At 44.7% G+C, this 72,089-nt stretch overlaps 4 protein-coding genes across 4 annotated transcripts; 2 read left to right on the forward strand and 2 right to left on the reverse strand.

Annotated features, from left to right (window-relative positions):
* Positions 1–31,249: 31,249 nt before the first annotated feature.
* LOC127307089 (GDSL esterase/lipase At5g33370) lies at positions 31,250–34,084 on the forward strand. The gene is made up of 5 exons (XM_051337788.2): positions 31,250–31,512; positions 31,632–31,759; positions 31,840–32,082; positions 33,394–33,646; positions 33,731–34,084. The coding sequence occupies exons 1-5, from the start codon at positions 31,272–31,274 to the stop codon at positions 33,964–33,966; spliced, it is 1,101 nt and encodes a 366-aa protein (XP_051193748.1). The 5' UTR covers positions 31,250–31,271; the 3' UTR covers positions 33,967–34,084.
* A 166-nt stretch (positions 34,085–34,250) lies between these two features.
* Positions 34,251–43,198, reverse strand: LOC127307088 (polyribonucleotide nucleotidyltransferase 2, mitochondrial). Its single transcript, XM_051337787.1, has 16 exons — positions 42,820–43,198; positions 42,278–42,433; positions 42,014–42,184; positions 41,688–41,813; positions 41,455–41,616; positions 41,092–41,211; positions 40,467–40,604; positions 40,086–40,248; positions 39,634–39,759; positions 37,927–38,057; positions 37,575–37,794; positions 37,413–37,484; positions 36,300–36,379; positions 36,040–36,183; positions 34,733–35,419; positions 34,251–34,591 (listed from the first exon to the last, which is right to left on the reverse strand). The coding sequence occupies exons 1-16, from the start codon at positions 43,150–43,152 to the stop codon at positions 34,493–34,495; spliced, it is 2,928 nt and encodes a 975-aa protein (XP_051193747.1). The 5' UTR covers positions 43,153–43,198; the 3' UTR covers positions 34,251–34,492.
* Positions 43,199–43,741: 543 nt separating this feature from the next.
* On the reverse strand, positions 43,742–44,995 carry LOC127310274 (uncharacterized). The gene is made up of 2 exons (XM_051340957.1): positions 44,990–44,995; positions 43,742–44,302 (listed from the first exon to the last, which is right to left on the reverse strand). Exons 1-2 carry the CDS (start codon positions 44,993–44,995, stop codon positions 43,742–43,744), a joined length of 567 nt encoding a protein of 188 aa, XP_051196917.1.
* A 552-nt stretch (positions 44,996–45,547) lies between these two features.
* LOC127307090 (uncharacterized) lies at positions 45,548–48,586 on the forward strand. The gene is made up of 4 exons (XM_051337789.2): positions 45,548–45,696; positions 45,775–45,957; positions 47,452–47,516; positions 48,286–48,586. Exons 2-4 carry the CDS (start codon positions 45,810–45,812, stop codon positions 48,376–48,378), a joined length of 306 nt encoding a protein of 101 aa, XP_051193749.1. The 5' UTR covers positions 45,548–45,696; positions 45,775–45,809; the 3' UTR covers positions 48,379–48,586.
* The last annotated feature ends 23,503 nt before the right edge of the window (positions 48,587–72,089 follow it).

Consider the following 72,089-nt stretch of genomic DNA (forward strand, 5'->3'; position numbering starts at 1 on the left):
CCCAAGTACCATTATCCCTGTACAATTAGAAATTCGTATGCAAAGATATGTGCAAAAATTCAGAGTTGTCGAATAAATATAAAGGTGGAGATTTTCCCTGACTCTGCGATTCAAGCAAAATCTAGGGGGCTACTAACATAGGCATACCCAATGGGCCTGCCGAAGATGGTACCCAGGGTTTACTGAAGGCCCACGACCCGAAGAATAAGAAGATTCGGAAGCCCAAGATACTATTAAGGAAAGCTAGAGTTGTAATAGGAGTCATCGTTTGTAATCTTGCGGGATGGGTTAGAAACCCTCCCGGACTCTGTAAACTTGTGTATCACGAATCCCTCGTCTCCGCCTCCTATATAAGGGGGAGTCGAGGGACAAAGAAAGGATCGAATCATTGTTTCACAAACCCTAGTTTTACATCGTCGAGTACTTTTCGGCTGAAACCTTCGAGATCTACTTGCCCTCTACATCCAACGAAACCCTAGTCTACTATCTGTAGGCATTGACAAGTTAATACCTTGTCACTCGGTGATAGGGTTTTCGTGATGGAAGGAATAAATAGGCGAAAGGGCAGAGTCGGGGGGCGCCCGAGGAGCCCACCCCATAGGCCGGCGCGGCAAGGGGTGGGGCCGCGCCACCCTATGGTGTGGCCGCCTCGCGTCCCCTCTTCGTCTCCTCTTCGGTGTTCTGGAAGGCTCCGTGGAAAATAAGACCGTGGGCTTTTGTTTCGTCCAATTCCAAGAATATTTCCTGTGTAGGATTTCTAAAACCAAAAACAGCAGAAAACAGGAACTGGCGCTTTGGCATCTTGTTAATAGGTTAGTACCGGAAAAAGCATCAAAATGATGTAAAGTGTATATAAAACATGTTAGTATTGTCATAAAACTAGCATGGAACATAAGAAATTATAGATACGTTTGAGACGTATCACTAGACTATGATTAATGTTCACCTATTTTCCATCTTTTCTCTGGTACTATATTGAAGCTATCCTGAAACTCACAGTTGTGGCTTGCATGTTCATTCCCTGCATTTCCATGCCTCATATTTATGTTTCAGCGATAACCTCCCTTTTCACCTAAAAAATGTTACATAACTAATGCAACTGATGGTGTGGCAATGCTTAGTTCAAGAACATAATGTAGTGATGCCCAGTTATACTTAGTTGGAGAATATAATATAAGTACAATAAGATCAAGTCAGCTTGCTATAAGAGATAAAATATTATATTTTTGCTTAGTGGGAAAAGAGAGATTTTTTTCGATAAGGGGCGCTTTATTACTCAAAATGTTTTAAGCATTACACCAAGCTTCTGCATAACCAGGATGCACACAGCCGTTTAGAAGTCTAGGATCCATCGACATGCGATATAATAAATGATAAAAAGGCAACTACTATGATGCTCCGTTGGCTTCAATCATTCGACTATGCAGCCACCCATGTTGGGAAATAAACTCCGTGGCCGTGATCTCCAATCGTGTAGACACCTCCATAAAGAGGTCGCGATCCTCCAAACGCTGAAGTGGCGACCATGAATGGAGCAAAGCCATACACTGGTAGATGACCTGCATAAGAGAAGAATTTTTGTCATTAAAAACCTTATCGTTCCTACATAGCCAAAGCGACCATGCAACCGCAATCGCTCCCACTCTGATAATCGTTTTCTACCTTGAATCCACCCCATTTAGCCAATTGCCAAAAATGTTTGCAAAGCTACGGGGAGGGTATAAGGTAGAACCTATCTGAATGATTGACCATATAGATCTAGCAACTCGATAGTTGAAGAAAAGGTGTTTTATTGTCTCTTCCTCATGACAGAACACACATTTCGTACAGCCTTGCCAGTTGCGCTTTACAAGGTTATCTTTAGTAAGAATCACACCTCGATGAAGATACCATGCAAAGACCTTTGTTTTGAGAGGTATCTTCATCTTCCAGATGGATTTATTATTTAAAACCAGTTGTGCAGATAGACATAATGCTTTGTACATGGAGCTAACCGAAAATATGCCATTTTTTGTGAGACTACAATGGAATTCATCCGTCCCCTGAACCAGCTGGACTGAACCTAACCGCTGAAGCAGTCATTCCAAGAAGCTAGCCGAGGACCGACAAGATCACTCCTGAACGTCATAGAGGGGGGAGAAGATTCCATCACCTTCTGCAAAGTATCCCCTTTATGACGAACAATAATGTACAAGGCCGGATACTATTCACAAAGAGTGGTTGTTCCCAACCAACGATCTTCCCAGAACCTTATCTCCGCCCCATTCTTAATGGAGAAAGAACCAAATGGGAAAAGGTGCCTCTTAGTTGCCATGATGCAAGCTCAAAAATGTGAATCTCATGGTTTCCAAAGAACCTGAGAGATCGCCTTTGAGCCAACATACTTTTTTCCGCAAAAGTTGTTGCCATACCCCATACTCAGTTAACAACCTGGCTAGCCATTTACCAAGCAAATCCCTATTCTTAACTTCAAGATCATGAACACCAAGTCCACCTTGATCTTTCGGACGACATACAACACACCATTTAGTTAACCGGTATTTTTTCTTCTCACTATCCCCTTGCCAAAAGAATCTTGATCAGAAATAGTCCAATCTATGCAAGACTCCTTTTGGTAACTGGAAGAAAGAAATCATATACAGTACCATATTTGTGAGTACCAAATTAATGTGAACTAATCTTCCACCAAGGGATAGTAATTTTCCTTTCCAACTAGTAAGACGTTTTTGAAGTCTTTCTTCAACAATTTTCCATTAAGCGAAAGTGAGTCTCCGATAGTGTATCGGAATACCCAGGTAGCTAATTGGAAAACAATCAATCCCACAGCCAAATAATTCAGCATATGAGTTGGCTTCATCGACAGCTTCACTGAAAGAAAACAATTCGCTCTTATGGAAATTAATCTTAAGACTGGACAACAGCTCGAATGCTGAAAGAATTAATTTCAGGTTTCGTGCCTTTTCCAAGTCATGATCCATAAATAGAATTGTGTCATCAGCGTACTGAAGAATGGATAAGCCGCCATCAACTAAGTGGGGGACTACAACTTCAATTTGACCATCGACCTTAGCACGCTCTATTATAATTGCAAGCATATCCGCCACAATGTTAAATAACATTGGAGATAGGGGATCACCTTGCCTCAACCCTTTTCTGGTATGGAAGTATTTACCAATGTCATCATTGATCTTAATGGCAACACACCACCAAAAACAAAGTTATTAATAAGAGCACGCCATTCCTCAGAAAAATCTTTCGTCCTTAGGGTTTGTTGAAGAAAAGACCACTTGACTTTATCATAGGCTTTTTCAAAGTCGATCTTGAGTATTACCCCATTCAACTTTTTATGGTGCATCTCATGAATTGTCTCATGTAAGGTGACCACCCCATCTAGGATGTTTCTACCTTGCATAAAAGCAGTCTGAGAAGGACGCACCACTTTATCTGCCAATGAATTAAGTCGAATGGTAGCAACTTTTGTGAAAATTTTGAAACAAACATTTAGAAGGCATATTGGTCTGTACTGCTGGATCCGTTCCGCGTCAGTAACCTTTGGTAGAAGAATAATTTCACCAAAATTGATACAGAACAGATCCAATTGCCCCTTATGTAATTCAGCAAACAGATCCAATAGATCAAGTTTGATAATGTCCCAAAAGGTCTGGTAGAACTCAGCCGGGAAACCATCCGACCCGGGCGCCTTGTTGTGTTCCATTTGAAAGACCGCTTTTCTTATCTCCTTCTCGGAGTAAGGGGAAGTAAGAATGGTGTTTTGTTCAAGAGACACTTGGGGGATATCATCAATCCTGGATTCATCCATGGATACATCTGAATCCTCCGGGGCACCAAAAAGGCCTTTAAAGTAAGAAGTAATATAGGACTTTAATTGCTCCTGACCTTCGATCAGTCTCTCGTCTTGAACCAGAGAGTGAATGCGTTTCTTTCTATGTAGGCCAATTGGCAACACTATGAAAGTATCTCGTATTTGAATCTCCTTCTAACAAGAACTGGGATTTAGATCTCTGGTACCATTTGAGTTCCTCCTCACAAAGTAAGCCGACCAACTTAGCATTGTACTGACTTTTACGTTCAATCTCATGCGTTGTCACTGGACGTACCTCAGCAAGAGCCTCGAATGCATCAATATCTGATGATAGAGTGAGTTTCTCTTTTTTGAGCTGCCCCGACATTTTCCTAGCCCACCCTCCAAGGTATCTACGCATGGAGTGTAATTTATTATTCCACCTTTGGATTGGGGTGTTCCTAGCAACGGGTTTGTCCTAAATAAATTTAACCATATCCGAAAAGCCATCCCGATTAAGACATCCAACTTCAAATTCGAACGGACGTCTACGAGATGGCAATGGTATTCCAGTAGATAACAGAATTGGGGCGTGATCTGACAAAGCTTCAATCCGAGGAAGAACCTGTACTGATACTAGAGTGAATTTAAATTCCCAGTTTGAGTCCATCAATACGGGATCCAACTTCTCGTAAGTAGGCTCGGGCCCAAGTGAATTATCTCCCGCCCATTGAAACCTCTCTCAAATCCAAACTGTCAATGACAGCGTTGAATAAGAAAGTCCAATGGGTGTCAAACCTGCCCCTACTCTTCGGAAAAGAGAGATTAGGAGAGAGAAGAGAAGTAGGTTCTAATGCAAGAGACATCTTTAGCACGTCCTCATATGCACTTTGTGAGAGTAAAGGATGTGCCATGTATTGTAAAAATACTACACTTCGATAGCCCACTATTGTACATGTTACATATATGTTAGCTATAGATGACATGACAAACTGATATAGCTGGCTACCGGCTACACTATTATTCTTGCTCTTAAGTTACAAATCGATAGAGGCCGTGCTCTAGGGTTACATGTTACCTATCTGTTAGCTATAGATGACATGACAAACTAATATAGCCAACTGCCGGCTACACTATTATTCTTGCTCTTAAGTTACTAATCGATGGAGGTCGTGCTCTCGTGCGGCATGGTGTGGAAGCCCTTGACTCTACACGAATGTTTCATTCTAACAGTACGGTGGGTCTGCGAGAGAAGGCACATGGTCGAAAGAGCATGATGGGCTCCGCGGGTGGCGTCATTCAGTGCATGTGCATGCACGTGACATGGTGGTGATTGGTGAAGCCACGCTTCGAGAAAAACACTTTGATCTGACGCGCCCTAACCTCGGCGCAGCACAACACTATGCAACGTAGTGCCGAAGGGCGCTGCACTTCCGCACGTGGGGCCTGCTATGCCATGCTGGTGCAGTGGTGCTTGTGTTGTGCCACCCCTCCCGACGCGACAGAGATGCATGCAGTGCCTTTGACACCGGTGCGGCACAAAAAGGTTACTTTGGTAAAATAGTTTTGTTCTCTGCCAGCCCGGTTCAATATTTGTCCCAGCATTCATTCGCCTCCTCTTTCTCGAGTTCGAGTACCATAGGCACGTCCGAGTCAGCATCGATGTATCGAACCTGTTAGGCATCTCCAACGGAGCGACGAAAACGAACGCTGAGCGACCGTTTAGGTCCGTCGGACCGAAAAATGCGTCTGGTACCACCTCCAGCGGGGCGACGCAAAGTGACCGAGCCGTCCGCGGCGACGCAAACCTGGCCCAAGTATGCGCCTCGGATGCGTCTCTGCCGACGCTGCGCGGACGCGCAAAGTGTCCGCTCGCGTCTGTCGGCATTTCGTCGGGCCCGCCTGGCAGCGACCCTGTGTCGATGTGTCTTCTCAGGCGCGCCAGCGACTGGCTCCGCCGCGTCACTTCCGCAGTCTGCGCCACATTAATGGCGATGCCTCGCCTACCGAGCCGCCGCCGCCCACATCTGCCAACGCAGTAATGGCGACGCCACGCGTCCCACGGCTCGCCTGCCTCTAGCCTATATAAAGAGGGTGCGCGCTCTTCTTCCTCATCCATTCCTCCAAATAACCCTAGCCGCCACAAGCTCCACCGTAGCACCGCCTAGCTCTTCATGCGATGCAGCCAGGCCCGCGAGGAAGTTCATGGCGGGTCCTGGTGGCCAGCGAGGCGGTCGAGGCCGCGGGCCTAGGTGCCCCCGGAGCTGGGGCAGGGGCCGCCGTGGTGGAGCAGCTACGGCCTCACGGTCGCCGTCGCATGCGCCCTCCTCATCTTCGCAGGAGGACCGCTGCTTCGAGTTCCTCCTCCGCATCGACAACGACCCACTCTGCATCAAGCGGCTCCCGGGCAAGTTCACCGAGTTTGTCGATGGCGTCGAGCTGGCGCACTTGCAGCTACGGGAGGCCAGCTGCAACTTCTGCCGGTGGACTGTCGAGGTCTTGTTCGATGGCCAGGGCAAGATTTACCTGCACAGGGGGTGGGACAAGTTCGCCCGCGACCTCGCGCTCGAGCTCGGCTGCCAGCTCACCTTCCTCTACGAGGGGGGCGGCAAGATGATCGTCAAGGTGTTCGATGACACAGCCTGCCGCAGGCAATACCAGACCGGCAAATCCAGCTCGGACACCGATAGTTAAAATTTAGAGTGTTCTTTCTTTGCAGCGAATATGGCTCCATGGGCAGTTAAAGCCAGTAGTGAAGATTTCTGGTAGTTCTTCCTCGAAAGAACCAACAGGGACACCGTCACTAGCTGAATTTTCCAGTTTGGATGACTGGGAGTACCTGAGAATGTTCTTTCTTGACAGCAAACACACGGAAACAACACTACTGGCTTTCCTTTTTTACAATGTTTTTATTTCTGTCAACCATGGTTCAAACTATGTATTAGTTTGTGTAAACCATGTTCCCAACTATGTATTAGTTTGTGTAAACCATGTTCCCAATTTTGGATGAGAAGAGCTCATTTCTAATAACTTGTCAAAATGTTGAGGGGGAGAGAAATGTTTCAACATGGCATCCACTCATCTGCGTAAGAGTGTTTAACTTCTTTTTTATGTTGTACGTCGGTCATAACGAGAGGTTTAGAGTGATCCATATCACATCCATGCGATCAATGGAGACTATTTCTTGTTACTTTTTAGTAGGTGTTGTTTGCAACAGGGGTGCTTAGCGGTGAAATGATAAAGCCACTATCAAAGAACACACCTCCCAAGACCAAGAATAGGTAAAGATGGTGGCTATATTTTAGGGTGACCACTAATTATATTCTTTCATTTCATCATACGAGCGATATGGTCAGAAACATGATAATTTCTTCGTTGTTGACACCAAGAAGGATTAACTAATCTAAATCTAAAAAGGTGCCCAAAGATCTATGACTAGTAATGGATCTCTACTATCATATTGCACAATATCCCATAAGTAATTAGAAGTAACAAATCTAGATTACATAAGTAAAGATGTAGGCCGCATGCCATAGTCCCAGTGGACTACTCACACATAATTTTTGTTTTTGATAATTACTACTCACACATAATTGGATCAACAATAGTAAACATTGTGCAACAAATCTCAAATAGATGGATGGTGGCTAGTCTTATAATGTTGCCAATCGTGAATCTAATCTAGTATACAAGTAGTTGGGGAGAGGATGAAGATGATGATGAGGTGATGAAGTCGATGGCGGCGGCATTGAAGCTTCGGTGGAGATGGTATCTGATTATGGCGGGCGAAATGTGGTATTTTTCTGCGTGGGTCTCCCAAATGCTTCGGGTCCCTTCACATTTTAATACCTTGTACGATCAGGTCGTAGGGGAGGGCATGACCATACCAGGGGTCGTTAAATCTTTTGTCGATTAGTTTTCGACTCTGGTTGACTTGGTGATACTTCCAGCCCCCGATATTTCACTAAATGTCCTTGATTTTTTCATAATTACTTCCATTTATGCACACACAAAATAAAGAAGGGGATTTGCACATCTTGACATTTACTAACACTCATTAGTGGGTCTAGTAAGATATTCCGCTGCATATTGTAACAAAATATCATGCTTTAGATGTTGATAATGTGGCTGTTTTCACCAGCCATCACTACACTAACAATTGCCACTGACAATCCGATCAATTTCTCTATAAGAACCTCCATCTCCTTAATCTTGTCTTTTTTGCAGCATATTTCTTATTTAATTTATCTAGGTTTGCTTCCGACTCTTCTATGAGCTGGACTATTACAGAATACGTTGATTTAGGAAGATAGTAGATATCCAGCTATAGTTGGCAGATAAAACAAACTAGAACTGCATTTGGAAAAGGCAGAAGGTACCTTTGCAGTGGTTTTTTTGTTGCCTAGAGTGGGTGTGGCCCTGTTGTTTGGGTGAGTTTGTCTAGGTTTGGACTATGTTGTTGTAGGTTTTTGCTCGATTTTTTTCTAAAAATTAAGCACTCTCTTCTTAATTAATTGACTAGGCAAAGCTTTTGCCTTCGTTTTAATTTTTTTTCTTTGCTCCAGAAAGGCGGTTGCATCTGACTCGGTCCACTACGAAACTGATTTTTGTAGCATGCAGTGTGATACACACTAAACATGTAGACTCATCCCAAAGATACCTAAAACGCCATTAAGGGAACATATAATAGCAAGAAAACTAAATAAATAACTTCTAAAAATGGAAAGATATACTGCAATATATATATATATATATATATCAGATTAGGAAGTAATAAGGAACCACAATATGATAAACAAAATCGAAAAAAGATACAACAAGGCTTTCAAGTATTAGGCTAGATCACCAACAGAAAACTATAAGGAACCCTCGAGTTGGTTGATAAGGGTGATTCTATTCTCCAAGTCCTGTTAAAATAAATAAAAATTAAATAGAAAGTCCTATTAAATCAGTAGATAGTTAGGCCATAGCTTTTGATTCTTCGACAGATCCATTGAAATTTAGACATTCCGGAGCTCACCGGCGGTGGGGTCCAACATTGGATTCGCGGGTAGTGTCATGAGGTTGAAATGGGGAGCCTAGGGTTTGACTTTTTTTTGGACAACACACGATGGGCCTATTGGGCCTGTCCTATCTTCTCAACCCACGGGTATGTGCCATCGGGAGGGCAGCAGTAGGAATTGGCAGCAGTATAAATGTTTATGCACCAATATATTGATCAAAATGAGTGGCTACAGTTTATTTGTGGTACCACAGAAGGCCTCAATAAAAATTCCTCGTACCTTTTTTCTATGCTCCATATTCCCTACGCGGAGAGCCGAGAACGTATCTTGTGCATCGAAATTGTGTTTGGCAATGACGGCACACGCTCGTCGGTGTTGTGCCGTAGTGCTCTCTAATTTGAAAATGTATGGCTCTTGTATTCAAAATTGTTTTCTGCAAATGTGTCGTGGACCGAATCATTCAGGGCAAATATTTCTTCAATTCGAGCAATACTGCCACACGCATGCAGCTCTCCTGATAGTTGAAGGTGAAGCATATGTTAAGAAAATTGATTACAGTTATGGACTCCAGAGTTAGACTGAAAGAGAATCTGTGATGGAACAGATTGATTACCCATCACTGATTCCAAACAAATACAAGTAGATAAAGGAAGAAAGAACATGGCCTGAATGCTTTAGATGCAATCTGAGATGTACCGCCGATGGTGGCATCTCTAGTCCATGACTCATGAGCCGCTGCCAAAGAAGCAAGGGGGATCCAGAAAGATGGATCGATGGGGAGATTTATTCTTTCCGTTTGCACAATTCAACAACACTCCAAGAACAATTGAGGAACTAGCACACTTTGGCAAGCTATTCATGAGAACTGTTCCTGGGGCAATCATCTCATTGGAGAAATGGGCTGGGGATATTCAACCAATCTCAATGATGGAAGAAGCTTGGTTCAGAGTGAAGGGTATTCCTATGAATTTTAGAAATAGGTCTACTGTGTTTTATGCTGCTAGCTTAGTTGAAAGCCTCTGGCACTTGATAAAAAATTCCTCAGGAACTTCTCTTATGTGAGAGTAAAGATTGGAAGTCAGGATCTATCATTGGTCCCAAATACAAAAATTGGTGAAATCAAAGGTGGTTTCTATGAATTTCAGTACACCCAGGGAGCTCTATGAACCAACTCCTACTCCTGACACCAAGGATTGTTGTTGCTGACACCAACCAGGGTGATGAAGGTGCTCATGGGACTCCTAAAAGGCAGAGGATTGGTAGGACTGATTCAGATGCTAGGTCACAATCTGCTCCCCCCAAAATTGCAAGTAATGCTGACAAGAATGTCTGTTCCAATAGATAGACAGCTGCTGCTATCTATGTAGCTGCTGGTAAAGATCATATAAGAGGAAGTTATTTGAGATAGATATGTTGGATAGTGTTGACAGGCTTGCCACTTCTGGTACCTTTAGCTCCAACCTCCCCCAGATTGATGTTACTGCTTCCTTGTCTGATGTACACAAGTCTGTAATTGATGCCTTGGCTCCAAGTGCTTTATCTCCTGGACAAGCTTCCTCTAGTGCTTCTGCTTCTCCTTCCTTCACTCAGTTTATGCACACCCTGGTGAAATCTGGTAGTGACAAGTCTTTCATGATTCAGAAAGGATATAGAAAGGAACTCGGGCCCATTCTGGAGGCAGCTGGTGAAGGGGACATGTCTGAGTAAAAAGTAGACTATGACAGTAGTGATTCAGAAAGTGCTGAAACATCTGAGCAATATATCAATCCTGGTCAGGGAGTGCTGGCCTTGGTTGCTCCTTCCCTTCAACATGAGAGGACCGTTGTGGTTATACATGTTGATGGTTCTCAACTAGAAGTTGACTGCACTCAGGAGGAACCTCTATCCCATGTTGATAACCCTGTTGATATGGAGACCAATCTCAAGCAGGTGGTGGCCAACAAACTACCAGAATGAGCTCCAGGATAATTGCTCAAGATCTACACTCTACCAGAATCCCTGAGAGAGCAAGCATGAATGCAGCTGCTAGAGATTTGCCAGTTACCAATCTTACTTCCCATAATTCTTTTGCTTTACTTGATGATGATATTATTCGTGACAGGGCCCTTGAAATGGGGTTCAATCCTGAAACTTTCACTATGGAAAAAATTAACTATATAAAGGATATGGAACAAGCTAGACATGCAATTGTTGTAGCTCAAACTGTTCAAGATCCAGTTGTTGATTCAGACATAGAAAGAATTTTATTCCTAGGCTTTTGGGTGGATCAGGACCTGGATGAAGATGATGAATTCACACCTGTTGTATCTAGAAGGAACATGAATAAAATAAGAAGTGTGGGTGATGTCTACGCACGCTTATATTCTTGTAGACAGTGTTGGGCCTCTAAGTGCAGAGGTTTGTAGAACAGCAGCAAGTTTCCCTTAAGTGAATCACCCAAGTTTTATCGAACTCTGGGAGGTAGAGGTCAAAGATATCCCTCTCAAGCAACCCTGCAATTAAGAAATAAGAAGTCTCTTGTGTCCCCAACACACCCAATACACTTGTCAGGTGTATAGGTGCACTAGTTCGGAGAAGAGATAGTGAAATACAAGTAATATGGATGATTATAGGTGGTAATTTCAATCTAAAATAAAAATGGCAGCAAGCAAACATGTAGCAAAACTGGTTGTAAATAGTGTTTCAATGCTTAGAAACAAGGCCCATGGATCTTACTTTCACTAGCGGACACTCTCAACAATGATATCATAATTGAATACATAAATATGATCTCTTCACTATGCTACTCTGAACCACTCTCCGGTTGGATAACGAACACCAATTCACCGTGTAGGGCTGCAAAATCACCCCTTAAAGGTCGCGTTCCAAACCTACGGACAACCCACTCTATCACTTTGAGCATCAAAAGATAGTACTAACAAACACCACAATTTGATAGAGACATCCAACTCAAATTATAACTCATGGTAAGTATTTCTGTAATCTTTAGCCTAAGAGACACACACGATGCGCACACTGTCACCTTCACACTGTGGGACAAGGTGTCTCCGGAGATCACAATAATAAAACCACTTGAGTAGCATAATAGATGAAGAGTAACATCTACTTATTCAACTAGATTACAAAGCTCATGATCACATAAAGATCACACCATGGGAGAGAGAGATAAACCACATAGCTACCGGTAAAACCCTCAGCCTCGGGGGAGAACTACTCCCACCTCGTCATGGGAGTCAGCAACAACGATGAAGATGGCAGAGCAGTCGATGGAGATGGATCCGGGGGCAATTCCCCGTCCCGGCAGGGTGCCGGAACAGAGAATTATGTCCCCCGAAACTTGTCTTCGCTGGCGGCAGAGATGCGTAACTTTTCGTGGATGGAGGCTGATTGATTTAGGGTTTGCACATCGGAAGGCAATATATAGGTGGAAGGACACCGAGGGGCCCACACCACCCCTAGGCGCGGCCAGGGGGCCCGTGCCTAGGCATGATGTGGCCGCTTCCTGGCTCTTCTTTGTCTCTGCTTTGGACTCCGTCTTCATGTCGGGAAAATAGGAGGTTTGGCTTTTGTTGCGTACAATTCCGAGAATATTTTCTATATAACTTTTCTGAAATACAAAAATAGCAGAAAACAGGAACTGGCACTATGGTATCTTGTTAATAGGTTCGTTCCAGAAAATGCATAAAAATGCCACAAAGTGTAAGAAAAACATATAGAAATTGGTGTAAAACAAGCATGGAGCATCAAAAATTAGAGATACGTTTGCAACGTATCAGTGGGAAAATCTGGAAATAGGAGAGAAACACCAGCAAAATCAGGTGGTTCTTTCAGAGGAGCACAATCAAAATCAAGTGTTGCCTCGGTGAAAGTTAACAATGATCACCCTTTGCGTGGCATTGTAACTGGAACAAGATGTAGGAAAAAAAACCCAAGATATCTATGATAGGTGCAACTCTAAATTGCAGAGGTGTGGGTAAAAAGGGTATGAGCATTTTCCTATCAGATTTTATTAGGGAGTAGGATGTTGACTTTTTGGGGCTACAGGAAACTATCAAGAATGATTACTCTCCTGCTTTTTTCAGGAAAATTGACCCACATGGCAACTTTGCTTGGAAATGGATTAGCTCTATTGGTAGAAGTGGTGGAATTTTGGGTGGTTTTAGGCTATCCAGATTTTCCATCACTGATACTACTGTTGGTAATTTTGTCATCAAAGTTACTTTGATGGACTTGAAGCTTAGCTTGAGATGGAACTTGGTGATTGTTTATGGTGTTGCACAGGTGTGTGATAAAGAAGATTTCCTGACTGAACTTGGTATGGATTGCAGTGATCAGAGGCTTCCTTTGCTTATAGGAGGTGATTTCAATATCCTCAGATTTTCTTCTGAGAAAAATGAAAGGATGAAATGAAATAGGTGGTCAGATATGTTTAATTCTATTATTAATACTTATGCCTTGAGAGAAATCCATTTATCTGGTGGACAATATACTTGGACAAATAATCAAACAAATCCTACCCTAGAGAAATTGGACAGATTCCTGATGAGTAGTGAATGTGAAGATTTATGTCCTCTTACAACAGTCCACAAATTATCCAGGGAGATGTCTGATCATAATCCCATGATACTTGACACCATGGAAGCTAGGGCTAAAAAAATAATGAGTTCAGGTTTGACAAAATATGGATAAGAGAAGATTTCCTTGCCAGAGTGCATAGAGCTTGGCAGCAAAGTGTCAGGGCCAGTAACAACTTGGTCAGATTGCAAAAAAAAGTTGAAGAATGTCAAAAAGAGCTTGAAAGGTTGGGGGTGCAATTTGAGAGGGAGAGATAAAAAAAATAAAGAAGGAAATATCTCAGGAGCTTGCTGACTTGGAGATAAGGGAGTAGTTTTCTCCTGTATCTGCCACTGACATTCAAAAAAGGGTGAAAAATCAACAAGAATTACTGGATATTCTTGATAAAGAAGAATGGTTTTGGCGCCAGAGGGCAAGAGATAACTGGTTGCTTTAGGGGGATAGTAACACCGCATATTTCCATAGGATTGTGAATGGGTGTAAGAGAAAAAAACACTATTTTTTCTTTGAAGCATGGTGACTTTGTGATTCAGGGAGATGAAGATTTATTGAATCATGCCACATATTTCAATAAAAACCTCTTTGGTCCTGTAGAGGACAAAGGGGTTAGGTTGAGTGGTGATGTATGGAACAGTGATTAAAAATTAAATGACACTGACAGGGAAAATTTGAACAGGAGATTTACAGAAGAAGAGGTCAAGAATGTTGTAGATCAAATGGGAAAAAACGAAGCAGCAGGCGCTGATGGGATCCCTATTGAATTTTACCAAGTTTGGTGGGAGACAATCAAAAAAGATTTAATGGCTGTGTTTGATGATGTGTATGATCACAATATTGACCTAGCAAGAATTAATTATGGAATTATTACCTTGATTCCCAAAGGGGATGATGCTGACAGAATACAAAAGTTCAGACTTATTTGTCTGTTGCAAGTTCTGTTTAAAATTTTCACCAAGACCCTTACTGTTAGAGATGCACCAGTTATGGATAAATTGTTGTCTCAATGCCAAACTGCTTCTGTTAAAGGGAGATACATTACTGATGGAGTTATGCCGCTCCAAGAAGTCCTGAGAGAAAGTAAATTCAGGAAGCACCAAGGGGTGGTCTTGAAGATTGATTTTGAAAAAGCATATGACAAAGTCAACTGGAACTTCCTATTTGACTGTTGCTCTCAAAAAGGTTTTAGTGATAGCTGGATTGTTTGGATCAAAAAAGTGGTGACTAATGGCACTTTGAGTGTGGAAGTGAATGACAAAATTGGTCCATATTTTGCTAGTTGCAAGGATGTTAGGCAAGGTGACCCTTTTGCACCTTTCCTTTTCAACATGGCAGCAAATAGTTTGTCCAAAATGGTGTCCTTGGCTCAACAAAATAGACTTAACATTGGTCTGGCTAGTAATTTGATAGAAAAAGGGGTTGCTTTGCTTCAGTATGTTGATGATACCATACTTCTAATCCAAGACAGTGAGGAACAAGCTGTGAATTTGATATCCTATGTATTTTTTAGACCATGTCTGGGTTGAAAATCAATTTTGAGAAAAGTGAAGTAATGATGATACTGGATGATGATATAAAAGCATAGAATTTTTCTCTCTATTTAATTGTCAACAAGGGAGCTGGCCCAAAAGTATCTGGGTACTCGAGTATGTGCAAGGAGACCAACATTAGCAGAAATGGGTTTCGTTGGTGACAAAACAAAGAAGAAAATAGGTGGCTGGATGTGAAATGCTATGTCAATTGGTGGGAGAGTAGTAAAGATTGATGCATGCCTGTCTAGTGTTGATGTGTACCATATGTCCATGAGGTTGTTACATAAATCAAATATTGAACAGATGAGCAAACCCATCAGGTCCTTTTTCTGGGCTAGGAGTGCTGACAAAAGAAAATATCATTTTGTCAAGTGGAAATAGATTTGTACACCCAAGAAAAAGGATGATTGGGTATTAAAAATCTGTATAAGTTTAATATCAGTCTAATGTGCAAGTGGTGGTGAAAACTTGAGAATGGGTCAGGCCCTTGAAAGAAGCTGATGAAACAGAAATATTTGAGGGATGGAGGTGTCTTGTATACAAAAAAAAGACCTGGAGATTCTCCTCTATGGACAGATATGATGCAAGTCAAACAGAAAAACTTGAATGGAAGAAGAATGCAGGTAGATAATGGCAGATATACAAGTTTCTGGGGAGATGCTTGGTGTGATGAGTGCCCACTTAAAGATAGGTTCCTACATATTTATGATATATGCATTGAACAATCTATGACTGTGGATGATGCAGCTGCTATGAATTGGGGTTTTTATTTTAGAAGAAGGATGACACCTGATGTTGCTTTGCAAATCCATGGGTTGACTCAAATTGTGGTCCAAACTACCCTTAACAATGAACCTGACAAACCCTTCTAGAAATGGACAAAAGGAGGTAAATTTTCTGTTAAATCTGTATACAATCACTTGTGTGGCAGTGGTCTGGATAGAACTTTCAGACATCTCTGGAAAAGTAAGATTCCTCTAAAGATAAAGATCTGGTTGTGACTGATTTGGCACAATGCAATTGCAACGAAAGATATTTTGCTGAAACGCAACTGGCAGGGTAGTGCTACATGCCAGTTATGTGAGGGCACTGAAACAATTTCACATCTCTTTTTTTCCTGTCCAGCTGCTAAGTTTGTCTAGAGTATTGTTGGTCAGGTGATTGGGGCACCGTCGAGGCCAGGTTTCTTTACACAGTTTTTCTGGTGGTTTCCCCAGTTTCTCCCCGCAAGTAGATACATGCAGATTGTTGGTTTGGCTGCTATCTGTTGGGCCATATGGAAGCTCAGAAATCGATCTTGTTTTGAACACAAACTGGTTAAAAAACCCTTTGAGCTAATAAGTTACTCTACTGTTTTTATGTAATACTGGGCAGGTTTACATAGTGAGAAGGACGCTGATGATATCCGGGCGGGCGCTGACGGTCTACTGAGGCTTGCTGGCTCTTCTGGTACTAGTGGTGCTGCACAGAATGCTATTAGACAGCAACAACATCCTCTCTAGATAAGAGATGCAGGACATGGGTGACATGGAAGTGAAAGATCAAGGAGATGCCAATGTTTCATGTTGCTTGATGTTCTCTCCGTTTGCCAGTATCCTGGGTCGATATTGTGAGCTTTTGTTGTGGGCTTCGGCCGTTAACAAGACTCCTAATGTTTGTTTCGCTAGCAGTAGGCGGCGATGTAATAGCTTAGCTTGTTTTTGCTGTTTCGTTTGAACTAGCCCTCTACGGCTTGACACTCCTGTTTTTCTTATTCACGTGTAATGAAAATCGATCCACGTGGATCGCTTGGAAAAAAATGACACTACAAGGTTCCAATCGCTAATGTTTTTTTCCGATAAGGGAGCAAAAACACCCCAGCCTTTGCATCAACTGATGCACACGGCCTTTTTATTGCAATAATCAAAAGTATTCAAGGTTCAAGTACGGGAGAAAACAAAAATACAGTCATGAATCTGACATAGTTGTAACATTAATCAACCAACATAAAAGACGACACAAAACTAGGCTAGCCATACTCTATCCTATTACTGTGTCGCCATGTAGTAGCCCGGAAAAAGAAGCCATAAGTAACCACAAGCAGCCGGGTGCATCCAGTATCCATATCCTTGCGCTAGTCCACCGAGAGCAGGAAAGCCCATAACTGGATCCAGTGCACAACTCGCTGAATAACCTGCAAAAATTTAGTACCTTTTTTATTAATAAAAATGATATCATTTCTAGTCCTCCAAATTGTCTAGCATATGGCAGAGATCCCAATCCGAATTTTAATTTAATCTTTTTTTGGAACTCCATTTAACCAGTTCCCAAACATATTATTGATATCCTCCAAATTATCTTAACAAAAGGACATGCAAGGAACAAATGATGGACAGTTTCATTTGCATCACAAAAACAACACTTCTGAGATCCCGTCCACCTACGCTTTGCCAAATTATCCTTAGTAAGTAATACCTTGTTATTAAGAAACCACATAAAGATTTTAATCTTCAAAGGGATTTTCAGTTTTCACAAATACTTACGTAAGAATCTAGCATGCCCATTCATATAATCGAGATACATAGATTTAACAGTAAACAAACCGGAATCACTATTATCAGGCTCCGTATTAAGATCAATAGCCTCTGACACAAATGCAACCATTCGTTATATTTGTGATCATTTAAACTTCGCCTAAAAATAATATTTTAGCGGGGTTTGAGCCAATACCGTGGAAACTAGGACATTCTTATGTTGAACAATGTTGTACAGAGAGGGATATCGGAGCGATAGAGGAACATCCGTAGGCTTTGCTTGTACTTGAGCCAGAGTTTTAGAATGAAGATATTTGTTATGAAAAATTTCCTGCCACATACCCTCTTCAGTAAGGAGTTTGAACATCCATTTACTAAGCAAACATTTATTCTTTAATTCTAAAACCTCAATACCAAGACCCCTGGGCTCTTTTGGTCGACACAGCATGTTCCACTTAGAAAGTCTATATATTCTCTTGTTTTTATCAGATTGCCAAAAAAATTGCGATCTATAATAATCTAGTCTTTTTCGGACCCCCACTGGAATCTCCATAAAAACAACATAAACATTGGTAAGCTTGTTAAAACCGAATTAATGAGAACTAGCCTATCCCCATAAGAAAGCATCTTACTTCGTCAGCAACCCAGCTTTGACACAAAACGACTTTCAACCGGATTCCACTCAGAATTTCTCAAAATTTGATGATGAATAGGGATACCAAGGTACTTAAATGGTAACACCCCAGCCGCACACCCAAAAATTTGCATATATTGGTGTTCAATGTCTTTCGCCGTACCAAAACAAAAAATTGCTCTTATGAAAATTAATCTTTAGTCTAGAAAGCTGTTCAAAAATACATAAGATCAACTTCATGTTCAACGCCTTAGCAATATCATGCTCCATAAACAATATTGTATCATCAGCATATTGTAGAATAGAGATGCCACCATCAACTAAATGAGCTAGAAGGCCTCCGATTTGACCCACCTCCTTAGCCCGCGCAATAAGGATGGCTAACATATCCGCAACAATATTAAAAAGAATAGGGGATAAAGGATCGCCTTGTCTCAATTCTTTTCTAGTTTGGAAATTATGGCCAATATCATCATTTACCCTAATTCCCACACTCCCGCCCTGCACATAATGTTTAATTCGGTCACACCAGAATTCATCAAACCCTTACATACGTAACACTTGTTGCAAGAATGGCCATTTAACTTTATCATACGTCTTCTCAAAATCAATTTTGAAAAGAACACCGTCTAACTTCTTTGTATGCAACTCATGGATAGATTCATGAAGCACTACTACTCCTTCTAAGATATGTCTGCCTGGCATGAACGCAGTTTGTGTAGGTTTGATTACTTTATGAGCTATATCAATTGACTGTATTGCTGAATTTGAGTCGCATTCTCTTTTTTTGGAAGCAAAGTAATAACACCAAAGTTTAACTTATATATGGCTGAAAATGATATTCCTCAATTATCTGTGGCTGAAAATGATCTGTTAGTCAAAGACTACTCTATGGAGGAAGTTCATGACGCAATTTTTCAGATGGAACGAAACAAATCTCCGGGACCGGATGGAATTCTATCCAATCGCTAATGTTCCAGCAGCCAAACCTGTACATGGATCCTGCGCTTCTATTTACCATCCGATGGCTCAGGTTTCACCGGTTCAGCTGGTACACAAGTTTGATGGGTTCACAGGATACGTTCTCGCGGAGAGCCAGGCTGAACTCAAGCAAGCAGTAGCGCAAGACCGGGCGTTGTACAAGTGTCATTACTAATGCCCGTCTCGTCTTGGCAGCTTTCATTGCAGCTACGCAGCTTACAGGACTTCTCAATGAATACACACGCTCGCTGCTATTCCCGTGGAAGGACAGCACCCTGTTACTTCCATTTCATTTCACAACCGTTACGACCATTTCAATGGTTCTGCAAGAAAATGCAGTAGCAGAAAAGTTCTTGTGTACCTGCAATTCCTTTTTTCTTTTTTACTTTGCAACGTTGATATGAGATCTTTGTAAGATACCATATTGTTAGAGTATATATTTGTATATTGTAGTTTCCCCATATGTTAGGGGGCTTCCTGCATATTTGCACCTGTACATGTACTATATATTGTGGTCTTTGGCCCCCCTGGTAATACAACACGCATATTGCCCTAACATGGTATCAGAGCAAAAATTGGTCATAGTCTAGTACGTGTTCCGATCCCGCGCGTGATCGATCTCCCTGGCTGCTCCCGTTCCGCCCCCGTGCGTGGTCGCCGTTCCGCCCCCGCGCCGCGTCCGCGCCGCGTCCTCTCCGCGTGGTCGCCGCGCATGGTCGCCCGCGTGGCCGTGCTCGATCTGATCGGCTGCTCTCCGATTTCGTTCGTGCCCGTGCTCAATCGATTTTCTCAATCGATCTCCGTTCCGATCTCCTGCTGCGTGGTGTTCCTGCCCTTTGTACACCGCGTTGCTCTGCTAGTCTGCTCCCCGCGTTACTCTCCATCTTCCTGCTTCCAATTGCTGCTGGCTCGTCTCCCGTCGCCGGCGCGTTTCCTGTCTACGGAGTATTTTCCAGCATCGGCTTGTCTCCAGTTGACTTCGATCTAAAAAAAAAAAAAAAAAAAAATCGTCGGCTGTTGTTATCCGATGTCTTCTTCCGCTGATTCCGCCTTATCTTTGGGCCTCCCTTCGGTACTTGGTCTTTATCCGCTGCCTCCGTGTATGACGGCTAGCCATTCTTCGTCGCCTTTTGCGGCCTCTTCACGCGGCTCTGCCCGCGTTTCACCGACTCCATCTACGTCGGCTCGCCGCTCTTCACCGACTTTCGCGACCTCTTCCCGCGGCTCTGCCCGCGCTTCGCCGACTTCGTCTATGTCGGCCTGCCGCTCTACATCGACTTTTGCGGCCTCTTCACGCGGCTCTGCCCGCGCTTCGCCGACTTCCTCTATATCGGCCTGCCGCTCTACATCGACTTTCGTGGTCTCTTCCCGCGGTTATGGCCGCGCTTCGTCGACTCCGTCTGCGTCGGCCTGCCGCTCTACATCGACTTTTGCGGCCTCTTCATGCGGCTCTGCTCGCGCTTCACCGACTTCGTCTACGTCGGCCCGCCGCTCTACATCGACTTTTGCGGCCTCTTCCCGCGGTTATGGCCGCGCTTCGTCGACTCCGTCTGCGTCGGCCTGCCGCTCTACATCGACTTTCGCGGCCTCTTCACGTGGTTATGACCGCGCTTTGCCGACTCTGTCTTCATCGGCGTGTTGCTCTCCGTCGCCCCCTTTGGTGGCCTCTGTGCGTGTGGATGATAGCTCCTCGTCGGCACCTGATTGTACGTCGACCTCTCCAGTCGCACCCCTCTCTGCGCATGAGATAGCGCAGCTTCACTGCCTGCTGGATGCTTGGGATTCCAGTTTACGTCAGCAACCTTGCGGTCCGAGTCTCCGCCCTCGTCCTCATTGCACCTACTGTGGCAAGGTTGGCCACACTTCCTCCACCTGCTGGACGCGGGATCCCAGTTTACGTCAGCAGTTCCAGGATCGTCAGCAGGCTGGCTCTTCAGGATCTTCTGCAGTTGCACTCTCTGATCAGGACATTCTCAGGGGTCTTCGTGGTCTGCTCGCTACTCCAGACTCTTCCTCGCCGGGCGCTGCTGGTTCTGTGACTGGCTCTTCTGGCACTGCGCGACCACCACTTTCTACACAGTCAGGTACGTCCCCGTGGTATCTGGATTCTGGAGCTTCCTTTCATATGACCTCTGAGTCTTCTATCCTGTCTGCTCTTCGGTCTCTTATTTCCCCTGTCCGTGTTGTCACGGCTGATGGTACCTCTATTCCCGTTTCTAGTACAGGCACCCTTTCTACTCCCTCTTTCTCTGTCCCTGATGTTTCTCATGTTCCTCGCCTTCAGATGAACTTTTTCTCTGCTAGCCAGCTCACCGATTCTGGTTGTCGCATCATTCTTGACGCTGAGTCTTGTGCGGTTCAGGATCGTCGCACACAGACCCTGGTTGGAGCTGGCCCTCGTAGCCGTCAGTCTCCGTGGCTTTGGGAGTTAGACTGGCTTCGTGTTCCTTCCGCTGCCACTTCATCTGCCAGTTCTCCTCCGGTTGTTGCCTCTGTCACCGGCTCTTTTCAGCAGTGGCATCATCGTCTTGGTCACCTTTGTGACTCTCGCATGTCGTCTTTGGTTCATCGTGGCCTTCTAGGGTCTGTCTCTGGAGATGGGTCGTTACACTGTCAGGGTTGTAGGTTAGGCAAACAGATTCAGCTTCCCTATCCTACTAGTGTGTCTGTCTCTCAGCGACCGTTCGATTTAGTCCATTCAGATGTTTGGGGTCCGGCTCCCTTCGCTTCGAAAGGGGGCCATCGATACTATATCTTATTCATCGATGATTTTTCACGGTACACCTGGGTGTTTTTCATGCACTCTCGCAGTGAGGTGCTCTCTATTTATCAGCGTTTTGCGGCCATGGTCCGCGCTCAGTATTCCTCACCCATTCGCGTGTTCCGTGCTGATTCTGCTGGTGAGTATATCTCTCAGCACCTTCGTGGTGTCCTTGCTGAGGAGGGCACCCTCGCTCAGTTTTCTTGTCCCGGCGCGCATGATCAAAATGGCATCGCCGAGCGTAAGCATCGTCATCTTCTTGAGACCACCCGTGCTATGATGATTGCCTCTTCTCTTCCGCCACATTTCTGGGCTGAGGCTGTCGCTACATCGGCCCACCTCATTAACATTCAGCCTTCCGCTGCTCTACATGGTGGCATTCCTCTCGAGCGTCTCTCTGGTGTTTCTCCAGACAACTCGACTCTCCGTTCATTTGGTTGCGTCTGCTATGTCCTTCTGCCTCCTTGCGAACGCACCAAACTGACCGCTCAGTCTGTTGAGTGTGTTTTTCTCGGATACAGTGATGAGCATAAGGGCTATCGCTGTTGGGACCCCGTTGGTCGTCGGATGCGCATCTCTCGTGACGTCACATTTGATGAGACGCGTCCCTTCTATCCTCGCCCCACCTCGGGTACTTACCCGGTGGATGATATCTCTTTTCTTCTTTTTCCGGATGCACCCCCTGCTGTCCCTCCTCCCCTCCCTCCTACTTCTGATGCGCCCCCTTCGACGCCATCCTCTCGTTCGTCTAGTCCACCTAGTACTCCTCGTTCTCCGGCTTCGGCTCCTTCCGATTCTGTCCCTTCTTCCTCTTCTTCTGATGACTTGTCTTATGTAGATAAACTTCCCCCTTCTCGGCCTGTTCGCCAGCGTCGTGCTCCAGTTCGTTACTCTCCTAGTCAGTATGGTCTCTCTGTCGTTTCCGAGCCGACTTCTTATCGGGATGATGAGCGTCATCCTGAATGGCAGCTTGCCATGGCTGAGGAGATCGCTGCGCTTGAGCGCACTGGCACTTGGGATCTTGTTTCTCCCCCTTCTGGTGTTCGTCCCATCACGTGTAAGTGGGTCTATAAAATTAAGACTCGCTCTGATGGATCTCTTGAGCGCTATAAAGCGCGTCTTGTGGCTCGTGGTTTTCAGCAGGAGCACGGCCGTGACTATGATGAGACTTTTGCCCCTGTGGCTCATGTGACTACTGTGCGTACCCTTCTTGCTGTTGCCTCTGTTCGCCGCTGGTCTGTCTCCCAGCTTGATGTTCAGAATGCTTTTCTTAATGGCGAGTTGAGTGAGGAGGTTTACATGCAGCCTCCTCCTGGGTATTCTGTTCCCGATGGGATGGTTTGTCGTCTTCGACGTTCTCTCTATGGTCTCAAACAGGCCCCTCGTGCCTGGTTTGAGCGCTTTGCCTCTGTGGTGACTGCTGCTGGTTTCTCTCCTAGTCTTCATGGTCCAGCACTTTTCGTTCACACTTCTCCTCGTGGATGCACCCTTCTCCTTCTCTATGTTGATGATATGATCATTACTGGTGATGATCCTGAGTATATTGCCTTTGTAAAGGCTCGTCTTCGTGATCAGTTTCTCATGACTGATCTTGGTCCTCTTCGCTATTTTCTTGGGATTGAGGTTTCCTCCACTTCTGATGGCTTTTCTATCTCTCAGGAGAAGTACATTCAGGATCTTCTTGCTCGTGCTGCTCTTGGGGATGAGCGCACGGTTGATACTCCTATGGAGCTTAATGTTAAGCTTCATCCTACTGATGGTGATCCTCTTCCTGATCCCACACGTTATCGTCATCTTGTTGGGAGTCTTGTTTATCTTGCTGTCACTCGTCCTGATATTTCTTATCCTGTTCAAATTCGAGTCGGTTGTCTCAGCTCCTACCACTGTTCACTACAGTCATCTCCTCCGTGTTCTTCGTTACCTTCGTGGCACGATCACTCGTCGCCTTTTCTTTCCTCGTTCTAGCTCTCTCCAGCTCCAGTGCTACTCGGATGCTACGTGGGCGAGTGATCCTACGGATCGTCGTTCACTTTCTGCTTACTGTGTGTTTCTTGGTGGTTCGCTTGTTGCTTGGAAGACGAAGAAACAGGTAGCGGTTTCTCGTTCGAGTGTTGAGGCTGAGCTGCGGGCTATGGCTTTGTTGATTGCTGAGGTGACCTGGTTACGGTGGTTGCTTGCAGATTTTGGGGTCTCTGTTACGACACCCACTCCACTTTTGTCTGACAGTACAGGTGCTATCAGTATTGCACGTGATCCGGTCAAGCATGAGCTGACCAAGCATATTGGTGTTGATGCTTTTTATACACGTGCTCAGGTGCAGGATGAGGTTGTTGCGGTTCATTATGTGCCTTCAGATTTGCAGTTGGCGGATTTCTTTACAAAGGCACAAACTCGAGCGCAGCATGACTTTTTACTCTCCAAACTCAGTGTTGTGGATCCACCATGAGTTTGCGGGGGGGTGTTAGAGTATATATTTGTATATTGTAGTTTCCCCATATGTTAGGGGGCTTCCTGCATATTTGCACCTGTACATGTACTATATATTGTGGCCTTTGGCCCCCCTGGTAATACAACACGCATATTGCCCTAACACATATCAGATAAATACTATAACATAAAGTTGGCATTCTATTTTTTTAGGAAAAGGGGACTAGCCCCAGCCTCTGCATCAATTGAATCATATGGCGTTTATTTCATTATTATCCCAAACATCCAAAGTAATTATTACATCTCACTGATCACAAAGTGTTGATGTGTAAAAGATAGCATTTTATGGTTCAGAGAATGTCAAAGTGGACGTATATGTCGTGGTGAGGCGATGAGAGCTCCCAGCCTTGTCCTCCGGCGATGGGCTTCCGCCCGCCGCCTCCCTCCTCCGCCGTCCTCCCAGCCACCAATCCTCCCCACCCCAGACCTGCTGCCCCTAGCCACCGCCAGCCCCGAGTGCCCTCCTGCTCGTCGGCGTCCATCCTCCGTCTCCCATGGCGCCCTGGCCGATGCTGTTCCTCCCTCTGCCCCGCCCACCAACTTCCTTGTGTGCCGCCCTGGTGAGGCCTTCCTTCACTTCTGCCTAGCCTCGCTCCACTCCACCGTCTGCTCCCCCGTCGCCCCCTTCTCGCCCTTGGCCGGCAGCTGCTCGATTTGGATCACCGCGCTCTCAGGATGCGGTCGGCCCCCGTTCTTCACCGTGCTCAACGCGCTGAACTATCACTTCACCTCGCGCGCTGACCGCTTCTCCCTCTTGGAGCGAGAGCCTGGCGTCTTCTCTACCTCGGTGGCCTGCGCTAGCGTCGCCGCCGCCGTGCTCCGCCGCGGGCGGTTCGACTACGCCGGCATCTCCCTTCTCTCCCACCCGACCGTTGACCACGCGAGGCGCCATCTTCAATTTCGAATCCCTGCCGCCGACAGCACCCCTTTGTCAACTCCTCCGGAGTCAACCGCGCCCGAGTCAGCGCTTCCCAACCGTCCCTCTCTCTCCTTTGCCGACGTGGTGCGCCTGGGTTCCGCTGACTCCACCGCTGCCTCGCGGCCGCTGCCCTGGCCACGTGCCTCGCCGCAGACCCCCTGCCGCGCTCGCACGGACGCGCCCGGAGTTACTCCTTCCATCTCGTCGGCTCCGTGCGCCGGTAACCGCTGTTCGCCGGCCTTGGGGATCTCGTCCTCCATCACTGCTCCCTCGCTCTCTGCGCCCCAGTCCATTATAAAGCGGAAGAAGCTTTGCTTCCGGTGTCTTTCTCCCAAGCACCCTGTCCGGGAATGTCGTGACCCCGTTTGTTGCCTCGTCTGCGGCGGCTCCGGCCATCGTTCCGGCCTACGCCGCGACCGCTGTCCAAACTCCATGCCTGGCCTCCTGATACTTGCCTCTACCCCCCGCGCCGGATCACCTTCAGCCACACCGTCGCCCGTCCATGGCGCCTCCTTGGCCTCTCCGCTAGGAAGCCCACCACCCCGCCGTATCGCCAATGGTACCGCCTTCCCCGTCACACCTTGCCCCAATGCGACCCCTCCACCAACGCCACATACAAGCCCACCGGTCCCTCCCGCCCCGCCGTCCTCAACAGTCTCACCACTTCCGTCTCACGGTGATCCCTCGGAGCCGCCCCACGCGGAGGACCTCGCGGCCCCCGGCCCCATGATGCTGCCCCGTGCTCCTCGCGCGCCCATCGGAGGTGCCATCCGCCGTGGCCGTCGCGCTGCGGCAGCCTGCTTCCACCCGCTCACGGCGCTTGCTGATGAAGCTGACAGTGAGGACGGGCCCAGACGAAGCCGGCGGATCAGGGGGGAGTGCTAAGGGCGGATACCAGAACATGACGGCTAAAGCTGTGGCGCTAAAAGCTCATAAGCTTGAGGGAGCTGCCCTGGCGCGGGAGACTGATGAAGCGTCCACGCCGTTCTTGCCCGCTGAACTGCTCCATAGCCTGGCCCGTGGCTGCGACCTCCCTGAAGAAGACCTGTGCCACCTGGCGGCGGCCTCCCCGGTGATCGCGGACGTGGACTGATGCAGCCGTCTTGGCTGCTGCAACCGCCCCGGGCGCCTGCTCGGCGTCCTCGCCGACAATTTCGCTCCATCGGCGCCCGGCGCGTCTCCGCATCTCGCCCTGCTGTCGTGCTCTCGGCGGCTGTCCCCTCTGTGTGCGTGTTTTGTGTGTTTACCTTAATCCGCTGTAAATTAGGTGTGAGTTTGTTTCCAATATGAGTGCTCCTCGCTTGTTTGAGGTGGCCATCTCGATCTGGAACGTTCGTGGCTTAGGAGATGATGATAAGTGCACGGTTGTACGTTCCTCTGTCCTGGACATGTCCCCGTCCGTGTTGTGTCTGCAGGAAACGAAGCTGACGGCGCCCTCCTGCTTCAAGCTTGGGTCGTTCCTGCCACATTCCCTCTCTGCCCACGAGCGCGTCGATGCCATGGGTGCGTCGGGCGGCATCCTTACTGCCTGGGACCCTTCTCGTTGGACCCTGGTTTCGCGCTTCGCTGGGCAATTCTGCCTGACGACTGAGCTCAGGTCCAATGCTGACGACCTGCAGTTCTACATCACCAACGTCTACGGGCCTTGCGAGGATGCCCTACGCGAGGAATTCTTCGACGAGCTGCGCAGCCTCGGTGCGGTGTGCCGCGGCCCCTGGATGATCGCGGGCGACTTCAATGTTGCCCGCTGGCCGGACGACCGCAGCAACGCGGCTTTCGACGCTGGCCTTGCCTCGGAGTTCAACTCTGTCGTTGACGAGCTCCTCCTCCAAGAACTGCCGCTTCTGGATCGACGCTTCACGTGGTCGAACATGCGTGACCAGCCTACCTTGGTGCGCTTGGACCGCGTCTTCATCAACCTGGAGTGGTCTGCAGTTCTCTGCAACACCACCCTCGGCTCTGCGGTTCGTGCAACCTCGGATCACGTACCCCTTTTGGTTTCGGCAACTTCAAAAATCCCTGCGGCAACGACATTCCGTTACGAGAAAGGGTGGGCTCTCGATCCAGGCTACTGCTCCCTGGTCAGCCATGTCTGGGGCCGGCGCTGCAACCAGCTTGCGGACCCGGCTGCTCGTATTGCAAAAAAACTGAAGTGGGTGCGTGCTGAGTCGAAAAAGTGGGCGCGCACGAGGAAAAAACCAGACACTGTCATCTCTGCCTGTCGTGAAGTCATTCTGCTACTTGACCGGCTGGAGGAAATTCGCTGGTTGTCCGCTGCCGAAGCCCTGCTGCGTAGATTGACAAAAGATCAATTAGGGCGGCAGCTGAAAATCAAGTCCTTGTATTGGCGCCAGCGATACTCGATTCGCTATTGCCGTCTCGGAGATGAGAACACCCGCTTCTTCCATGCCTGCGCCTCTGCCCGTCTTCGCAAAAACACAATCCGTGTGCTTCACGACCGTGGCGCGCCTGTGTACACCCATCCGGAAAAAGAGCGAGTCCTCACCGATTACTACTCTGCCCTGATGGGATCTCGTACTCAGACCTCGTTCCGGTTTGATGTCGAATCCCTGTACACGCCGATCACTGCCTTGGCTGCTCTGGAGCTACCCTTCACTATGGACGAGGCCCGCGCTGCGTTGTTCAGGATGCGCTCTGACGCCTCCCCCGGACCCGATGGATTCAGCCCAGGGTTCTTCAAACATTTTTGGCCGCTGATTCAGCGGGACCTGGCAGAGCTGTTTGATGCTTTTCATGCTGGAGCCGCGCGGTTACAGCCCCTTAACCAAGCGTACATGGTGTTGTTGCCTAAGCGAGATGATGTTGTCACAGCTGATGGGTTCAGGCCTATTTCTTTGCAAGGGACTGCGCTAAAAATTCTATGCAAAATGCTCACTCGAAGGATCCAACCCCTCATGCCTTCCTTGGTGTCCATCGATCAGTCTGGTTTTATTCGCGGACGGAACATTACGGACAATTTTGCTTATGCTGCCGAGCTGGTTCAGTGTTGCCACAAGCGCCGCGTCCCCACGATTGTTCTGAAATTGGATTTCCGTAAAGCCTTCGACTCCGTGCATTGGTCTGCCCTGGATCGAATCCTTCGCGCACGAGGCTTCGGCGATAAATGGTGCGGTTGGATTCGTGCTATTCTGGAATCAGGGCGCACGTCTGTCCTCCTCAATGGTGTGCCGGGGCGCTGGTTCGACTGTAAACAGGGGCTGCGCCAGGGCGACCCATTGTCCCCGTACTTATTCATCATCGTTGCTGACGTCCTCCAAGAACTCATCGCCGGTGATAGCTCCCCTGCCCGGCTGCTCCATCCCCTGGTTGAGGACCTGCCGTGCCCAGTGATACAATACGCCGATGACACTCTACTCCTCCTGCGTGCGGACAAGGACCAGATTCTCCGTGCAAAAAACCTGCTTGACTCGTTCTCCACCGCCACCGGCCTGCAAATCAACTTCCACAAGTCTGCTTTCGTGCCAATTCATGTCCCAGCTGATCATGCGGCGGAGTTAGCTTCTTTGATTGGGTGCTCGCCTGCTGCGTTCCCCCAAACTTATTTGGGTTTGCCGCTAACTGCACGTAAGTTGCGAGTTCAAGACCTTCAACACCTTGTCATGAAAGTCAAGAAGCGGGCGCCTGGGTGGAAGAGTTCGCTCCTAAACCTGGGATCTCGTCTCACACTCACTGACGCAGTCCTGTCTGCCCTACCGTCGTTTGCCATGAGTGTCATCCCGCTGCCGTTGACGACGCTTGATCGTATGAACCGGCCGCGGCGTGGAATGCTTTGGAAGGGTAGGGCTGCTTGCTCCGGTGGAGATTGTCAGGTGGCTTGGTCTGATGTTTGTCGCTCACGCAAGGAAGGTGGACTCGGTGTCCGTGATCTTCATATCCAGAACATGAGCCTCCTGCTCAAGTTCATCCATAAGCTCGTCAGCGGCGACGACACTCCCTGGACTCGTTGGGTTCGACGCTGGTACGGTGCCAGCGGCATCACCGACCCGCCGTCGCGGGAGGACACCCCCGCTTGGCGAGCGTTCAAGCAACTCTTCGCAACCTACCGTGGCATCACCAATGTGCGCGTGCGTGATGGCGAGACGACGTCGTTCTGGTTCGATAACTGGCATGCTGCGGGGCCCCTGTTTGCGTGCACTCCGGCGCTGCTCTCCCACTGCACGAACCCTGCCCTCACTGTCGCCGACGCCTTCCGTGAACGGCGGCTGCTGCTGCCGCTTCAGCCACGCCTCACGGTCACCGCGCAAGGGCAGCTGGGCTAGCTCGTGGGCTCGCTGCAGCATGCCGCCCTTTCCAGTGACCCAGACGCTCGTCTCCTCCCGGGTGGCACAGCGTTCTCCACGGCGGCTGCGTACCGCATCATGTGCACCACCGGTGTTGCTCTACCCCTGGCTGACTACAACTGGGAGAATTTTGCTCCCCTGAAAGTCCGCGTCTTCTTCTGGATCGCGCGGCACGGTAACACGAGGACTCGGGCGCTCCTGCACCGGCACGGAGTTCTTCCCTCTCCTCGCTGTCCCTTTTGCGATGCCAACGAAGACTTGCTCCACCTCTTCGCCGGGTGCACGCGGCTTTCTCCTCTTTTTACTCTCGTCGGGGCTCCGACGGCCGGCGCGGCGCGGGACCTGGAGGGGGTTTGCGCGGCGCTTGCCGTCCCGCTCCACGCACACGCTCCCTTCGTTCGGCACACGCTGGTGCTTCTTATCCTTTGGATTGCGTGGAAAAGCCGAAACCGCAAGGTCTTCGATGACGTCTGGATGCGGGCTCGTCAACTTGCCTTGCTGCTGGCTGAGCACTGTGAGCTGTGGCTGCATCGTCTGCCTCGCTGCTTCTCGCGGCACCCGGTTGACGCCTGGCTTGCACAACTTCGAGCAAGCTCTACGTGACCCCTAGCTTCCGCGTGTGTTGTTCTCTCTTGTGTTTGCTTCCTCTAGCTATTGATGTAAAGAACCTGCTGCTGAGTTGAAATAAAAAGTCTACTTCAGGTGGGGTTTTTTGCCCCACCGTTGAGCTGTCAAAAAAAAAGAATGTCAAAGTGGCAGCTATTAGATGTTTTCACTTTTCATCACATGTTTGTACTTTGTACCGCTGTGCAAAGTATTGTAGTACCCCCAAGATTTGTATTGTAGTACAATGATCTCTGTCGTAGAATGGTGTATTTGCTTCTTTTTATTCATCTTGAAAATTCTACCCCGCCGATTTATGAAATTCACATGGTATGTTACTTTCCTCATGGAAAGTTTCTGACAGCGCAATAAATGAAAAGTGGGATTGACAGTGTGTATGAAGAGCTGTAAGTTTTTCGCACTAGGTGTTTGTTGAAGACATGAGAGTTTTTCTAAAGTTGAGTAGGTGAGAATTACTACAGATTTGAAAGCTAGATACACTTCTGACACAGATACTATGGGAACTCTATTCGCCTCCCGCTGTGACTTATGTGTTCCAATTTACTAAGAAGCCTGTATTTGTTACTATGCCCAAGCAAATTCAGCACAAATTCAAACTGAACTAACCAACTGTCATGATGCCATGGTACCAAACTAAACATGTACTAATTGCAGTACCAACCGCACTTCAAACAATTCCAGCATTCAGCCTGGGTTTAAGTTTGCAGCTTTAAGCCCTACTCATAACTGAAATTCTCTTCCCTCTAAACAGCAAACAGGACGGCCGTGAAGCAAAGCATATTTCCCTCCGTGCGACAGCGAGCACAGATCGACTCCGTTCTTTCCGAACAAAAAGCTTCTACGACCTGTGCTAGCTGCAGCCCGTCACACACTGCTTGTGTCGTTGCTGGGCACATGATCCAAGGAGAGCCTCTCCCGATCGAGGTATATCCATCGCCCAACCACCTTCGCATTTGCGAGCGTGTCCTGCCATATTTTAACTTGGCTCAATGCAGGTTGCTGGCCGAGCCAGATCGACCAGTCCGGCATGCCATGTATAAATCAGACCCTGACCACTCTCTCTAGTCTAGCACTAGCAGTGCTTTGCCTACGTCTATAGCCACCTGTCATCTCTCAAGTCCGAAGCTTCTCTTGAGCAGATCATGATGGACGCGGCTCTCGCTTCTCTCCTCGTCTCCGTCCTCGTCGTGGCGGCGCATGCCCCGGCGGCGTCCGCGGCGCCGCGGGCCTTCTTCGTCTTCGGCGACTCCCTCGTGGACAACGGCAACAACAACTACCTCCTGACCACGGCGCGCGCAGACGCGCCGCCCTACGGCATCGACTACCCATCGCACCGCGCCACGGGCCGCTTCTCCAACGGGCTCAACATCCCTGACATCATCAGTAATGCACAATTATGCTTTCTTTCGACATGCGCCCATGCATGCATATTTCACAATGCTGCTGATTTGGGGAGGAGTGGAGTTATCGAATTACTGACGCCGTCATTTTCGTTGCTTCAGGTGAGCACCTCGGGGCAGAGCCTGCGCTGCCGTACCTGAGCCCCGAGCTCCGAGGGGTGAAGCTGCTCGTCGGCGCCAACTTCGCGTCGGCCGGCGTCGGGATCCTCAACGACACAGGCGTGCAGTTTGTACGAGAGATATAATTGTCAGCACTTGTCATGCATTTCTCTGCCAGACATTACTGATGCATGGTCGATCGGTCGAGCAGGTGAACATCATCAGGATCGGGGATCAGCTGCGCTACTTCGGGGAGTACAAGCGCAAGCTGAGGGCATTCGTCGGCGAGGAGCAGGCGACGAGGATCGTGAGCGGGGCTCTTGTGCTCATCACGCTGGGAGGCAACGACTTCGTGAACAACTACTACCTGGTGCCCATGTCCATGCGCTCTCGCCAGTACGCGCTCCCGGACTACGTCCGGTTCATCGTCTCCGAGTACAGGAAGATACTCGCGGTAAGCTACCAATCCCTTCGCTGCCTCTCACTTTACTGCTGAAGTTCTTCCCGATTTGTTCACAATGCACTAGCCACTGACATGGCCACTAGTAATTAAGAACCAGAAAGTGCGTTCAAGTGATAGGTTTCTGCTGCAAACTGTAAACTTTTCTTTAAAAAAGATTGCACACTGACATGGCCATTAGTAGCGCCAAGACAGAAGGAAAAAATGGAAGTGTCAACTGTCACGAAGCCATAACACATCTGAAGAAGAGAGCGGCAGACTGACAGATCTTGTTTCTATTTGTGCACAATGTAATACTACTCCCTCCATCTCAAAATGTGTTTCATATTTTTTTTTGTTGGAGAGTTTGACCATATATGAAGGCAAACATACTAATCCTTGAAATATCTAATTGCATATAATATAAAAATATATTTCATGGCGGCTCTTCTAATATAAGTTTGATATTGTATATGTTAATGCTTTTTCGTATACATTTGGTCAAACTTATAAAAAATTAACTTTGACTAAAAATTAACCATTTTGCTAGTTCTAGGTTAATTGATAATTAGGTCAGTCCTAGGTCAACTTCAAAACCACAAGATTTGCGTCGATATTTGCGCACATCGGCCCCGAAAAATAACGGTGTCATGTAGCAAATTTTCTTGAATTATAAATGGGTATGCAATTAAACGTGTGCATGCAATTTCAAATCATTTTTTTCAATTACACATAAATTGCGCATGAAATAGGGTGACCGAGAATTAAGTTAGTTCTAGGTGAACCAAGAATTAGCCACTTCCAAAGTTTATATGCAACGTAATTTAGCATGGTGGGAGTAGATTGCGGTGAAATTGTGCCAAACTGAAGCGCGTAAGAAGGTAAATCTCTACATCAAATGGATGTCACTACAATTCCAAGATCCAACTACTTGTGGCCATGAATTAACTTGGAGCACATGAAAAAAAACATAGCAATTCACGATCGGATCTACCAGCGCAATGCAAGCCAGTCAAATCAATTTGGTGAGCCCCCACCTTGCGGCGCGCGTGAGACCTGTACGTCGCGTCTTCACACACGCGCGCTTTTTTCCCCAAGCTGTAAAGACAAGCATAAATGGAGCCAGCAACGGTAGCGTGCGTGCAGGGTAAAGACAGCCCTATACACATGGCGACCGATAGTTAGTTGCAGAATTCACTGATGTCGCGCTGCAGCATGAATGCACGATGCATGTGCACTGCAGCAGCGCAACGACGGCACCTCTAGAATTCACTCGCCTTCCGCTCCAAGTGTGGCCTGACACGGTGACATGGTGCATATATGCAGAGGCTGTACGAGCTGGGTGCCCGGCGCGTGATCGTGACGGGGACGGGGCCGCTGGGGTGCGTGCCGGCGGAGCTGGCGCAGCACAGCGGCGACGGCGAGTGCGCGTCGGAGCTGAACCGCGCCGTGGACCTCTTCAACCCGCAGCTGGCGGAGGCGGTGCGCGGCCTCAACCGCGACATCGGCGCCGACGTCTTCGTCGCCGCCAACACCTACCGCGCCAACTTCGACTACCTGGCAAACCCGCAGAGCTACGGTAATTTTACCCGAGATCGCGCAGGAGATTGATCTGTGCCTCTTTGTATTAAGACTAATCGGTAAGTGTTGTGTCTGCGTGCAGGGTTCACGAACGTGAAGGTGGCGTGCTGCGGGCAGGGGCCGTATAACGGGATCGGGCTGTGCACGCCGGCGTCCAACGTGTGCGCCGACCGGGAGGCGTACGCCTTCTGGGACGCCTTCCACCCCACGGAGCGGGCCAACCGCATCATCGTCGGACAGTTTATGCATGGATCCACGGACTACATGCACCCCATGAACCTCAGCACCATCCTCGCCATGGACCGGGAGGGCCCTTAATAGTTCAGGAGCAGTGGGGAGTACCCGCTACCGCTAGTGTTCCGTACGTTCCGAGTTTGATGTTCTCCCGTTCTGCATAACATGGCCCCGTGGATTTAATGATGAACCATTTTATCTACCGCCTCAGCGATTTGGAGCTGAACCTCGATTCATTATGAACACGATCAAACGTTTAAAAGAACGAGCGGAGCCATCAGCCGATCAGTAAACAAATGCTACAGAGGACATATTATGATTATTTTAGTAAACAACAAATAGGCAACATTGTGGCTATCCACGTTGCAAGTGTTCGTACGTTTTCATCCTAATCACAGGATGGAACTTTCCCCCTCCTTGCATTGCAAAAAGGGGGGAAATGCAGGCGCAAAATGTTCGCAGCAGCTGCAAAAGCACAAAACTTGGGGAAATTGGCGCTGCTTCGCTTCTTTCATGTTCATCAAGTTGGTCGATTAACTGCTACGCATTTACAAGTGTCTTACCTCTATAGACCTCTAATGAAGAGTAAATTAGCCGCATCAAAATGGTACTAATCTAGCAATGAGAAGACTGGGACACCCTTGGCGTTGAAGCTTGAGCATTTTGCAAGCACTTCCTCTCCGACCTCAAAATCTTTTCGGCCATTTTCCTGCAAAACATTGACCCGAACTTCAGTACCAGAGAGCAAATGATGAAACTACCACAAACAAGGGTTACACAATTGAACAATGCATGAAATAATGGAAGCATGAACCAAAAGAGAACATAGGAGAGTTGGGTATGAAATTACCACAAATTTATGCATTCCACGAACTCCATCACTCAGCTCAAGTACTAATCCATAGGCCCGTATCTGGTAGACCTTTACTGTAACTACGTCCCCAAGCTTCATAGAACCTGATCTGAAGTTTGTGGAAGTCGAACACTTCAGGGTATTGCTTATGTCTTGTTCTGGAATTGCATCGAGCCCATTACTTCCAGAATCATCAGCCTTCACTTTCTTATTTTTCTTGGCGGTTGATGTACTTGATGCTTTCTTAGGGGAAGCTGGCTTTGCCTCCTGCCGTTCTTTGGCTGCTTTATATACTCTAGGAGATGACTTTGCAGCCTTTGAACTTGCAGCCTTCGATTGTTTCTTAGTAGGAGCATCTGCAACATCTTGAGCATCACAGTCAGCAGCACTGCGAATTATGACTGCAGGACTAGAAAATGCAGGCGTCTCCTCAGTTGTGCTGTCTTCATCTTTGCTATTCGATTGCTCAATATCAGAATCCTTGCTCGCCATGTTTTCCACAGCTGCCCAACCAACAAGGTCTTGATTTGCCAAAGGAGCAGTATCCTGACTTGCTAACTCCTTTTTATGCCTATGGGGTAGGGTTGCTTTCAGTGAAAGTTTAATATTACCCCTCACGTCCTGACCAATGCACGTCAATGAGAGCACTTGGCCAACAGAAACAATATCTGAAACTTTTGAAACCTGAAGGAACGAAATAAAACAAAAATGGCCGAATATAATAGTTAGAACTATTAAAAGCTGCTTTGCCAGTATTTAGAATACGATAGAGCAGTTATAAATACAGTAAACTTTTGTTGTTGTGGACGATAGGTGGTGTCAGGCTAGTACATCAAGGGTCATTGACATTTCATCATTTTTTTATGGCGTGATATCATTGCTCATACTGTAATTAATAGACATGCCCGGTGATTTTTTTTTTAGTGGAAAACTTCAGGGGATGCCCTCACAGTGCAACTGTGCAAGAGAGGAATATACAGCAAGAGGAGACAGGGAAGGGCTACAGAGGAAAGAGCAAAGAGGCCTATCTTAATAAACAAAAGCAAGTAGTCTAAACTAGGATTGGTGGTGCACCAACCCAATCTGTTTTTCAAACAAAGCAAGAAGGTTGGGCTTGGAGTTAGGATCGGATGATCCTACACCAACCCGGTTCTCAAACCAAATACCCTCTTGGCCTCTATCAAATTAAAACTACGTGGGGAAACGTTCTCCACTTGAGTACTTGATGCTACGTAATTTCAGGATAAATAAATACTGATCCATGAGATAACTTGAAATGTGAAGCAGAAATTGAAGAGAAATACCGGTTCATGTGACAGCTCAGAAATGTGAAGAAGACCTTGCTGCCCACCATTGAATTCCACAAAAGCGCCATACTCCTTTATTGAGGAAACAATTCCTTTGTATGTCCTGCCAACTTCAATTTCACGGCCCACAAGAAATTCAACCTGCGAACATATAGAACAGGTTAGACTTTCTCATGTAACGATTCTTCCTCCCAAACACTTGTCTTATAGCAACACAAGGATACAAGCAGGAGGTGCCATGTATTGTTGATACATACCTTCTCAAGAGCCTTATCCATAATTGGCTGAGTTTTAGCAACAATAGTGACAGTACCATCACTAACAGATACACGCGCACCTTAAGAAAATGGAAAAGGGAATTAACTACAAACTTAGCTGCCTAAAAACTTGAAAAATACGGAGTGCATAATGAAATGAGGACTGGAGTATACAAGTTGCCTAACAGAATGGTGAAAAATTATGTCCATATTCAGTACTCCCTCCGTGCATCTAGATACATCCAAAACTAAGACACTTATTATAGGGCGGAGGTAGTATCTTAGAAATTATGTTAATCCTGAAGGGAAGTTTAATTTATGACATTCAGGTATCACACTGACATGCAGGTCTGGACACCACACAGAGTGACAGCTAAAAGCAAACAAATAGGAACATCTCCTAACAGGAAAGATAGAGTTGTCCTTAACTTACTGCCGCCCACCCACCCACTATGAATCATTTCATATTTATCTTGCAGTAATCCTTATATGCATCTCAGAGATAGGCATTGCAAAAGGAATCAACAATTAGGCGATAATCGAATCCAGGTTGTATTGGCTATGTTTTGGACATAGCAGCAAAGTAGGAAATATATGAAATGAGGCTGCGCTACAGTGAAGCATGAATTCACATTGGATCTATGGGTGATGTAGCCCATGGGGGTAGCAACATATTTCCCTATTATCAAATGCAATAATAGAATCAGTATTTTACAATTATCAGTCCAAGTTCTGCAACAAAGAAAAGATAAAACTCAAATCTTATAGCATACCCTCCAATCACTCAATGTTATAAGCTGGATCAATCTTGTGGTCTCTAAGGCTGTCTTTATTTCATCTAGGCAGAACTGATTATGGTATAGTGTTGCCTTGAGAACAAATATCAATTAAGTTTTTTGGAAATGAAAAAAAGTTGCAATTAGGTTCCAAAATGCACTTGTCGATAACTGAAACGCATGTGTCTATCATCGGCAGACTTATGGCACAGCAGACAACTGCAACATTGTCACAAACAATTACATTTACCCCTCTTGTCAAATGGCATGAACCACTTCTTATAGAGAACTTAAGATATGACATGAATAAGAATCAGGTCAAATATTAACTTCATACCTGTGTCTTTCTCAATCTTTTTCCTGTGGAAAAGCAACTTCCTAAGAGAATCACTGCTGAAGCTCAGTGTGGCTGCATGTGGAGGCACGATTGTAACATTAACAATTAACAAATCAAAATAACCAAACCTAAAAATGGAACAGCGACAAAACATCAACAAACCTAATCGAGGACCACTTCCATCATTGATAGCACGAGCAGAACTGATTTCCTGGTCCATGCGGTCAAGGATTTGATTACGAGCCTTTCGTGCAGGCTCCAAACTTTCACATACTATGTCCAATGGTATTCCAGCAGGTTTTATATCCAGCTGAATAGCAGTAATACCTCTCCTTGTTCCTGCAATTTTGAAATCCATGTCACCCAGGTGATCTTCAAGACCCTGAAAACACCAAATAAGATGTTTATTAAGCATGGGTATTTTTCGGAAGCAATGTACTATTAGTCAATTACATTAAAAAAATATGAAATGGTTCTCTCCTGATTTGACAACAGAAATGAAGAGAAGACTTACTAAAATATCTGTTAATATACGGTAGTTCGAAATATCTCCAGTCGCTGGGTCAGATTCACTGACGAGACCAACTGAAACACCAGCAACATGTTCCCTTACAGGTATCCCAGCATCCATTAAAGCCATGCTTCCTGTCAGTCACCATTTAGAAACACGTGAAAAATAGAAGTTCACAAAATAGTAATTACTTGTGAGCAGTTCAAGGACATAACAACGATGCTTGAAAAACATTTTTTATCGAGATTAATAGGAACCTAGAAAACTATTGAACTTAACACATATAATATACAAGTTATTTTGAGGTCTCTTGGAAATGTTAACATATGCCTTGCAGCCCTAGTGTTGCCACAGACCGTGGCAACTTATATTCTTACAAATTCATTGAATTCTGTTTCTTCCTGTTCCTTTCCAAAGTCGTGAAGTTCATTTTGCTGAAGAAATGTCCCTTCAATCCAACTCCTTCCAAGTTCCAACACACCTATATGAAAATCACACCATGCACACGCTCTACCAGACACCTGAGATGCATCCAATGTGTTGCAATACCCTCCATTAAGTTACCAGTTGTATAACACGCTGATGTTGTTCCTCGCCACCCGTTTCCTCTGACAACATGGAGGCGCCCACGCCTGTCCTTGTTGCCATGGTCACTAACACGACCGGCGACTGCAGTGTGCGCACCTGCTGCCTTGCAGTGTCTCTCTACTTCAGAATCACCAGTATGCCGAGCTGCCAGGCCAGGCTCATGTCAGCACTTGCTTGCTAACCGGACTGGTTGTGCAGGCTTTGTACTTGGATTTCTATAGAGAGGAAGGAGGGGAGGGAGGGGGGGGGGACCCATCCCTGATTCACCAACTCCCCTTTAGGCCTTGTTCTTTTAATACGCTCCTCAAGTGTATTCGAGTGTATTGGGAGGTATTGGGGAGACTTTTGACTTAGATGGGATTTAATTCCCCTCAAATCTCCCCAATACTCTCCAGGATTGGCAAAACCGAACAAGGCCTTGATTGAAAGGCAACTGTGAATGGCTTGGGTTGGGTTTGTTACAGACCAAAGTATAGACCCTTGATCCATTTTACATGGAAGTGCAGGACATGTTCTTGCAAACTAAGGCTTTTGCAAGTGAATAACATTCTACTGTCAAACTACTGGTGAAGATCGGCCAGCTAAAAGCTGCAGAACATTGACATGCAGATAAACGAAATTTAGTTCAAATAAAACACCATCTGCAAGGCTAGCCATAAATAAAAGAGCAGAGTTCCTTTATAAGTACTACCTCATAAATAGATGTCTTAGAATTGTCAAAAATTGGATGTATGTAGACACTATTTAGGGCTCCTTTGATTCATAGGATAGGAAAATCATAGGGATAGGAAAAACATAGGATTGCTATGTCATGCCTAGTTGAATCCTATAGGAAGATGAGCTCTCTTTGATTGTGTCAAAGGAAATTTTCATGAGGTATGACCTCATGTTTATTTCCTATAGGATTTGCACTACAAGATTCCTATAGGATATATTCCTATGAATCAAACAACTAGTGTAGGAAAAAATCCTATAGGATCTAAATCCTATACAATTCCTACACTATTCCTATGAATCAAAAGAGCCCTTAGTGTATAGATACATCCAAATTTAGACAAAACTGAGATATCTATTTATGGAAGGAGGGAGTATAATAGTAGCACTAGAAATAAAGATGTGTACCTCCACATACTGACGCCATTGATGTTGAACCATCAGAAGCCATGACTTCTGAATTTATCCGAACAGTATATGGAAAGTCGTCTTCCGGAGGAAGCACAGCAAGTAAGGCTTTCTCGGCAAGAGTGCCTGCACAGTGTACACAACACGTAGCTGAATCGGTGGTATTCATTTTGCCTCGTCACACTTTCACTGTAAACTAAGACTGAAATTAATCAAGTTGAATGAAGAAGAAACAAGGAAAACACAATCAGGGATAAGGAACCTAAATATTGCAGCAAACAATAAGACTACGCTTTAACCACAGTTTGCCAAGTTCCCTAAGCTCTGTAATCTAACCTAATCATATCTGATACAAACTAAAGCATGGTATTGCACATATCTCTTCAGCTTAGACTGCAGGATAAGCAAATTCTATAATCTGCAGCTCTGCACGTACAAGGAAAAATATGTACCATGGCCAACTTCACGGCGATTCAAACCCCCACGTTTGGCAACTTCATTTATCGAAAATGGTGGAAAGCTGTAATGAAGCATGAAACGCTTTGTTGGAGGGCCAACAATTGAATCCAATCGCTGAGCATCACCAGGAGCTCCAAGGGTAACTGTACATAAAACCTATAAGAGAGGATCAGGTTACTTCATATTGTGTATATGTTAAAACTTCATTCCATATAAGCAGAAACCATTTGCAGTGGGATGTGCAGTGTAAGTAAGTATGCATGTTCGCATGTTTGACACGCGTGCGCGGGCATGTGTGTGTGTGTTGAGAGAGAGAGAGAGAGAAAGAGAGAGAGAGAGAGAGAGAGAGAGAGAGAGAGAGAGAGAGAGAGAACCTGAGTATCTCCACGTGAAAATAGTGCAGAACCATGCAATATTGGATATGTGCTGGATTCGCAGAACAATGGCCGCACCTCATCAAGTTGCCTACCATCGACTCTAAGACCTTCCTTAATTATTCTATTGCGTATGACCTGCAGCGCACAACTCATTATGAACTGAAATAATATAAGTGATTCTACAATAAAATAGCACTGAATGAAGTGTTATCAGGTTATGCCAAGGATAGATGGCAGCTATAGGTCTTGGAATTTCAATCTCATTTTAGAAGTTAGCAGCCCAATACCTCAGTATAGTTTACCTAGGTTCTCAGAGATTTTCATGAACTACTGGAACCTATAAATTATCTTGAATTCAGACATATTAGAAGATAAAGAAAACAGGTCAGGAGAATACATGGGGACCGGAGCTTTCATTTATTCATGCACATGGAAGAAAACAGGGTTCTGGTCCAATTGCTAATGCGTTTGGGACACAAAGCTACAACTTTTCCAAATGTCGAGGATTCACTATTAAGAGAGCAATGTGCTCTGATATTTCTGTTACATATATGTTCTTGCATTAAACATGTTCCATAGTGTTCTGAGTTTCAGTGTGTCAAATGAGATCGATGTGCTCTACCTGCTTTCTCACAGTGTCAACTGCCTTCGGAAGAAACTTCAAGCTTTCCTCATCACATTCTTCTTCAAGCTTTGCTTTTACAGATTCTGTGATGTTCTGCAAGGCTTCTCCACGCTCAAACTGCAACAAATGAAAACATCTAAGCGGAAAAAAAAGAACAGGAGATGTTGCTTCAATAGTTTATCATAACATACTAGCAGAAAGGAGAGAAAGCAATATTCAAGAGAAATCACCACACAACTTATATTTAGAGTGGGGGCAGAAGTCTTTACAAGAGTCAGAACCAGAAATTTTCAATTTCGACTCCAATAAGGCAATAACTAGAAAGGAAGAGCATCGATCAAAATCGAATACATTACACACCTTGCCATAGGTTTTATCTGTGAAGACTTCCTCAATTGGTGCCTCTGATAATGTTCTTATTTTCTCGTAGGATTCATCTGAAATCATCGAAAGCTTGTATTCCTTTTTCTCTTTGCCAGCTCGCTTAGCCAATCTAATTTGAGGGTCGATACACTTAACTGCCTGATAATCATAATCAAGTGCATGAGAATACAATTACAATGTATCAAACATAAATTAAAAAGGAATAATACCTCAGAGTGTGCAAGCTTCATTCCTGCCTGAAGATCCCTTTCAGTTATCTCACGAGCTTGTACATCGATCATTAATGTTTTGTCCCGTGAACATGCATAAACTAGGTTGAGATCACTCAACCCTAACTGCAGGTAACAGGTGAGGTATACAAATAAAAAAGAGTAAACTGGATGAATTCATAGCATTCTATAATTGACGTAGTTAGTTATGGTACAAATTACACAAATGGAATGGGCAACATGAGCAAACAAATGTTCCTGGGATATATGATACTATTCACGCACAGTGGAGGATATATCACATTATTACATGTGGTAGTACTTACCTCGTCCACTGTTGGGTTCAACACAAAATTCCCATCAATTCTGCCAACCCGTATTACTCCAATTGGCCCATTCCAAGGTACATCAGATAGCATAAGTGCAGCTGAAGATGCATTTGCAGCCATAACATCGGGGTCCTGCTTTCCGTCTGATGAAAGAACATTTACCGTGATCTACAAAAGCAGAACGCAACTCCACCAGTGAGTGATAATGCTTGTGCAAACTTTGTGAATTATAAGAGTAGAATATTAAATTAGAAAGATCACCTGGACATCATGGTAAAAGCCACGAGGAAACAATGGCCGTATTGGTCGATCGATTATGCGCCCACACAAAAGTTCTCTTTCCTTAGGGGCACCTTCCCTGCGCATATAAGTTGTGGGAATAACACCTTGAGCGAACTGCTTTTCTTGATAATCAACCTACAGCCAAAAACGATAACCAACATGTTCATCAGGGGAAAGAAGCACCGAAATGGTCCTAAAATGGTGCACACAGCAGATATATAGTGTAACGTCGAAAAATGTGAAGACAGACATATTCAGTTCTTCCTTTTGGGTTAAGCATATCCCCAATAAAAAGTGAAGTGCATAATGGGTTTTTAAACTTGTCCAGGGCGATCAAGTAGGTCCCTAAACTGAAAAACTGTAGAATAATTCACTGTATCGGATAAGTGTAAGGATCCATGGTGTTGCTCTATTAAAATTAACCGCAGCATACTCGAGGTTAATAAAATGATGCTTCCTTGCCCTCTAGCACTATACAGTATCCGATAAAATCAAGCATTACAATTGGCATATGGTCTTACGGTTAGAGGGAGAAAGTCCCGGACAGGGTCGGAGGACTTTGCGGCGGCGACGGTGGCGAGGACGTTGGTGTCCTCCATGGAGATGACGACGGAGCCGTTGGCGAAGCGCGCCACCTTGCCGGTCTCGAAGGCGATGAGGCGGCCCCCGATCTCGAACTCCTCGCGGAAGCTCTCCAGCACCTTCCGCCCCGGCGGCGGCGGCGTTGGGCCTGCCCGCGGGAGGTCCTCGGCCGCGTCGGAGAGGAATGCGGCGCGCGCGCCGGGGACCCCGGTGAGCCGGAGGTGGTGCCGGCGGCGCGCGAGGAAGCGGAGCGAGGCCACAGCCATCGACATGGTGGCGCGCGGGGGACTGGCAGCGAGAGGAGCCGCAGGAAGAGGAAGAGAGGTTTGCCTATGGGTTTGGGCTTGGGTTTAGGGTTTAAGCGGTGAAGCGAAATGGTTGGGCCTCTCTCTCGCCTCTTGGGCGGCGTTTGGTAGCCTGGGCCAGAACGGGCCACAGGCGAAAATATCATGTTATTTGGTTGGACTGAAAAGGACTTTCTGTTTGTTTACCTTCAGCCAACCCAAAATCTCGATGGAGATGAGATTATGCCTATTTGGTACCATCCAAGCATACCTAAGGTTACCTCTTCTCTACAACAGGTAACCTTACCATGCTCTCACCTCCCATCACACCGAAATCACAGTTCATGACAATTGCAAACATACGAAGCTAGCAGTTCATGAAATCAGCCCTAGCTAATACGAATGGCAGTTCATAACACGATGCTCCCTACCTACTACGAATGGCAATTATCATCACATGGTAATTCAACATACGGGGATCGAATAGGGGTTCGAGAAACACGGGATCATATGGGGGTTCTTCTTCTTCTTCACTTCTTGTTCTTCTTCACTTCTTCTCAGATGGTGGTGCCTCTACTCACTCTTGCCTCTTCTCCTTGCAGGTATTATTGTCGCATGCGTCCACGCCATGGCCGGTCTCTACTTCATTAAAAGTGACAACCTCTTCGAAGAACTCATCCTCGCTCCAATCTAGGATCCAGTTGTGAAGAATGCAGCAAGCAAGGACCAGCTTTACTTGAGTGTCAAAAGTGTGGAACGGTTTCTGGTCAAGGACGTTGAATTTGTTCTTCAATGCAGCAAAGACCCTCTCAATGGTGAATCTAAGGCTTAAGTGTCTCAGATTGAACAACTTTTTCGCATTCTGAGGTCGGTGCTTCGCAGAGAACTCGTTGAGGTGGTACCTTGTTTTCCTGAAGGGAGGTAGAATACTAGGTCGGCATGCATATCCAGCATCTCTAAGGTAGAACTTACCCTCAGGGATTTGCAACCCATCAGGCACGTAGGTGAACCTCATGTCGAAATCCACAGCTGCTAGCACGTTCTGGCTGGTGTAGTGCTTCCTCCCGCAGAATGCTGCAGACGTTGATCTCGGTACCTTTGCAGTGACATGAGCACCATCAATAGCTCCAATGCAATCCTGTAAAAAAATTAGCACACAGTCATATTTCTGACACTACCACACATCTGATAGGTGGAAGGAACATAATTTTGTACTCGCCCTGAAATTGGGGAACCACATGTAGTTGTTCTTGATCTTGGGTGGTGTTTTCGTTGATACTGACTTGATCATTTCACCTCTGAGCTCTCCAATTGCGTACAACACCTGTTAGAAGTACCGAGATATAGTCTCCGTGGATCGCCTGAATATGCTATGGATGACTCTGAACCTCTTGTTATAACCCACGACATGAAGAAACATTGCGACTTGTTCTTCGACAGAGGTGTGGATGCTATCAGTCAGCAGGCCTCTAGTCCTGAACGTTTTCACAAGTGCATATAAAGGGACTTTTCTCATCTGTAGCATCTGGATAGCCCCTACATCGTTGCAGTTGTTGATGTGATTTAGGTTGGCAACCTCTCCTGATCTCGTTGTAACATAGGACCGTAACTCACACGAGGAAAAGCAGCATGCCTAACTGCTCTCTTGTGTAGCATCAAGATCCAGGCTTGTATGCAAACGATGAGTGATGCGGCGTGATGCACAAGCTAAAGCTGATTGGTCTACTCAAACAAGATCTATGCATTACGAACGGTCTTATACAACCCAACTAGTTCTACCAACGTGAATCTGAGAGTACAGTAGAGCAGAGGAGTTTTCTCTTACCTCCATCATGGCGGACGACGCACACGGCCGAAAGCCGCAGATGTGCGCAGGCTCCGCCGTGGCTGGAAAAGAGGACCCTGGTCCGGCGCCGAAGACCGAAGGGAGATGCGCGCTGTCAGATCTGGGTCGCCACCGTCGGTGCGAAAATTGGGGGAGGGAAAAATTGGGAGGGGGCTAATGGAACGGGTAACCGAAGAGGGAGATTACTCTACCTTTGCCGCGCAACGCCGCTGAGATTTCGGCTTCTCCCGCCATGCCGAGGCGGAGCGCCCGTGCGAACAGCATTATCGATTTTCGTGCTATAAAACTGGGCGTTCCTCCGATGTATGTCTCAGGGTGCTTTACCCGTGCTATTCAAGAACGCGACTGAGCTTAGAACCAAACGGCCCGAAAAATGCTGGGCTGATGCGAGTCAATGGGCGACCAGGCTACCAAACGAACCCAGCCGTGCAGCCGTAGTGGACCCACATGTCGGTTGCCAAACGAACCCAGCTTCGCCACATTCATGTCCCTCACGCGATCTGAACCGTACATGAGACGACCGACGGCTCAGGCCGCCCGTGTCGTGCCAACAGAAATCCCATTTCTCTCGCACTGAACGCCCGCCCGCCGCCGCCGCCGCCGGGAAGAAGAGCTCCGACTCGAAATCCCCGAAACCCTACCGCAGTTGCCCCCGTCGTCGGCTCCGATCCCCCCTCGCTCCGCCGGTATGCCCTTCACACCGCCGTCTCCTCTCCTCACCTCGCCTCCCCTCCGACCGCTGATTTTGCCGTTGGGATTTGTAGGAACAAGCGGGAAGTGTTGTTGACAGGGGAGGACGATGCCGCTGGGGCTGATACTGGGCTCGATCGGGAGGTCGATGCGGCGGAAGCGGACGTCCTCGCTCAACATCCTCTCCTCCAAGAGGGCGCCCAGGGACTACTACAAGGGCAAGAACTGCAAGCCCACCGGGTTCCACACTCGCAAAGGTGAAACCAGTCCTGATCTGAACCTAGTGGTTCTTATCTGTATCTCGTGCCCGCTGTTCGAGGCTGCATTTCTGTTGTCACCTTCTGGTTCATGTGTACTTTACATACAAGATGCAAACCATGATATGTTGGGTTGATAAGTACAGAAGATCTTGAACCTGATAGCTGACACTGCGGATCTAATTGGTTGAAACATTAATTGCTCAGTGCTGCCTATTGCCGCGCTAGTTTCATTATCGTACGAAGGAATGTTTCCATGTGGAAGAAGATCAAAATGCCAAAGATTGAGTGTCGTTGTTAGCAAACCGTGCAACAGTGTGTGAACCGAGTGATTGCTTACTCGACAGTTGAGGTGCTTTCATTTGCATCAAAATGGGATGATACTATGGTTTAATGAGTGGAAAAGGTGCAGCACATTTCAATCTTCTATGCGGTCTATAGCCATTTGTGAGGTTCATGGGAACGAGAATTAGCACCGGATATGTGGCAACGAGTAGGTGTGTTCAGTTATCGTTCATGCATACTGCTAGAAGAAGATCTTCACGAAAGAAGAATGTAGATACTTCTTTGGGAAACATACAAAAATATACGCATCTGTCTCTGTACAGATAAATGGGCACAGAAACTGACTTCAAGTTAGGATTTAGGAAAAACAAGGCAACTTATAAATAGAAAAACAGTATAAATAACCACACGACTTGTTTTGCATGTCCTAAAACAAGATGGCGGAAGTCATGTAGCGATAGCCCCACCTGTCAGCAAGTTACTTTTGAAGGGGGCGGGGTAGGGGTACTACCATTATCACCAAGGACATACAAGCATAGATATAAATCCTTGCAGTAACAAACCTTTATGCATCCATCTAAGGTCTAGTAATGCAAAGAAAGAAAATACTGGTGGATATTTGGCTGAACTTTGAACCTGGATAGATTCTGGTACTTGGAAGTAGTATGTACGTGTTCAGATGAGATCATTGTATTGATGCCAGCTAAAACTTAGCACCATCTTCAGTGAAACAAAGTCAAGAAACGATACTATCCATTAAGATTTTTGTCCAAAAGGAGGAAACATATATGTACCTTGCCCATTAGATCCAATGATTATATTTACGAGTTTGATCCAAGTCTGAAAGCTTCATGTATCTTGCGATCGGCCCATTGTCTCTAGTACTCTTATGTGGATGTGAAATTTTCATGTACTGACACGCCATGCTTGTTTGAACCATGAACTATTTATATGTTTTTGTGCAGTAGATTAGTTTGATTATGTGTTACGTACTTGTACGGAAGGATCGAGTCCCTCTGCGCAGTATTCTTAATGTTGCTTGGTTCAAGTAAATATGCAACCACTTTCATCTAGGATATGATTATTGCACTAAGTGGGTAAGAGCGTGGCTGTTACTGTGAATTTCTCGTTTTTGGATGGCTTTCAAGACTGAAGAATTCCACTTGTACTTTTGAACATCATTTTCAAAATATTGATGTAATTTTGCAGGTGGGTATGTGATGGTGGACGCCAAGTTACCAAGATTTGTGGTCCCTGACTTGACTGATTTCAAGGTGACTTTGTACTTTTTTGTTTCATTTTTCACCGTTTTACGCTGAATTTAAATTAAGTTCCAAGGTTGCCTATGCATTTATGAATCTCAAATTTCTGGTAACTTCTTGGAATATTGGAATGTCAACTCTTTTGCTCGGAATGCAGAGCACTATACTAGATAAAGGTAGTTAGCAAGGAAAATACATAGGAGCACATGGGTGCTGCCCTTCCTCATATCTCACCAACCAAAATACATAGGAGCACATGGGTGCTGCCTTTCCTCATATCTCACCAACCAAAATACATGGGGATCTGTGTGCTAATATGTATTCACACTGGTATAAATATCGTATCGTTGGTGATAATTCTGGTATATATGCAGCATGCCTTGGCCCCAACACGTCCTTTTCAAGCATTGCTCAAACTTTTCTTTTCAAGTATTGTATTTCGAAGAAAAAAAATCCCAGATCCTCGCTTATCGAAAAAACGAAGGACAGATATTGCCAAGGAAAAAATAGTAGCATTGGATTGTTTAACCCAGGCCAAGGTAGAGGAACTGAAAGTAGACGGTATCACATGTATTGTGCGAAAATCTCTCAGCATTAGATTAAATGTTCCAAATCTAGTAGCATTGGATTGTTTAACCTAGGCCAAGGTAGAGGAGCTGAAAGTGGACGGTATTGCTTGTATTGCGCGAAAATCCCATATGTGATTTAGCTGAGGGAATCATCTTCCCTCACGGTGTACTGTAACCTATAACTAATCAATTCCTTGTCTAAATAAATGCAGTTGAAGCCATATGTATCGCAATGCGCCAGGGAGGACCTTGCAGCCAACTCAACAGCCTCCGCTTCAGCGGAATCTACTGAAAACAAAAACTGATATGTTAGATGTTCAGTCGTTGCTTGTTTCACAAGAATACAGTGGGGCTCTGCAGTTATGTTTTCCATCCGGTGACCATGTTCAGAATATGTAGCCTCGTCAACATTGCTGCATGTGAACTATTCCATGCGTAGCTGCAAACTCTGTGCTTCAGCATAAATCGTTGGAAAACTTACCATTGTTAGATGTACCATGTACTCTGAGCTCACTATTTCTGGCGTTAGTGGTATTCATTTGCTCATTTCTGAAGCATGTGATGGTACAACATTGGTTGCCGACAGGAACAGGATTCTTTTACTGAAATTCCATGTGTGTGTTTTCTTTTGCAAGGCAAGAGCCCCAGATAGGAGCTAGGTGGTCACATTGTGCCAGTGAAAATATCATTGTCATATACGGTACACTACACAGGGGAGGTGGTAGGCATCGGCCTAGCGGAAGGAGCCAAATATCCGCCACCTCTCTTGCCGTCTGATCTGGCTAAATCATGATATGTGGGTCGTCCTTCCGTTGCAGCATCCCCTTTCCCTCTCGTTCCTTACGTTGTGTTTGGATGCATAGAATTGGTCCTTGGAATTGAATTAGAATGGAATACCAAAACCAAGGTGGAAAGGAAATGGCCTCTAATTCCAATTCTGTTGTTTGGATGTGTATGGTATTTATTGTTAGAATCAAAGGGCGCATCTAATTCTAATTTCTGTTTGGATGTACAAGCCAAGGAATTTGATGTTCTGATAAGTTTAGACAACATAAAGTTATGTAGAAATATAAAAATAGTATATGTATATATTGGAATGTTTATATCTCCGTCACATGACCTATCATCAAGTTGAAAGCTCAGCAGCATAGTTACTAACGATACTTCAAATTTGTGCAACTCACAATTGCAACATCCAGATTACGGCAAAGCATTTTCGTTCAACCAGTTCAACAGAAATTTCACAACGAGTCTGAGAGATAACAATTTCACAACATCGTGATGGATTATACATTCACGACTACATCACAGATTGTCTGCACTAGATTCTGTATAACATCAAACTGCAACACTTACAGATTAAGAAACAATTCAGGAAAAAGAAAGGGCTACACCCTACGGAACCAAGATAAAATGTCGCGTTCGCCTGGGGGCAGCGATGTGTCCACCGAGTCCGCCATTGCTGACGAGCAGCTCCAGCGCTCTACCGTACCCGGAGCTCTTACCTAGTCAGCCGCCGCCATTCACCCTCCCGCCACTGTCCTAGTCCTATCCCCGATCTAGGGTTATGACCGGGCGGACAGGAGGACGAGCGCCAGGGACGGGAGGCCGTGGAGAGAGGAGGCCAGGGAGGAGAGACGCCAGGGAAGGGAGGGTGGGGAGGAAGGCCTTACTTGCCCCGCCGCCGGCGGGGTCTTCTCTGCTCGCGTGGTCGGCGGCCTCGGGAGGTCTCGCGAGCGAGCCAGTTCTGTTCGACGAAGCGTACCGCTTCGCTTCGTACGATTCCAGGCAGTTTCCGAGGGTGGGAGCTCCGTATTGCGCGAGGTCAATTTTGCACGGGAGAGAGCTGGGCTCGGAATTTGCCTCCGATTCCAGGCCCAGATTCTAAGCGCACCCAAACAGCCGAATTTGACGCCCGAATACCAGATTCAACGATTTCGAGCACAATTCTGTGCATCCAAACACATCCACATTTTTTTGTTGGAACCAATCAACAAGGAAAAAAAACTTTCCGACATTTCAAAACATTTATGCTGCAAAAAAGGTTATGTTTATGCGGCAAAAAAGAAAAGGAGGTTCCAACATGTGGAAAGAACGTGCAACATTGAAGATTCCATAATCGGTAACCTATTTTTTGAAGCAATGGCCTTTGCAGCGACGAATATGGCTCGCTGGAGCCCATAGTCAGATCGAGCAACCCCGGACCTATTTCCCTTGGTGCCCCATCTTCGTGAGCTCGGCTTTGAATTCGACCTCGATCTCAAGCAGTAGCGGAGCTTGCCAGGAAAAGCTAGGCGGGCCAGCAGGCTTAAGGAGAATAAATGGGCTGCTATTGGGGTAAATTTACCAATATGTAGGCAGAAAATCTCTAAAGTTGGGTGGGCCATAGCTCCGCCACTGATCTCGAGCCATGAGGTCATCCATGGATGTGAAATTCCAACCAACTAGAGGTATACTTCCAACAAGATAGGATCAACAGAGGAGATCATGATTTTGTGTGGGAAAATGCTCTATATCCTCCGGAGGCTACAAACCTCCTAGCCTCTGGATTCCCCACCGTTGGACCCAATCAATCTGAGTCGTTAGATCGGGTTCTCTCTTCAGTTTTGCTTTAAATCTCACTTTTGCTTCATTGAAGCAAAAAAAAAGCCCCGCTTTTGCTTCATTGAAGCAAAAAATAGCTCGACTAAAAATAAAAACACAAAGACCATTCGGTTGTGGATCTCGCCGGAGACTTCGCCGGAGCACCATACTTCACTGGAGACCTTGCCAGAGCACCGTACTTCACCGGAGAACTCGCCGGAGCACCGTTGCCGGAGACCTCGTAGCAAAACATTTGTACTAAAGTAGCAACATGACAGAACAATTGTAGCAAAAAAATAATATACTATTATAGCATTGCAACATTTGTACTAAAAACACGACCTCGTCGGAGAACATCGCCGAAGACCGTGTAGCAAATCTTTTCTACTAAAGTCGCAGAATAGGGGAACAATTGAAGCAACAATATTGTACAATCGTAGCATCGATGCCCACTCCTTGAAGCACCGCCCCCACCAGATGGTAGTGTCGTCGTCGCCCCGGCTTGTAGCACCACCGTCTCTGGCTTGCAGCACCACCGTTGCCGGTCGCAGCATCCCCTACCGACGAGGTCTCCGATGAATCTCTAGCGAGTCTCCGGCCTACTACGTCTGACATGTCTTTTTCTTTTTTGTATTTACGTGAACCTTTTTTACTTCAATGAATCAAAAGCGGGACTTTTTATGCTGCGAAGAAACAAAACCTGAATGAGTCGCAACACTCCTATTGTTTAGTCTTTTTAGTTGAACCGTTTTTTTGCTTCAATGAAGCAAAAGCGGGAGGTTTTTTGCTGCGACGAAGCAAAATCTAAATTTCAGGTGAAAGTGGACACATGTCACGCATGCAAGCGGGAGGCTGGAAAGTTTGGAGCCTCCATAGGATTTCTAGCACTGTCCTTTTGTGTGTTAAGAAAAAAAGCAAAGAGAGAAGAGCGAGTGCATGTGGGTAGAAGAATGTGGGGAGCAACGAGTCATCAGTCGATCTAGTCGGTCAATTGGTTGGGGTTCCATTTCAACATCGATGCATACCAAAAGCCTAGTTGCATGTACATTTTCATTCCAGGAAGGACAAAGTCCTTTTTTATGGATAGACTTTCCTCCACTCCGAACATAGCAAGCTCCACAATCACTTCACAATCTTCCACAAAGAGTCACCGGAGCACCAACCGCTAAGCCAATTAGAAGATCACCCTCCAAGAGTAACAATCTCATGGTCTCTCACTCGAACTAATCGTAATGGAGTGCAATGGCCAAGGGTGGAAATTACGATTTAAATTTATAGCCTAAATCTTTGGCCCCTTGAACCCCCGAGTTTAAATACTAGACCAGAAACTTCAAAGTTTCCGGCCAGGTGGAAGTTCCTGTCGTCCGGGAGGCTTTCTTCCCTGAGACACCTGATGACCCACAAGTATAGGGGATCGCAACAGTCTTCGCGGGAAGTAAAACCCAATTTATTGATTCGACACAAGGGGAGACAAAGAATACTTGAAAGCCTTAACAGCGGAGTTGTCAATTCAGCTGCACCTGGAAACAGACTTGCTCGCAAGAGTTTATCAGTAGTAACAGTTTTATAGCAGTAGCAGTAGTGAAATAACAGCAGCAGAGTAACAAAGACAGCAGTACTGATTATAATAAACAGCAGGATTAAAATAATGTAGGCACAGGGATGGATGAACGGGCGTTGCATGGATGAGAGAAACTCATGTAACAATCAAAGCAGGGCATTTGCAGATAATAATAAAACGGTATTCAAGTACTAATCAATCAATAGGCATGTGTTCTATATATAGTCGTACGTGCTCGCAATGAGAAACTTGCACAACATCTTTTGTCCTACCAGCCGGTGGCAGCCGGGCCTCTAGGGAATCTACTGGAAATTAAGGTACTCCTTTTAATAGAGCACCGGAGCAAAGCATTAACACTCCGTGAACACATGTGATCCTCATATCACCGCCTTCCCCTTCGGTTGTCCCAATTTCTGTCACTTTGGGGCCTCGGGTTCCGGACAACAATACGTGTATACAACTTGCAGGTAAGATCATAAAACAATGCATATCATCATGAAACAATAACATGTTCAGATCTGAAATCATGGCACTCGGGCCCTAGTGACAAGCATTATGCATAACAAGTTGCAACAATATCATAAAAGTACCAATTACGGACACTAGGCACTATGCCCTAACAATCTTATGCTATTACATGACCAATCTCATTCAATCCCTACCATCCTCTTTAGCCTACAGCGGGGGAATTACTCACACATGGATGGGGAAACATGGCTGGTCGATGGAGAGGCGTCGGTGGTGATGATGGTGATGACCTCCTCCAATTCCCCGTCCCGGCGGAGTGCCAGATCGGAGTTTCTGGTCCCGAGATGGAGTTTCGCGATGGTGGCGGCGTACTGGATGTCTTCTGGCGATTTCGTCTAACCCCCCGTGAGTTTTAGGTCGAAGGCGTTAAGTAGTCCAGAGGAGGGCGTCGGGGTCCAGCCGAGGCGGCCACACAATAGGGCGGCGCGCCCCCCTCCTGGGCCGCGCCGGCCTAGCGTGTGGGGGCCTCGGGCCTCCACCTGGCTTGCCCTTCTGGCTCCGTAATTCTTCTGGAAAAATAAGACCTTTGGCATAAATTCCGAGGATTTTCCTGAAAGTTGGATTTCTGCACAAAAACGAGACACTAGAGCAGTTCTGCTGAAAACAGCGTTAGTCCGTGTTAGTTGCATCCAAAATACACAAATTAGAGGCAAAACAATAGCAAAAGTGTTCGGGAAAGTAGATACGTTTTGGACGTATCAACTCCCCCCAAGCTTAGCTTATTGCTTGTCCTCAAGCAATTCAGTTAACAACTGAGTGCGATAAAAGAACTTTCACGAACACATTTTTCATATGATGTAAATATTCTCATGATATGGCAAGTACTTAAGCAATTCATAATAAGGTACATGCAAATAAAATCATCTAATAGCTATGTCAATCATGGAAAAGGTACCAACAAATTAATAATGAGCATCATGAATCATGTCTATAAGCAGGATTGCAATGTTCATAAAAGGATATGATAAAGTGGTATCTCGCTTGCCCGTGTTTGTACAGCAAAACATAAATGCTTGGGCACCTTTGAAGTTCATGGGAAGACTGGAAGTAGAGGTTATCAAAGATAAAAGCATCAAAGTTATACCACAATTAATCACATTTTGGGACAAGCATATTATACTAAGAATGACAGTTGTGCTCTGATGTCTACGTTCCCCCTCCTTTCCTGTAGACAGTGTTGGGCCTCCAAGAGCAGAGGTTTGTAGAACAGCAGCAAGTTTTCCCTTAAGTGGATCACCCAAGGTTTATCGAACTCAGGGAGGAAGAGGTCAAAGATATCCCTCTCATGCAACCCTGCAACCACAAAGCAAGAAGTCTCTTGTGTCCCCAACACACCTAATAGGTGCACTAGTTCGGCGAAGAGATAGTGAAATACAGGTGGTGTGAATATATATGAGCAGTAGCAACGGTGCCAGACAATAGCTTGCTGGCGTGTAGTTGATGGTGGTAGTATTGCAGCAGTAGTAACGCAGTAAAACAGTAAACAAGCAGCGATAGCAGTATTTAGGAACAAGGCCTAGGGATTACACTTTCACTAGTGGACACTCTCAACATTGATCACATAACAGAATAGATAAATGCATACTCTACACTTTTGTTGGATGATGAACATATTGCGTAGGATTACACGAACCCTCAATGCCGGAGTTAACAAGCTCCACAATAATGCTCATGTTTAAGTAACCTTATAGTGTAAGATAGATCAATAGACTAAACCAAGTACTAACATAGCATGCACACTGTCACCTTCATGCATATGTAGGAGGAATAGATCACATCAATATTATCATAGCAATAGTTAACTTCGCAATCTACAAGAGATCATGATCATAGCATAAACCAAGTACTAACACGGTGCACACACTGTCACCTTTACACACGTGCAGGAGGAATAGAACTACTTTAATAACTTTGCTAGAGTAGCACATAGATAAATTGTGATACAAACTCATATGAATCTCAATCATGTAAAGTAGCTCATGAGATCATTATATTGAGGTACATGGGAGAGAGATGAACCACATAGCTACCGGTACAGCCCCGAGCCTCGATGGAGAACTACTCCCTCCTCATGGGAGCAGCAGCGGTGATGAAGATGGCGATGGAGATGGCAGCGGTGTCGATGGAGAAGCCTTCCGGGGGCACTTCCCCGCTCCGACAGCGTGCCGGAACAGAGACTCCTGTCCCCCAGATCTTGGCGTCGCGATGGCGGCGGCTCTGGAAGGTTTCTGTGGTTTTCGCCAATCGTATCAGGGTTTTCGATCCAGGGGCTTTATATAGGCGAAGAGGCGGCGCAGGAGGGTCGAAGGGGCGACGACACCATAGGGCGGCGCGGCCAGGGCCTGGGCCGCGCCGGCCTAGGGTCTGGGGGCCCAGTGCCCCCCTCTGGTCCTTCCCGGGTGTTCTGGATGCTTCCGGTGAAAATAGGAACTTGGGCGTTGATTTCGTCCGATTCCGAGAATATTTCGTTACTAGGATTTCTGAAACCAAAAACAGCAGAAAACAGGAACTGGCACTTCGGCATCTTGTTAATAGGTTAGTTCCAGAAAATGCACGAATATGACATAAAGTGTGCATAAAACATGTAGATAACATCAATAATGTGGCATGGAACATAAGAAATTATCGATACGTCGGAGACGTATCAGCATCCCCAAGCTTAGTTCTGCTCGTCCCGAGCAGGTAAAATGATAACACAGATAATTTCTGGAGTGACATGCCATCATAACCTTGATCATACTATTTGTAAAGCATATGTAGTGAATGCAGCGATCAAAACAATGTATATGACATGAGTAAACAAGTGAATCATATAGCAAAGACTTTTCATGAATAGCACTTCAAGACAAGCATCAATAAGTCTTGCATAAGAGTTAACTCATAAAACAATAATTCAAAGTAAAAGCATTGAAGCAACACAAAGGAAGATTAAGTTTCAGCGGTTGCTTTCAACTTGTAACATGTATATCTCATGGATATTGTCAACATAGAGTAATATAATAAGTGCAATAAGCAAGTATGTAGGAATCAATGCACAGTTCACACAAGTGTTTGCTTCTTGAGGTGGAGAGAAATGGGTGAACTGACTCAACATTGAAAGTAAAAGAATTGTCCTCCATAGAGGAAAAGCATCGATTGCTATATTTGTGCTAGAACTTTGATTTTGAAAACATGAAACAATTTTGTCAACGGTAGTAATAAAGCATATGTATCATGTAAATTATATCTTATAAGTTGCAAGCCTCATGCATAGTGTACTAATAGTGCCCGCACCTTGTCCTAATTAGCTTGGACTACCGGATCATCACAATGCACATGTTTTTACCAAGTGTCACAAAGGGGTACCTCTATGCCGCCTGTACAAAGTGTAGGATAACGTTGCATAGAAAACAAAAATTTTCCTACGGCGAACACACAATCCAAGCCAAGATGCAATCTAGAAGACGGTAGCAACGAGGGGGTATCGAGTCTCACCCTTGAAGAGATTCCAAAGCCTACAAGATGAGGCTCTTGTTGCTGCGGTAGACGATCACTTGCCGCTTGCAAAAGCGCGTAGAAGATCTTGATCACGATCGGTTCCGGCGCCACGAACGGGCAGCACCTCCGTACTCGGTCACACGTTCGGTTGTTGATGAAGACGACGTCCACCTCCCCGTTCCAGCGGGCAGCGGAAGTAGTAGCTCCTCTTGAATCCGACAGCACAACAGCGTGGTGTCGGTGGCGGTGAAGAAGTCCGGCGGAGCTTCGCTAAGCTACGCGGGCAATATGGAGGAGAGGGGGGCGGCTAGGGTTTGGGAGGGGTGGCCGGCCACTCTATGGGGGCGGCCAGCTTGTGGTCTTGGGGTTGGCCGGCCCCCTCCCTTGGCCCCTCATTATATAGGTGGATCCCAAGTGTTGGTGTCCAAGTCTTCGAATAAGACCCGAAACCAAAACCTACCATAAGAGGGGGAAACCTAGCCCAACTAGGACTCCCACCCAAAGGTGGGATTTCCACCTCCCATGTGGGGGGTGGCCGGCCCCCTATGGTGGAGTCCACTTGGGACTCCACCCCATCTAGGGCTGGCCGGCCATGGAGGTGGAGTCCCATGTGGACTCCACCTTCCTTGGTGGTTTCTTTCGGACTTTTCTAGAACCTTCTAGAACCTTCCATAGAACCTTCCGCGACATTTTATTTCACATAAAATGACATCCTATATATGAATCTTATTCTCCGGACCATTCCGGAACTCCTCGTGATGTCCGGGATCTCATCCGGGACTCCGAACAAATATTCGAACTCCATTCCATATTCAAGTACTACCATTTCAACATCCAACTTTAAGTGTGTCACCCTACGGTTCGTGAACTATGCGGACATGGTTGAGTACTCACTCCGACCAATAACCAATAGCGGGATCTGGAGATCCATAATGGCTCCCACATATTCAACGATGACTTTAGTGATCGAATGAACCATTCACATATATTACCAATTCCCTTTGTCTCGCGATATTTTACTTGTCCGAGGTTTGATCTTCGGTATCACTCTATACCTTGTTCAACCTCGTCTCCTGACAAGTACTCTTTACTCGTACCGTGGTATGTGGTCTCTTATGAACTCATTCATATGCTTGCAAGACATTTAGACGACATTCCACCGAGAGGGCCCAGAGTATATCTATCCATCATCGGGATGGACAAATCCCACTGTTGATCCATATGCCTCAACTCATACTTTCCGGATACTTAATCCCACCTTTATAGCCACCCATTTACGCAGTGGTGTTTGGTGTAATCAAAGTACCTTTCCGGTATAAGTGATTTACATGATCTCATGGTCATAAGGACTAGGTAACTATGTATCGAAAGCTTATAGCAAATAACTTAATGACGAGATCTTATGCTACGCTTAATTGGGTGTGTCCATTACATCATTCATATAATGATATAACCTTGTTATTAATAACATCCAATGTTCATGATTATGAAACTAATCATCCATTAATCAACAAGCTAGTTTAAGAGGCATACTAGGGACTTCTTGTTGTCTACATATCACACATGTACTAATGTTTCGGTTAATACAATTATAGCATGATATATAAACATTTATCATGAACATAAAGATATAAATAATAACCACTTTATTATTGCCTCTAGGGCATATCTCCTTCAGTCTCCCACTTGCACTAGAGTCAATAATCTAGTTTACATTTGTAAAGATATAACACCTTGGCCTTCCGGTGCTTTATCATGTTTTGCTCACGGGAGAGGTTTTAGTCAACGGATCTGACATGCTCAGAAACGTATGTATTTTGTAATTCATTTGCGTCTCAACGCATCACTCATTTCCAAATGAGTTGGCATTATATATGTTTGATCTTCTGGTGGAACCTTAATTCCGCTGTCTGAAATATGTCACTTATATTGTCACACACAATATAGCTTCAAAGTTCTGACTCTGTCGGAACTACACCAAGTTCTCAAAGAACCTCTTGACTTAACATCCTTTGTCATTGTCAAAACAATGACATACTCTGCCTTCTTTTGTAGAATCCGTCACAATATTTAGAACTCTTCTAAATCTAGCATAGACTACTTCTAGCTCATTGTGCTACCTTTTAAACAATACTTAGTCTAATTTGAGATTGAAATTATATTTTATATGTGACAAAACCAATATCGGTGTAACACCTTACAGCGATTTGTTTGTCATTTCTTCATACAAATATATATATATATCCTTAGTTCTTCTAAAGTACTCAAGGATATTCTTACTGTTGTCCAATGATCATCATATGAATCATTCTGGTATATGCTCATAACACTTTATAGCACATGATATCTGATTGTGTACATATTATTCGTGATCTAAAATCACTCATGTGTTTTTACTCATCGAGTGTCAGACACACTCAAGTCTTGTTAATCCTTCACATGACAAGAACATTTTCTTAATATTTCTATATTGAACTACTTCAATATCCATTCTATGTACTTTGACTTAAACTTATTATGTGTTTCAATCTATCTTCATAGATCTTGACACTAGATATGTTTCAGTCCATATCCTTTCATTGAAATTAATTTCTCAATGAAACCTTTTAATCAAGTATATAATTACATCATTTATAACCAACTATATGTCACCTACATAAAGTATAAATATGTCTTAGCGCTCCCACTTAATTTCTTGCAAATGCAAGCCTCTTCATCGTTTCTGATGAAATCAAAAAACTCTTTGACTATTTCATCTGGTGAAGATTCCAACTCCGTGATACTTACTTTATCCAATTGAAGCTTGTATAGCTATCTAGTATTCCACGGACCAGCAAAACTCTTGGTTGTATCTTGTATACATACTTCTGTTAAGTAGTGAATTTTGCCATCCTACTAGCAAATCTCATAAAAGAAATATGTAGTGATTACTAGAATAATCCACATAGACTATAAGCATTGCTACGGAAGATCTAATCTTATCGTATTCAACTCTTTGAACTTTGTCGTAAACAATTTTTCGACAAGTCAAGCTTTCTTCAAGGATATTTCATCCAAGTCTATCAATTTCATAGATCCATTTACTTTCATAAAGTATTCATCTATCTTGGATTTCATGGCGTATAGCCATTTTAACGGAGTCAGGGCCCATCATAGCTTCTTTGTTTGTAGTTGGTTTATCATTGTTCATAATCAATCCTTTGTCCACAAATCATTTATTTGATCACAAAGTAAACCATACCTACAAGGTTCAATATGTACTTCGATCTTCATGGCTAAAACACTTTGTAGTCATGGGTGCCATGATCGTCGTGGCCGCTTCCGAAACAAATTCCGATGCTGCGCTACTCTGACCATTATGCTCAGGTTTCATAAACCTTATCAAATTATATTGTCCTCCCACTCAAAAACTTCACTAGAAACAATTTCTCGGAATTTAGAAACATTGACAAACACTTTTGTCTTTGTCTTGTGGGAAGAATTCCCAATTAAATTTCTGGGATAACCAACAAAGACATTCATCCGATTTTGGTTGTAAACTATTAGACCAAAATTTAAAGAAAGACTATTAGGGTTTATACCCATACCATAACTCTTATGGTGTCATTTCAACGGATCATGATGATGCTCTATTCAGTGTAAAAAGCGGTAGTCACTAAAACATAATCCACAAAAATATAATGGCGTTATAATATTTTATCTCATCATTAATCCAACAAGGTTTGGATACATATCTCAGATATTATATCATCATTATGATACTCCAAGAAATGTGAGTTGTAGAACAATTTCATAACTCTCTTAGATGTTCGCTAAAACTCGTAATTCAAATAATTCTACCATGATCCAATCATAGATATTTGACTTTTCTATTACGATGATTTCTACTTCATGCTGAAATTTATTTGAATCCATTCAAATGTTTCAAACTTCTTCCTTATTGAATATATCCACATATATACTCAATTCATTGTTGAAAGTTTTCATGAAGTAGAAGAATCTCCCGCACACAACTATGCCCAGTGAACCACATATATCATTATGTATGTTTTCACTAAGTTAGTTGCCTGTTCAACTCTTGGCCTATGAACGGTATTTCAGTCATTACTTTTTAGAAAAGATTTTGCAAGCGCCAAACGATTCAATAAATCAAATGACTCCAAAAATCCATTTGCATGGAGTTCCTTCATGCGTTCCTTTCTAACATGATCTAAATGGCGGTTCCACAAATAAGTGGAATTCAAATCATTTGCCTTATGGCATTTTAGCGTCAGTGTTATGTATGTGTGTTTTACCATTAAGATTTATAATAACTTATCCATTGTATATGGAGTAATGTCATAATTTGAACAACTCATTGTTTTCATTTGACCAGAGCAAAATAACAATTATTAAGTTCTTTATTATAAATTCTAAGGGCTAGATAGAATGCCAACGACGAACATAATAACACTTTATTTTGTTCCAGACGTGAATTTCTATCATATTCCTTGTCAGTCACTTAGGCCATTGTATTCTTGTATTGCGTTGTTTTGTATGACACTTCATACCAACCAATATAGTACTAATACCCAAGAATTTCATAGTGTGACCTAACTAGGAATACAACCATAACATGTATATCATTTATATACACCTGAGCTAGACTTTCTAGTCTTTTCTTTCTTTTTGCCAAAATATCTTTTGCAGTTTCTCTTTTAGCTTTCCTCATTATTCAGAAAAACACTTCAACATCAATAACTTCTAGGTTTGTTGGTCTAATACCAATAACCTTGAGGTTCTTACTTTGAAGTTGATCATCATATGACAAGTGTTCCGGATTTCTCTATTAGTAACCTTGTAATATGATGAACAATTTCACTCATAATTTTTATCCATTGTATCATGATGACTTTCTGAGACCATGTCTGTACATGCTAGGCTCATAAAGTTTTAACCTTGGTATTCGCATGTGCAAATCTGGCTTGCACCCGTTGTATGCACACGTAGAATCTATAACACCCGATCATCACGTGATGCTTCGATACGACGAGTCTTAGCAACGGTGCGTACTAAGGATGATAACTTCATGGATATGCGAATATTGTTAGTGCCCCAATAGTTGGAGGATTGGGACGCCTTGCGTCTTCAACCTTCGTACATTCCCATAAAACTTATGAGTTTATGTAGTCTCACCAAATTATATTCTATCATCTTGTAATAAGGTCTTAGATATCACATATATCTCATACCTTGATTATTTCTGAAAACTAAATTTTCAGCTCCTTACTTTTCAAACAAATTTGAACTTCAAGTTTTACGGAGACAAGATAACTTTAGGTACTAATTGAAACCATAGCTCATTGAATCAACAATGTGAGGTTTACTAAAAGTTTGCAATAGGACTTAATCATTTCTTGATTCATTAACAATACGGTACCAATCCGTAAAGTTTCTTATCAGATTTTAACAGTATTTCTATCTCAATTACAAGACTAACGCATGGTAGAAAACGGATGCCAATACTACAAAATTAATTCAAAATACTACTTAGACTATGTTTATGATAATTAGTTCATGTTTTAATCTAATTACTAATGAACTCCCACTTAATACAACATCCCTCATAGTTGTTAAGTGGTACACGATCCACATCCATTACACCAAAACCGATCATCACGTGAGATGATGTAGCTTCAATGGTGAACATCAACATGTTGATCATATCATCCATATGACTCGTGTTCAACCTTTCGGTTTCCGTTGTCCCGAGGCCATGTCTGTACATGCTAGGCTCGTCAAGCAAACCCAAGTATTCCGCGTGTGCAACATGGCTTACACCCGTTGTATGTGAACGTTGAGTCTATCACATCCGATCATCACGAGATGCTTCGAAACGACGAACTGTTACAACGGTGCATACGAGGGGAGAACACTTTATTATCTTGATATTAATGTGAGGGATCATCTTATAATGCTACCGTCGCGATCTAAGCAAAATAAGATGCATAAAAGGATTAACATCACATGCAGTTCATATGTGATATGATATGGCCCTTTTGTCTTTGCGCCTTTGATCTTCATCTCCAAAGCACGGACATGATCTCCATCATCTTTGGGCATGATCTCCATCATCGTCGGCGTAGCGTCAAGGTCCATGGCGCCGTCTTCATGGTTGTTTACCTCATGTAGCAACTATTACAACTACTTTGAAATACTACTCAACATGAAAATTAAAGACAACCATAAGGCTCCTGCCGGTTGCCACAATACAATAATGATCATCTCATACATATTCATCATCATATCATGGCCATATCACATCACCAAACCCTGCAAAAACAAGTTAGACGTCTCTAATTTGGTTTGCATATTTTACGTGGTTTAGGGTTTTCGAGTAAGATCTAATCTACCTACGAACATGAACCACAACGGTGATACTAGTGTTGTCAATAGAAGAGTAAATTGAATCTTCACTATAGTAGGAGAGACAGACACCCGCAAAGCCTCTTATGCAATACAAGTTGCATGTCGAACGAGGAACAAGTCTCATGAACGCGGTCATGTAAAGTTAGTCCGAGCCGCTTCATCCCACTATGCCACAAAGATGCAAAGTACTCAAACTAAAGATAACAAGAGTATCAACGCCCACAAAACCATTGTGTTCTACTCGTGCAACCATCTATGCATAGACACGGCTCTGATACCACTGTAGGATAACGTTGCATAGAAAACAAAAATTTTCCTACGGCGAACACACAATCCAAGCCAAGATGCAATCTAGAAGACGGTAGCAACGAGGGGGTATCGAGTCTCACCCTTGAAGAGATTCCAAAGCCTACAAGATGAGGCTCTTGTTGCTGCGGTAGACGATCACTTGCCGCTTGCAAAAGCGCGTAGAAGATCTTGATCACGATCGGTTCCGGCGCCACGAACGGGCAGCACCTCCGTACTCGGTCACACGTTCGGTTGTTGATGAAGACGACGTCCACCTCCCCGTTCCAGCGGGCAGCGGAAGTAGTAGCTCCTCTTGAATCCGACAGCACAACAGCGTGGTGTCGGTGGCGGTGAAGAAGTCCGGCGGAGCTTCGCTAAGCTACGCGGGCAATATGGAGGAGAGGGGGACGGCTAGGGTTTGGGAGGGGTGGCCGGCCACTCTATGGGGGCGGCCAGCTTGTGGTCTTGGGGTTGGCCGGCCCCCTCCCTTGGCCCCTCATTATATAGGTGGATCCCAAGTGTTGGTGTCCAAGTCTTCGAATAAGACCCGAAACCAAAACCTACCATAAGAGGGGGAAACCTAGCCCAACTAGGACTCCCACCCAAAGGTGGGATTTCCACCTCCCATGTGGGGGGTGGCCGGCCCCCTATGGTGGAGTCCACTTGGGACTCCACCCCATCTAGGGCTGGCCGGCCATGGAGGTGGAGTCCCATGTGGACTCCACCTTCCTTGGTGGTTTCTTCCGGACTTTTCTAGAACCTTCTAGAACCTTCCATAGAACCTTCCGCGACATTTTATTTCACATAAAATGACATCCTATATATGAATCTTATTCTCCGGACCATTCCGGAACTCCTCGTGATGTCCGGGATCTCATCCGGGACTCCGAACAAATATTCGAACTCCATTCCATATTCAAGTACTACCATTTCAACATCCAACTTTAAGTGTGTCACCCTACGGTTCGTGAACTATGCGGACATGGTTGAGTACTCACTCCGACCAATAACCAATAGTGGGATCTGGAGATCCATAATGGCTCCCACATATTCAACGATGACTTTAGTGATCGAATGAACCATTCACATATATTACCAATTCCCTTTGTCTCGCGATATTTTACTTGTCCGAGGTTTGATCTTCGGTATCACTCTATACCTTGTTCAACCTCGTCTCCTGACAAGTACTCTTTACTCGTACCGTGGTATGTGGTCTCTTATGAACTCATTCATATGCTTGCAAGACATTTAGACGACATTCCACCGAGAGGGCCCAGAGTATATCTATCCATCATCGGGATGGACAAATCCCACTGTTGATCCATATGCCTCAACTCATACTTTCCGGATACTTAATCCCACCTTTATAGCCACCCATTTACGCAGTGGTGTTTGGTGTAATCAAAGTACCTTTCCGGTATAAGTGATTTACATGATCTCATGGTCATAAGGACTAGGTAACTATGTATCGAAAGCTTATAGCAAATAACTTAATGACGAGATCTTATGCTACGCTTAATTGGGTGTGTCCATTACATCATTCATATAATGATATAACCTTGTTATTAATAACATCCAATGTTCATGATTATGAAACTAATCATCCATTAATCAACAAGCTAGTTTAAGAGGCATACTAGGGACTTCTTGTTGTCTACATATCACACATGTACTAATGTTTCGGTTAATACAATTATAGCATGATATATAAACATTTATCATGAACATAAAGATATAAATAATAACCACTTTATTATTGCCTCTAGGGCATATCTCCTTCACAAAGGTCTAAGGAGAAAGCTCGCATTGGATTTCTCGCTATTGATTATTCTTCAACTTAGACATCCATACCGGGACAACATAGACAACAGATAATGGACTCCTCTTTTATGCATAAGCATGTAACAACAATTAATAATTTTCTCATTTGAGATTTGAGGATATATGTCCAAAACTGAAACTTCCACCATGGATCATGGCTTTAGTTAGCGGCCCAATGTTCTTCTCTAACAATATGCATGCTTAACCATAAGGTGGTAGATCGCTCTTACTTCAGACAAGACGGACATGCATAGCAACTCACATGAAATTCAACAATGAATAGTTGATGGCGTCCCCAGTAAACATGGTTATCGCACAACAGGCAACTTAATAAGAGATAAAGTGCATAATTACATATTCAATACCACAATAGTTTTTAAGCTATTTGTCCCATGAGCTATATATTGCAAAGGTGAATGATGGAATTTTAAAGGTAGCACTCAAGCAATTTACTTTGGAATGGCGGAAAAATACCATGTAGTAGGTAGGTATGGTGGACACAAATGGCATAGTGGTTGGCTCAAGTATTTTGGATGCATGAGAAGTATTCCCTCTCGATACAAGGTTTAGGCTAGCAAGGCTTATTTGAAACAAACACAAGGATGAACCGGTGCAGCAAAACTCACATAAAAGACATATTGAAAACATTATAAGACTCTACACCGTCTTCCTTGTTGTTCAAACTCAATACTAGAAATTATCTAGACCTTAGAGAAACCAAATATGCAAACCAAATTTTAGCATGCTCTATGTATTTCTTCATTAATGGGTGCAAAGTATATGATGCAAGAGCTTAAACATGAGCACAACAATTGCCAAGTATCACATTACCCAAGACATTATAGCAATTACTACATGTATCATTTTCCAACTCCAACCATATAACAATTTAACGAAGAAGAAACTTCGCCATGAATACTAAAAGCTAAGAACACATGTGTTCATATGCAACAGCGGAGCGTGTCTCTCTCCCACACGAGCATGATGTAATCCAATTTATTCAAACACAAACAAAAATAAAAGCATACAGACGCTCCAAGTAAAGCACATAAGATGTGACCGAATAAAAATATAGTTTCAAGAGAAGGAACCTGATAATTTGTCGATGAAGAAGGGGATGCCTTGGGCATCCCCAAGCTTAGACGCTTGAGTCTTCTTGATATATGCAGGGGTGAACCACCGGGGTATCCCCAAGCTTAGAGCTTTCACTCTTCTTGATCATAGTATATCATCCTTCTCTCTTGACCCTTGAAAACTTCCTTCACACCAAACTTCTCAGAAACTTCATTAGAGGGGTTAGTACATAATCAAAAACTCACATGTTCAGAGGTGACACAATCATTCTTAACACTTCTGGACATTGCATAAAGCTACTGGAGTTTAATGGAACAAAGAAATCCATCCCACATAGCAAAAGAGGCAATGCGAAATAAAAGGCAGAATCTGTCAAAACAGAACAGTCCGTAAAGACGAATTTCTAATAAATACTTCCATTGCTCAAATCAGAAAACTCAAAACTAACGAAAGTTGCGTACATATCTGAGGAACACGCACGTAAATTGGCATATTTTTCTGATTTTTCTACAGAGAGAAAATCCCAGATTCGTGACAGATAGAAATCTATTTCTGCGCAGAAATCCAAATCTAGTATCAACCTTCGATTAGAGGCTTCACTTGGCACAACAAAACACAAAACTAAGATAAGGAGAGGTTGCTACAGTAGTAAACAACTTCCAAGACACAAATATAAAATAAAGTACTGTAGCAAAATAACACATGGGTTATCTCCCAAGAAGTTATTTTCTTTATAGTCATTAAGATGGGCTCAGCAGTTTTAATGATGCACTCGCAAGAAATAGTATTTGAGGCAAAAGAGAGCATCAAGAGACAAATCCAAAACATATTTAAGTCTAACATGCTTCCTATGCATAGGAATCTTGTAAATAAACAAGTTCATGAAAAGCAAAGTAACAAGCATAGGAAGATAAAACAAGTATAGCTTGAAAAATTTCAGCACATAGAGAGGCATTTTAGTAACATGAAAATTTCTACAACCATATTTTCCTCTCTCATAATAACTTTCAGTAGCAACATGAGCAAACTCAACAATATAACTATCACATAAAGCATTCTTATCATGAGTCTCATGCATAAAATTATTACTCTCCACATAAGCATAATCAATTTTATTAGTTGTAGTGGGAGCAAATTCAACAAAGTAGCTATCATTATTATTCTCATCAAGTGTTGGAGGCATAGTATAATCACAACAAAATTTACTCTCCATAGTAGGTGGCACCAAAAGACCACTATCATTATAATCATCATAAATAGGAGGCAAAGTATCATCAAAGTAAATTTTCTCCTCAATGCTTGGGGGACTAAAAATATCATGCTCATCAAAGCCAGCTTCCCCAAGCTTAGAATTTTCCATATCATTAGCAACAACGGTGTTCAAAGTATTCATGCTAACATGTTTCATGGGTTTTTTAATTTTCGGATCAAACCATCCATGTCTTAAATCAGGAAATAGAATAAGAAGCTCATTGTTGTCCATTATGCCTTACTAGTGTAAACAAGAAACAAAAAGATGCAATTGCAGGATCTAAAGGAAATAGCTTTGAGTACTTACAACGACGGAAAATAGCTTGGTAGCCGAGATCCGGAGTGTGAGTACCTTTTACCTTTCCTCCCCGGCAACGGCGCCAGAAAAGTGCTTGATGTCTACGTTCCCCCTCCTTTCCTGTAGACAGTGTTGGGCCTCCAAGAGCAGAGGTTTGTAGAACAGCAGCAAGTTTTCCCTTAAGTGGATCACCCAAGGTTTATCGAACTCAGGGAGGAAGAGGTCAAAGATATCCCTCTCATGCAACCCTGCAACCACAAAGCATGAAGTCTCTTGTGTCCCCAACACACCTAATAGGTGCACTAGTTCGGCGAAGAGATAGTGAAACACAGGTGGTGTGAATATATATGAGCAGTAGCAACGGTGCCAGACAATAGCTTGCTGGCGTGTAGTTGATGGTGGTAGTATTGCAGCAGTAGTAACGCAGTAAAACAGTAAACAAGCAGCGATAGCAGTATTTAGGAACAAGGCCTAGGGATTACACTTTCACTAGTGGACACTCTCAACATTGATCACATAACAGAATAGATAAATGCATACTCTACACTTTTGTTGGATGATCAACATATTGCATAGGATTACACGAACCCTCAATGCCGGAGTTAACAAGCTCCACAATAATGCTCATGTTTAAGTAACCTTATAGTGTAAGATAGATCAATAGACTAAACCAAGTACTAACATAGCATGCACACTGTCACCTTCATGCATATGTAGGAGGAATAGATCACATCAATATTATCATAGCAATAGTTAACTTCGCAATCTACAAGAGATCATGATCATAGCATAAACCAAGTACTAACACGGTGCACACACTGTCACCTTTACACACGTGCAGGAGGAATAGAACTACTTTAATAACTTTGCTAGAGTAGCACATAGATAAATTGTGATACAAACTCATATGAATCTCAATCATGTAAAGCAGCTCATGAGATCATTGTATTGAGGTACATGGGAGAGAGATGAACCACATAGCTACCGGTACAGCCCCGAGCCTCGATGGAGAACTACTCCCTCCTCATGGGAGCAGCAGCGGTGATGAAGATGGCGATGGAGATGGCAGCGGTGTCGATGGAGAAGCCTTCCGGGGGCACTTCCCCGCTCCGGCAGCGTGCCGGAACAGAGACTCCTGTCCCCCAGATCTTGGCGTCGCGATGGCGGCGGCTCTGGAAGGTTTCTGTGGTTTTCGCCAATCGTATCAGGGTTTTCGATCCAGGGGCTTTATATAGGCGAAGAGGCGGCGCAGGAGGGTCGAAGGGGCGATGACACCATAGGGCGGCGCGGCCAGGGCCTGGGCCGCGCCGGCCTAGGGTCTGGGGGCCCAGTGCCCCCCCTCTGGTCCTTCCCGGGTGTTCTGGATGCTTCCGGTGAAAATAGGAACTTGGGCGTTGATTTCGTCCGATTCCGAGAATATTTCGTTACTAGGATTTCTGAAACCAAAAACAGCAGAAAACAGGAACTGGCACTTCGGCATCTTGTTAATAGGTTAGTTCCAGAAAATGCACGAATATGACATAAAGTGTGCATAAAACATGTAGATAACATCAATAATGTGGCATGGAACATAAGAAATTATCGATACGTCGGAGACGTATCATGCTCTCAAGAAAGTGCTCAAAGAAAGGATGGAGACTCAATGTAAAAGTAAAAGATTGACCCTTCGCAGAGGGAAGCAGGGATTAACATGTGCTAGAGCTTTTCATTTGTAAAACAGGAGTAAAATTATTTTGAGAGGTGTTTGTTGTTGTCAACGAATGATAGTGGGTACTCTAACTACCTCGTCAACCAGACTTTCAAGAGCGGCTCCCATGAAGGACGTTATCTCTACCAGCAAGGTAAATCATCCCTCTTCTCTTTTGTTTACACATATATTTTAGTTTCATTATGGATGACACTCCCCCCAACCTTTGCTTACACAAGCCATGGCTAACCGAATCCTCGGGTGCCTTCCATCAATCACATACCATGGAGGAGTGTCTATTTGCAATTTAAGTTGCTTACTGATAAATCAGGGCAAAACATGTGAAGAGAATTATTAATGAAAGTTGATTAATTGGGGCTGGGAACCCCGTTGCCAACTCTTTTTGCAAAATTATTGGATAAGCGGATGTGCCACTAGTCCATTATGAAAGTCTGTCAGGAGTAAATGACAAGATTGAAAGATAAACACCACATACTTCTTCATGAGCTATAAAACATCAACACAAATTGAGAAGCATTTTGAAGGTTTTAAAGGTAGCACGTGAGAATTTACTTGAAATGGTTTGAAATGCCATGCATAGGTATTTATGGTGGACACTTTGGAATAACTTGGTTTTCAGGGGTTTGGAAGCACGAGCAGCGTTCCTGCTCAGTACAAGTGAAGGCTATCAATAGACTGGGAAGCGACAATCAAGAGAGCAGTAACTGTCATAATCATGCTTGCGACAAAATAAATTAACGGAGGCATAAAAATGATACAAGAACTCTGAGGTGAAGTAAATCATCGAGACTTAATTGACTTTTGTTCAGTCATATGCATGCGTGAGCATGTGCCAAGTTGATTCAAGTGAATTATTCAGAGGAGGATACCACAATGTCATATCTATCTATGAATAAAACAATGCAAGCAAATATTTATGACATGCTACTCATATTAATAAATTGGAACTAATCATGAGAGATCATGAACTACTAGACTTTCTTAAGTGACATATACCTCACATGAACCAACTAAGCATGCTCACATGGATGAGTATATGTACAAAAATGAAAACAAATAGAGTTCATACCAGCCTCTCACCACAATCGGATTGTCGTAGATCGTCATTATTGCCTTTTCACTTGTGTAGCTTGAATAATATGGAATGAAAACCACGCTCCAGCCACCGAAGACCATTGAACTCATAATGAACTTTACAAAACCAAAGAAGAACAGCAAATATTTTTGGTGTTTTCGAATTAGAAACAAGAACAAAAGGAAACAAGCAAACAAAGCAAAATCTTTTTGGGTTTTCTTATAGCAAACCAACGATAGCAAACAAAGCAAAATAAAAGCAAGAAACCAAAGTAAACAAATGGTAAAGAGAAACAACAGAAATATTTTTGGTCTTTTTGTGTTTTAGGAAAGAAACAAAGCAAAAACAAGAAAATGAAAACTAAAAGAAACACAGAAAAGCAAGATGGCAGAAATCTGCCAAAACTTGACAGCATTACAGTAATCGATTTTTAAGAAATTCTTCCGCTGCTCAGCTCGAAAAGTGTTCAACTAATGAAAGTTAGATAACAACCTGGGGGACATGCACAAAAATTGGCAGATCAAAATGACATTCTGGCTGCGCACAGGATTTTTTTGAGTAACAGCCCAGAATCTGTTTTTAGGCAGCACTTCCCCAAATATCATCTCCCTCTTATTAGAAAACCACTCTAAGAAGCTAAACAAGTATATACAGGTATCCAGCAACCATAATATGCAAAGAATGAGTGATGCGGTATACCTCCCCCCAAGCTTAGGCTTTTGGCCTAAGTGGAGATCAATCTCATGGTGCCCATGAAGTAGCACCTCCGTAGTACAACGAAGATGGATCCTGTTCTGGATATGTGCTGGAAGAAGCACCAGGATACGTGGCGGTGTAGTCGTAGGAGGGCTCGGCTTCCTCGGAGTCATGCTGCTGGTGGAAACCATGTATCTTCAGTTGCTCATCCACCTCCTCCTTAGAGCGCGACCACGGTTTCCTGTGAATACTGAACAAATCTGGTTGCGGCAAATGAACTTCCCTCTCTTCCCCGTCAGCAAACAACATTCTATAGACAACATTATCTAAACTAGAGTCAGATGTAACAAATTGATGACTCTTCATAGCAGCAATATCAAGCCTTATAGGAGTTATTTTCACATCAGTAGGGTCAAGAGGAAGTTCTAGATGTGCTAAAATGCGCGATGCAATAATTCCTCCATAAATAGGCCCCTTGTTAGACAAGCGGCGAGCAAAAAGAGCACCAAGATGATAAGGTGTCTCTCCAGTGAGTGCAGCAATTAAGAAAGCAAGATGGTAACTAGAAATATTGCTAGTGTTCTCCCTACCAAGAATGCTAGTAGCAAGGTAGTAAGCAAAATACTTAATAGCAGGGAGTTGAATGTTTCTTATCTTGCCGCGCTGAATGGTGCGACAATCATCATTGGTGATTCCTCGATAGAGCTCCAGCAATTCCTTGGGATTGCTCTCGATCCTCTTCGCTGTACCTACAGGGGCAATATCCAATGCAGTACAAAAATCCTTCAACTTCATAGTAATAGGATCATCATAAATCCTGAATGAAACCGATGGTTGGAAGTGTTTGTTGTTGAACTGAAAGCTCTCAACAAAGGTTTTAGTAAGCATGTAGTATTGATCCCTCTCATCCTCCATGTAGGCGGTTAAGCCCGCATTACCGACGAGGACCAAGAAATCATCCAGCAACCCTGCATTACTCAAAAAGTCATAACATGGAAAAGGTGAAGCGTTAGGGACTCCATTGTCTTCTTCGGCTTCGAAGCTCGGTGCGATGACATCCTCATTATAAGACCGCCTAATCCGAGTGGATGACCTTGAGGGCCTCCTCGTGCTTGTCGTCTCTCTTTCAAACACTTCTCCAAAGTTATGGTTATCCATCTTCCTTTTCTGAAATTTTTCAACAAACATTATAAAATTTTATTTGAAGACATATATTTGAGGGAAACTACTATAGGAACTTGCTAGAGT

The sequence above is a fragment of the Lolium perenne genome, chromosome 6 (genome assembly GCF_019359855.2).
Source record: "Lolium perenne isolate Kyuss_39 chromosome 6, Kyuss_2.0, whole genome shotgun sequence".
Lineage (NCBI taxonomy): Eukaryota > Viridiplantae > Streptophyta > Magnoliopsida > Poales > Poaceae > Lolium > Lolium perenne.

Bases quoted from the DNA above. Each gene is read 5' to 3' on its own strand.
- LOC127307088 (XM_051337787.1), bottom strand. From the start codon at position 43,152: ATGTCGATGGCTGTGGCCTCGCTCCGCTTCCTCGCGCGCCGCCGGCAC. The intron at 42,185-42,277 runs GTGATCTTTCTA...CTGCTTTTGTAG, and splicing joins GCTTTTACCATGATGTCCAG to ATCACGGTAAATGTTCTTTC. The intron at 37,795-37,926 runs GTAAGTCTTCTC...TGGTGTTTTCAG, and splicing joins GTATATTAACAGATATTTTA to GGTCTTGAAGATCACCTGGG.
- LOC127307090 (XM_051337789.2), top strand. From the start codon at position 45,810: ATGCCGCTGGGGCTGATACTGGGCTCGATCGGGAGGTCGATGCGGCGG. The intron at 45,958-47,451 runs GTGAAACCAGTC...GTAATTTTGCAG, and splicing joins CGGGTTCCACACTCGCAAAG to GTGGGTATGTGATGGTGGAC. The intron at 47,517-48,285 runs GTGACTTTGTAC...AAATAAATGCAG, and splicing joins CTGACTTGACTGATTTCAAG to TTGAAGCCATATGTATCGCA.
- LOC127307089 (XM_051337788.2), top strand. From the start codon at position 31,272: ATGATGGACGCGGCTCTCGCTTCTCTCCTCGTCTCCGTCCTCGTCGTG. The intron at 32,083-33,393 runs GTAAGCTACCAA...GCATATATGCAG, and splicing joins AGTACAGGAAGATACTCGCG to AGGCTGTACGAGCTGGGTGC. The intron at 33,647-33,730 runs GTAATTTTACCC...GTCTGCGTGCAG, and splicing joins GGCAAACCCGCAGAGCTACG to GGTTCACGAACGTGAAGGTG.